The sequence below is a fragment of the Lemur catta genome, chromosome Y (genome assembly GCF_020740605.2).
Source record: "Lemur catta isolate mLemCat1 chromosome Y, mLemCat1.pri, whole genome shotgun sequence".
NCBI lineage: Eukaryota > Metazoa > Chordata > Mammalia > Primates > Lemuridae > Lemur > Lemur catta.
Window position 1 is genome coordinate 1,010,647 of NC_059156.1, and position 72,089 is coordinate 1,082,735.

The following is a 72,089-nucleotide window of genomic DNA, read 5'->3' on the forward strand; positions in this document are numbered from 1 at the left end:
ATGGTGCTCAAAAAACTGGATAACCACATGCAGAAGATGGAAACTGGATCCCCACCTCTCACCTCTGACAAAAATTATCTCATGATGGATAACAGATCTAAACCTAAGGTGTGAAACCTTAAGAATTCTAGAAGAAAATGTTGAGAAAACTCTTATAGACATTGGCCTAGGCAAAGAATTTATGAAGAAGACCCCAAAGCAATCACAGCAGCAGCAAAAATAAATAAATGGGGCCTGATCAAATTAAAAAGTTTCTACGCAGCCAAGGGAACTATCATTAGAGTGAATAGACAACCTCCAGGATGGGAAAAAATATTTGTTTTCTACACATCTGAAAAAGGGCTCATAACAAGAATCTATATACAACTTAAGAAAATAAGCAAGAAAAAAAATCACACATCTCCATCAAAAAGTGGATAAAGGGCATGAACCGAAAAGATGAGGAAGATAGAATAATGGCCAGCAAACATATAAAAAGTGCTCAACCTGTCTAATCATCAGGGAAATGCAAATCAAAACCACAATGAGATATCACCTAACTTCAGTGTGAATGACTTCTCAAAAAGTTTCAAAACAACAAATGCTGGTGTGGATGTGAACAGGTAGGAACACTCTTACATTGCCTGCTTGCGGGACTTCAGATTAGTACAACCCCTGTGGAAAGTAACTTGGAGATATCTCAAAGAGCTAAAAGTAGAACTACCAATTGATCCAGCAATCCCACTACTAGGCATCTACCCAAAGGAAAAAAAGACATTCTATAATAAAGACATCTGGACTTGAATGTTTATGGCAGCACAATTCACAATTGCAAAGATGTGGAAACAACCCAAGTGTCCATCAATACATGAGTGGATTAATAAAATGTCGTATATGTGTACTATGGAGTACTACTCAGCCACAAGAAACAATGGTGATCTAGCACCTCTTGTATTATCCTGGATAGAGCTGGAGCCCATCCTTTGAAGTGAAGTATCACAAGAATGGAAGAACAAGCACCACATGTGCTGGCCATGAAATTGGTACTAACTGATCAACACTAAGGTGCTCACATGTAAGTAATATTCACTGGGTGCTGGTCAGGTGGTGGTGGGGTTTTGGGGGTATGTAAACTCACAACTAATGGGTGCTTAGTGCACTATATGGGGGAAGGGCATGCTTGTGTGAGGCAAACGTAATATATGTAACCAAAATGTTTGTACCCCAATATTCTGAAATTTAAAAAGTAAAAAGAGGCCAGGCGCGGTGGCTCACGCCTATAATCCTAGCACTCTGGGAGGCCAAGGTGGGCGGATTGTTTGAACTCAGAAGTTTGAGACCAGCCTGAGCAAGAGCGAGACCCCGTCTCTACTAAAAATAGAAAGAAATTATACGGACAGCTAAAAATATATAGAGAAAAAATTAGCCGGGCATGGTGGCGCATGCCCGTAGTCCTAGCTACTCAGGAGGCTGAGGCAAGAGGATTGCTTGAGCCCAAAAGTTGGAGGTTACTGTGAGCGAGGCTGATGCCACGGCACTCTAGCCCAGGCAACAGAGTGAGACTCTGTCTCAAAAAAAAAAAAAGGTAAAAAGAAAATTAAATATTAAAAAGTTGTGAATTGCTCTTTTACTTCTCTTGGAATCGCTGATCAGCTTGTGGTAGAAGAGTGTGAAGGTGCTTGGTGACCACTCTGTATGTGCAGCTTCCAGCTGAGCTGAAAGTCCCTGGCAGACATCCTTGTAGGGAGGCCCTGAGACTGCTACACATCCGTGAGAAATGTCCCAGCATCTCAGTAAGATCTCTAGTTCCCCACCACATATACGTGGGTCACAGGGAGCAGTTGCTGCTTCTTTTGGGGGTTAGAGGATTAATCCACATGCATTTTTTGGTTTGAATGTAATAAGAATTGGCAACAAATTTTTTAAAAAAGGTCTGAATTATAAATGGTAGAGAGCAGCTGCAATTTTAAAAGGATGTTATATGATTTTATGCCAAAATAAACTGGAACTGCCAGTACTATTAATAGATTGTCAGTACTATTAACCAGACCTTCCTTTCTGAGGAAGAGGCAGGGAAGGAAGGTTTTTTAAAATCTTGAAAGCTGCATATCCTTTCTGTAGTCAGAGACAGAAGTCTCTGCTCTAGAAAGGGAGTCCTGAAAGAAAGAGAGCTTACGTAAGCTCTAGACCTCCTGAAAGAGTAACCGAATTCAAGAGGACTCATGCCTTATATGCAAGAATGTATTTGGAGCCAGAGGAACTCGGGCTTCTGGCTGGCCAGGTACTGAGTCCGGGAGGAGTATTTGATGTTTGCAGGAAAGGAGGTCACTCAGCATCTTGGTTAGAGCCCCAGAAATGTCAACGTAAAGAAAGAAGCTTGAGAAAGAAAGTCTAAATAATTTACTTGAGTGAAGGTGAGGACAGCTCCCTGGAAGACTCGGACTCATGTAACCTTGGATATGACCTTTGTTATGAGAACCCACAACAAGTGACTTAGGCAAAGATCTCAATCAGTTGAGGTTTATTACACCAAAGTTTGAGATGTTCCTGGGAAAAGCACAAACCACAGAAGCATCTGTGGTCTGTTTCACATTAAGGTGATGTGGAAACTCGGTATTTAACAGAAGTGGGCACACAGAAATAAAAAGCAGGGGGGAAGTGAGGTAAGTGGTTACATTCTTGTTAGACTTTTCTCAGTGCCCAGGAAATCTCCATTTTACATAAGGTAAGGTGAATTTTTGAAGAAAAAAAGAGAGTAAAGGAAGAACCAATTATGTAGATGTCCCTGGGTAGTTGGAAGAATGCTTGATCTTGTCCTCTGTCCCCTGTACCTGGGAAGAGAAGCCTGTAATCAACATTTCTGTGGAATCAGACAGACTTCAGATTGAGGAGTAGACTTAGCCTGCAAACCTAAAGTTACAATTTGTATGTCTTTGTTTATGGGAGGCCAGCTAAGAATTTCTTCGTGAATGATCTGTGGGGTCAGTCCTTGTAGATACCTGGATACCTGAGCCCTTTTACTTCTCACGGGGATCTGGCTGATGCATAACGTTAGTAAGAGCTGTTCATTTGGAAGCAGATGTTGCATGACTCGGCCTCCAGACTTCAGCTTCCCTTTTACATAAGCGGCGGGAGGGGGTTCTGAGATTTTTATTTTCTTTACAGGAGAAATTTATATGTAGTGTAATTATTCCTTACATATGTGTTGGTCTGTAAACTGGTTTGTAGAGTTATGTATGCTTGTCTTTTAAACTGTAGACTAAGAATATCCATAGAAGCTCTCATAATAAATAATACTGCTATTTCCATAAAAGTAGGAATACATTATTTAGTAGCTTAGTAGGCTTATTGTGGGATTAGTGTACTGTTATCTGGGAGGTTTCATGAGTATTCTGAAATAGCTGCAGAATTCATCAGACAAAGGAAAGTGATTATCATGAAACCAGTCTTCTCATATTTTCCTGCAGTTGCTGGGATAGCATGACATCTGCATTTATATTATTTAGACTAACGAGGGAAATTCTTTTTAAAATGTAAACCAGACCATGCATTTTTAAGAATTAGTAGAGCTTGAAAAGATCTTGTGAAAATTAAGTAAAATTGGGTTTGAAAAAACTGGATAAGATATGTCTACAGATTTGGTGCTCAAAAAAGCCACAGTGTGGAGAATACCAGTTTCTGTTACAAACAACGATTCCTGTATTTCTTTTCCTGCAAGTCATAAAGGCAAGTTTTGTGTGTGTGTGTGTGTGTGTGTGTGTGTGTGTGTGTGTGTGTTTTTACTTCTTCACACTTCCCAGTTCACAGAAGGGGCAAGATTTTTAACAAAAGACTATATGCTACTAACAAAGTACCTTGTGTTTAAAATAATAAAAAGGCATAAAAAAACCCAAAAAAACAAAAGACTGTATGCATTGGGGCAGGTTGTGTTAAAAGTGATGAGGTACTACATGCATTGGAGCAGGTTAGTGAGGGATGGTGAGTCTTGGCATCAGGATTCCTGAGCAAGGGCCTTCAATTCCTTTGTCTCTCAGAAATTCTGCCAGTTCTGGGAAAAAACTCAAAAAAGTCAAATAGTTAGTTGAAAGTTAGAGGGTTCTGGTAATGAAGCCCTACTGGCCTGAGAATGTAAAACATCAGAGGGAGAGGATTATAAAACATATATAGATCGCTGAACTTTGTTCATAGGTCCAGGCACAATGGTACAGAGACGTTTATTTTTGAGATCATCTACTTTGTCAGACTTTTTCAATGATACTTTTTATATTTTATATTCAGTTTAAGAAGGACTTTTATTCCCCATACAAATGAACATGATTTCCCTTATTGTAAGGTAATAATCCTAAGTGCAGCTTTTTTTTTTTTTTTGCCATATTCTCTTCAGTCATCTGAAAGATTTGAGGCAATAATCTCACTTTTCTGATGTGATATGCAAGTCTCTGGACGCTATGTAATAATCTAACTTTCCTCATACATTTCAAACGCATCTTTTATTAGACCACTCCCATTTATTTTAAGTTTATTTCTCATACATCCTCTGGATGGATGGATAATATATAAACAGATCATATAGACAGGTATAGATAAAAATGCATATTTGTTTAGAAAATGCTATTTTCACAATAGTGAATAATGTTTAGATTTTTTATGTCTTAAATCAACTCCACATAACATATTTTTCATCTTTATGTTTGTATTTCAATAACACATACATATACAATGTATTAATTTTTAGTGAAATTCTGGGTTGAATGTAATCTTATTTTTTAGGACTTCAGTACCTAATTTGACAGTTGCAATTAACTTCAAGTTGTCTTTGCTGACTTTATTCACTTTTTACTTCAGGTAATACTACATTGTAAAAGCATATTGGAAGCTTCCTGTATTTATATGTTTAGCATCAGTTTCTAAAACCTGGAAATTATGTCATTTTGAATGTCTGGTACAGATAGAACATGTATACCTCAGTAAACATTCCCTATTAGTGTACTGGACTTTAAAGTCAACTAGAGTTTCCTCTGTGTGGTCATATTGATATGATATATAGTTATTTTCATTTACTGAACTTTCAGTGAACGTGTGTCTTCCTGTGTGCATCAAAACAACTGTCCTACTGCAGTTGTTGCTAATTTTATTCACTTGGTTAACGTTCTGTCTGACAGATTTTTCCACCGTAGAGTTAATTACCTCGTGAAGATTTACCAACTGATGTGTGTAAACTGTCACGTTTAATTTGGAAGCTCCTTTTTCTTTTTAGATTCTCTTTGCATATAGCTTACTTTGGAAAATGAAGGCTCTCATCTTCATTTTCTGGTCAGATAAACTGGGATTTGCCACTTACTGGGTGTTTGAAAGGCATTCCTCATGGACCAGGAGCTTTGACATCACTTGTGAGATTGTTAGAAATTCAGGCTTCACCCCAGATCTCCTGAATGAAAATCTGCATTTGAATAAGATCTCCAGTTCATTGTTTCACTCATTAAAGTTTGAGAGGTACCTTTTAACTCAGCGTTACTTTGTATCTGGAATATATATATTATATAGCTAATCCTGTATGATGTAAATGCAGCACTCAAAAATGTACATGGTTGCTGGTGCTTTGAATTTTACAACTGTATCATCTAGAAAACTATAGTATCTACACTGGTTTTGTGGATCTTATGTCATCCTCCTTCCTCAGATTTAGAGAATATTTCTATGTTAAAAATTGTCCTTTTAAACAATAGCAGTCACTCATTTGAGTGAGAACCAGTCCTCTCCCTCTCTCACTTCACCTGGAGTCACGTTAAGAACTCTTCCCACAGCCACATTGTAAATATGTGTTTTTCTTTCAGGAACTGTTGACATTCGGGGATGTGTCCATAAATTTCTCCTTGGAGGAGTGGGAGTGCCTGGACCCTGCCCAGCGGAATTTGTATAGGGATGTGATGTTAGAGAACTACAGAAACCTGTTCTCCCTGGGTGAGGATCAATTCAATACACAATTTCTATTCCACACTAAGGATTTCATAACCCTCCCTTGTGGAATGTTTTCTGGGAGTTTCTGCTTTATATGAATGAGTTTCAGATTATTCTTTCTAAGGAAAACTGGGGGATTTGTTGGTATAGAAAAAAAAATCTTCAACATTCTTTATCTGGACATTAATCTTACTCTTTTTTGAGCTGATCTGTATCTTTCACTCTAGATTAGTGGTAATCCCAGAAATTTAGTGGTATAAAATATTGTTGTCCACACCCTTAAATCCCATTTCCACCATCCGTTTTTAATTCACTAGGACTGGGTAATAGATGTAAGGACCCACAACTTTTAACAGTTCTTAAATATTGTCAAGATTCTATCAGAAAATGATACTTTTTGATTAATTTTCTAAAATCTTCCATAACATTTTCTCTTCTCTACTGAGCAGAGTACTCGGTTGGTAACTGGAGAATACCAGCAAGAGTGATATAAATTTTTCTAATAAAACAGGTCTTGCAGCCTCTAAGCCAGACCTGATCACCTGTCTGGAGCAAAGGAAAGAGCCCTGGAAGGTGAAGAGACATGAGACAGTAGCAGAACACCCAGGTAGGTGGAAGTGAGTGAAGCAGATGACACAGGTGAGAGGTCCACAGGTTAAGGAGGAAGCCAGACCTTAAAGTGTGGTTTGGAAAACTCTGCTCCAATGGAAATGGTTTCTGAACAGCCTGGGCTTCTTTCTCTTGTTCTCACATTTGGGCATCTCTGTCCCTTGTTCTTAAGCTATCGAAGGACTTGACCTTCCCTTCAGTGATCTTCCTTTGAGGTTACAGTGAAAAGCCAAGTCTTGTTGATGGCTTATAAGAGACTGCAGGATCTCACTGCTCTTGCATTGTTTTTCAGGACATGGGAATATCTATGTATGTTTTGAGAAACTCTGTTAAACCAGTTTTTAATTTTCCTTTTTTCATCATATGTGAAATGTGTGAGTGTAGTGGTGATATTGGTATTTGGTTTAGAAATTCCAGAACACTGGCCAGGCGCGGTGGCTCACGCCTATGATCCTAGCAGTCTGGGAGGCCGAGGTGGGTGAATCGCTCCAGCTCAGGAGTTTGAGACCGGCCTGAGCAAGAGCTAGACCCTGTCTCTACTAAAAATAGAAAGAAATTAGCTGGACAACTAAAATATATATATATATATATATGTTAAAATAGAAGCATTAAGAATGGGCATAATACAACTTGCATTGGTGTCTGTGCATTGAAGGAACTAACACCTTTTCCAGCTTATGAGCCAGTTCCAGCAGGTAGAGATGTTCCCTCTTGGTACCCTTCCCTTCTTGGCTGATGGGATCTCCTTTGGGTTTACAGATAAGATGGGTTATAGCTGGGTGTCAGTTCTGCTGCCAGGTATGCAGTGAGGTCTGTCTTTAATGTGGGCTTCTTAGCAGGGGCTTGTGTAGCTGTAAATCCTGTCTTCATGAGCCTTCAGGACACTGATCTGTGGGGGAGGCACGTGCAGTTGGTTCTGCCTGGGGCAGGCCTGGTATCAGGTGTACGGATGAGCGTTGCTCCCGCTGAGGACGTCAGAGGGTTGCCCCAGCTCACTGCCTGGGTACCGTGGTGGGCAGGACTGGCCTAGGACTGTGGCTAAGAGGGATGGAACTGAGTCACAGAGCTGCTTCAGAGGCCACAGTGAGAACTAAGGTCTGTAGGACTGTCTCCATGACCACAAACGGTCATCGCTTCTCAGGTCTCTGGATAGGCAGCACCACTCCCAGACCATGACTGGGAGAAGCTGGAGGTGCCTACGTAGTCACTGCATAACTCTCAGCGGGACCAAGTTGAGTGGGCCATTTCCTGTTCTGTAGCTAAGACGAGGGTTTCCCAAGTTTGCCACATGAATGAGGGCCTGCCTTCTTAAAATAACCCTCCTTGGTATAGGGCTTTATCAGGGTTTTACGCCCTTCTCTCTGGATCCTGAAGCTCTCATAAAAGCACGGTTTTAAGAGTGATCTGACTATATCACCCAGGCTCATCTCCAACTGCTGGACTGAAGTGATCCTCTCACCTCAGCCTCCTAGTAGCCGAGATTACAGGTGTGAGCCACTGTGTTGGGCTGTCATAGAGGCACTTTTGTCATAGGTGGCTGCCAAATGTTCGTTGTTATGGGGAGATAAACAAGCGGGGGGCTTTTTATTCCATCATCTTCCTGATTTCACACTCTGTGTATTTTCACTTTCCATTTTATTCTATATTAAATTTTCTACAATTTTAGTTTCAAAAATTCAGAATAATATGCTAGAATTTCACATTATGCAAGAAATAAATTAGATAATCCATAGGTATCCCATAATAATTAAAAGGTTCACTTGAACGTTTGAGTTTACTGCAGGCAAAAACGAATCATTAGAATTGTCATCTACGGCCATAACACCCCCAATGTGCCTGATCTCGGAAGCTAAGCAGGGTCGGGCCTGGTTAGTACTTGGATGGGAGAATTGTCATCCTCTTTTCTCAACCGATATCTAAATTATAATATAATTTTTGCCAAATGTTTATTTTACATGGCAGTGACTCCCATCATATTTTTCAAAATTTATTTTTACTTTATGCTCAAATATAAGCTTTTCTTTGCTGCCAAGGATGAATTACAGCATTTTCAGTTTTTGTAAGAATAGCATGAATACTGTAATAACATAATAAAAGTTATCTTTAATGTTTTTAAATGCTTAGATATTCTGATTAGATCCTTTTGTTAATGATTGTAATACTTTTTTTTTTTTTTTTTTTTTTTTTTTTTGACAGAGTCTCACTTTGTTGCCCTGGCTAGAGTGAGTGCTGTGGCGTCAGCCTAGCTCACAGCAACCTCAAACTCCTGGGCTCAAGCGATCCTCCTGCCTCAGCCTCCCGAGTAGCTGGGACTACAGGCATGCGCCACCATGCCCGGCTAATTTTTTCTATATAGATTTTTAGTTGGCCAGATAATTTATTTCTATTTTTTTTTTTTTTAGTAGAGACAGGGTCTTGCTCAGGCTGGTCTCGAACTCCTGACCTCGAGCAATCCACCTGCCTCGGCCTCCCAGAGGGCTAGGATTACAGGCGTGAGCCACCGTGCCCGGCCTTTAATACATTTTTTGTGAAATTTTATTGCTGTATAGCATAGCAATGATTTAAAAAACCTGCTGTACATGGGTTTACAGTCATAGTTGAACATTGTAGTTATCCAGAAAAAAATTTTTTTAATGGTAAAGCAATATTTCACACAGGATTTTATGTCTAAACATTTCTTTTATTCTCGTTTTGCGATTCCATATTACTGTGTTTCTTTTTTACACGTCAGTTTTTTTGTGTGTTTGCTTTCCCTGTTGTATTAAAATTTTGGATGAAATCACAACACTTCTAAGGCAATGTGTGTTTAAAATATGAATGTGCCGTGTATATTAAAAATAACGTATGTGAGTTTGTCTCTACAAATATTACCCCAAGTTTGGCTATGACTATTCTGTGTATTTCTTTTTCTGGCTGGTTTTCCATGGTGGTTTCGTCCTGTCTGGGTGAGCAGTCACGGAGCTAGTCTTAAACGCGCCGTGCACTTCGTGAGGAATGCGTGTCGGCTTGGTAGGAGGGAGACGCTCCTGCGCTTCAGTGCGTTTCGGAGGCAACTGTTGCGTCGCATTCCAGACGGGTGGCGCCCGGCGGGGGCGGGTGCGGGTGCGGGTGTGGTGCGGGTGGCGCCTGGCGGGTGCGGGTGTGGGTGTGGGTGCGGTGCGGGTGCGGGTGTGGGTGCGGTGCGGTGCGGGTGCGGGTGTGGGTGCGGTGCGGGTGGCGCCTGGCGGGTGTGGGTGCGGTGCGGGTGGCGCCTGGCGGGTGTGGGTGTGGGTGCGGTGCGGGTGCGGGTGTGGGTGCGGTGCGGTGCGGGTGTGGGTGCGGTGCGGGTGGCGCCCGGCGGGTGCGGGTGCGGGAGTGGGTGCGGTGCGGGTGGCGCCTGGCGGGTGCGGGTGTGGCTGTGGGTGCGGAGCCGAGGCGGGCTGCCAGGCGGGCAGGTGGGCAAGGGCCTCGTGTGTGTGTCCCGCGTGAGCGCGGCACTGCCCTTCCCCGCGCCCGCGTGGGCTGCGAGCTCGCCGGGCCCTCCGCGGGCCGGGGCCTGGTCGCTCGCGTGCAGACACGCGTGGAAAACCGCAGTTGGACGGGCCCCACGGCTGCGGGACCTGGATCGCACGGCCCACGGGGAGCGCGCAGCCGGCGGCAGTGCGGGCCGAGGGTCGCTCCGCGGCGGCTGCAGACCCCGCAGTTGGGGCTTGCACCTTTTTGCCCACATCCTTAATGGCGCATTTTATGTTGTTCATTGTTAAACTCAATAAATATACCTCTTGTTGTTTAAAAAAAAAAAAAGGTCATTTTAAAAAATGCATAGCTACTTTAGCTATCTTTTTGAATTATTTAAAAATAAGAACATTTACCACCTTAAATGTTTTTAAGTGTACATTTGATTAATAGTAGGTGTATTTTTATTGTTATGCACAAGACCTCTGGACTTTTACGTCTTGCAAAGCTAAAACTAAACACCTATTAAGTAACAACTGCCCATTTTACCCTCTCTCCAGCCCTTGGCAAAACTCATTCTATTTTCAGTTTCTGAATTTGACTGCTTAAAATACATCATATTAAGTGCAATCCGAAACTCTCTGTCACCTTGTTACTGGCTAATTTCAGTTAGCCGGATAATGTCATGGTTTGTCTTTATAGAATTTGGCAATATTTTCTTTCTTTTTCTTTTCTTCTTTTTTTTGAGACAGGAGGCAGGGTCTCAGTCTGTAGCCTGTGGTATAGTGCATTTAAGTGGTCCTCTTGCCTCAGCCTCCAGAGTAGCTGGGACTGCAAGCACACACCACCATGCCCAGCTGATTTTTCTGTTTTTTGACAAGACAACAGTTTCAATATTTTGCTCAGGGTGACCTTAAACTATTGGCCTCAAGCAATCCTCCTGCCTTGGCCTCCCAAGGTGCTAAGATTATAGGCATGAGTCACCACACCTGGCCTAAGATTTTTATTTTTAAGGCTTAATAATATTCCATTGTCTTTATCTGTTCATCATGTGAGTGACATCTGTTATCCATGCCTCTGGCGTGTGTGGGGTGATGCTACAGTGAACGTGGGTGTGCACACATCTCTAGCTTCTGCACTGCATACTTGGGATGGAGACCCAGACTTGGGATTTCTGGATCATATGTTACTTTTCATTTTTAATTTTTTTAGTATTCTTCATATATTTTTCATCATGTCTGCATCATTTATTCCCACCAGTATTTCAAAAAACATTCCTGTATATCTTTGACAAACTTTTTTTTATATTGCCCGTTCTGAGTGTGAGGTGATATTTCACTGACTTTGCATTGCATTTCTCTAAAATTTAGTAATATTGCGTATCCTTTCAAATGCTTGCTGCACGCTTGTGTATCTTTGGGAAAATGTCAGTTCAATTCTTTGTTCATTTTTTAATTGAGTTATTCAGTTTTTGTTTTATTTTAGTTTATGTATTCTGAGTATTAACTCCTATCATATATGTGACTTACAGATATTTTGACCCATTTCTTAGGTGGCATGTTCATTCAACTGAATGTTTTCTTTTATGTACATAAATTCTGAAATATCGTTTAGTCCCACTGTTCTGTTCTGTTCCTTTGCTTATGCATTTGATGTCATATCCAAAAGAACAACGCTAAGACTAATGTCATGATCTTTTTCCTATATATTCTAAGAGTTTTATTAGTTATATTTTTTATGTTTTAAGTATTTAACCCATTTAAAAATATTTTTGTACGTGGTGCAAGGGATTAGTCCAACTTCAGTTTTTTTTTATATAGGTATCCAGTTGTCAACAGCATTTGTTGAAGAGACTCTCTTTTTCCATTGGGTGGTCATGGGCACCCCTGTGAAAACCAGTTTTTTGGGCTCTCTATTCTGTTTTGTGATCTATTTGTCTTTATGCCAGTATCACATTGTTTTTATTTTTGTAGCTTTGTGATACATTTTGAAATCAGGAAGTGTATTGTCTCTTGGTTCTTCTTTTTAAAGGGTATTTGGCTAATCCTAGTTTCTAAATAAATTTTAGAATTTTTAAAATACTTTTGTAAAAAAAGGTGCCAGTGGGATTGTGAGAGAGAGGTTACATTGAATTTATCACTGTGGGTATTACTGACATGTTAATAATATCAAGTAGTCCAATTCTTGAGCAAGAATATGTTTAAGAGTATGGTTAATATCCACATCTTTTTGGATTTGCCAGTTTTTCTTCTGCTTTTCATTTCTGGTTTCATTTCATTTTGGTCAGCATGCACTGTATGATTTCAGTCATCTTAAATTTGATCAGACTTGATGTGTTCTAATATAAGATACCATGTGTAATTGAAAACATTGTATATTTTGCTGCTTTTGACTTGAGAGTTCTGTACATGTCTGTTAGGTTTAATTGGTGTATAATGCTGTTTGAGTTTTCTATTTTATTATTGAGCTCATATCTGATTTTTCTATTCATTTTTGAAAGTGGGGTCTTAGTCACCGTGTTACAGTGTATTTCTTGCTTCACTTCTGCCAATATTTGTTTCATATATTTGAAATATGTAATGTCATATATACATGTGATGTAATATTATACAACACATTATATAATATATGTAACCTATACATGTGCTTTTAGATACACTTACATACATATATATTTTACTGTTATAGATTCCTGTAAATGGACTCATTTTATCATTTTGTAATATCAGTCTTTGTTTCTCATGACCGTTTTGACCAAAAGTGTATTTTTTTTTTTTTCCTTTGGAGATAGTCTTGCTCTGTCACCTTGGCTAGATTACAGTGACATCATCATAGCTCACTGCAGCCTCAAACTCCACAGCTCAAGTGATCCTCCTGCCTCAGCTTCCCAAGTACCTGAGGCTACAGACATATGTCACCATGCCCTCCTAATTTTTCTGTTTAGTAGAGATAGGGTCTCACTCTTGCTCAGGCTGGTCCTCAAACTCCGGAGCTCAAACGATCCTCCTGCCTCAGCCTCCCAGAGTGCTAGGATTGCAGGCATGAGCCACCATACCTAGACATAAAGTATATTTTGTCTAATATAATTATGCCCCCTACGCCCACTTGTAGTTACTATTTTCATGGAATATATTTTTTTTATTTTTTTATTTTCAGCCTATTTGACACCTTAGAGCTAAAATGAGTCTCTTGTAGACAGAATATTGTAGAAACTCATTTATTCTTCTTTTTTTCTTTCATTTTTTAAAGTATATTTAAATCTTTTTACTTTTTTTTTAAAGACTAGTCAAGTGCAGTAGTGAGAAGGGAGAAAGTAGTAGAACAGGAGTTTAATCTGTAACTGACTGTGAACAATCAAGTGAGATAACTCACTACCTTCGGACCAGCCAAAACTCATGTATTCTTAATCCATTCACTCATACTATCTTTTTTATATTAAAGAGTTTAGTCCATTTATATTTAAAGTAATTATTGAAAGAAGTGAAATTACTCTTCAGTTCTTGTGTCGTTACCCTCATTTCTTCTCTTAATGCCTTCATTTTATTGCTTTTGTATTACCTTCTTTGATTGTTTTTGTTTTCTTTTGCATAACATATATAGATATATAGGTAGTTTCTTTTTGAACACCTGGACAAATGGAGAGTACAGAAACATTAGCAACTTAACTTCATTTGAAATAAAAAAACCACAGCTGTTTACACCCCCACTTTGTTATTAACGTGAAAAATTATATTATTTTATATTGTGCATGTATTACTAGAGAACTTTCAGATTTCTGAAATAGTGTGCTGAAATTTATGTTTTATAAAATCTGAATTAGATAATTAGCATGCACCTCACATTTATTAAAATGACTGGTTCGTATCTTTCAATTTGTTGCCTGCAAATATTAGCATTTTCATCCAATGTTACCAACCTTTATCTGAATGATAACATAATTTATTCCTAATTGTGCATCTTATATATGAGTTTCACACCATATTTTACAACATCCATATTTTACCTGTATTAAGAAATTTAACACTTTTGTTTTGCTTCTGAAACCTGGAGTCAGCCTTTCTCTTTTGTGTAAGAGCAGCAATATATTAATAACATAAGACAGCAGTTGCTCTAGTGTCATTTGAATGCCTAATCTTTAAAATTTTTTTATCAAAGCTTTTTTATGAAAGATTATAATATGTTTTTGTGAAGTAATACTGCCCTAACCTTATGGTAATGATTTAAAATCTGTGCTCTTCATGGATGCCCAGTCATTCTTGAAAATTATAGTTATCTAGAATTCTTCAGTAATACACTACGCTTATTCAGAATTTCATGGGTTAAAATTTTTTTAAATTTTGTTTTGTAGTTTTATAGTTCTGTTTCATTTTTAAAGTAGGTTACCTCACATCAGTTAGTTATGTTTTTAGTTTTTACCTGTACACTTTAAGACATTGTGTAGCAAAAGTCAAGTATAAATCAGTCATGTTTGCCAATGTGATTTTCTTTGTGTTTGTTTGCCTGTATAAATATTACTCCTAATTTATTTATGAATAGTATTTTTTTCTTGGTTGGTGGTCAGTGGTTATTTTATCCTGTGTCTAGGTGAATAGCCATGAAAATTTTATTAATTTCAACAGGTATTTATTGGTGAATATATATTATCCTTGTGTGAAACATTTGAAGATAATTTTTGAAAAGCTTGAAAACACTGTTTTTGGTATTATTGTTTATTTTTCATTGTAAAAAAACACATGAAATTTACAGTGTTAAATATTTTGATTATATGCTTTAGTCATGTAAAGTATGTTGACATTGTTATGCAACATAAGTCTCTAGAACATTTTTGTCTTGTAAAACTGAAACTCAACATACATGAACCAACTACCTATTTTCCCCACTGTCCTTTACAAACACTATTCTATTTTTTTGTCTCTAAAAATGTAACTACTTTATATTTTTTATATAAGTAGATTTGTGAAGTATCTGTTTTTTAGGGGAGACTGGCTTATTTCACTTAACAATGTCAAGACTTTTCTTTATCATAGATGTTAGAAAATTTCCTGCTTTTTAAAAGCAGAGTAGTATTCCATTATTTTTATATGCCAAATTATATTTATCTATTCGTTTTGTGAGGCAACTTTGGTTTGTTTTCACATACTGGCTTTTATGAATAATGTTACAAGGAATATGTGTGTCCAAATAACTCTTCATATGACCGTTTATGTGATAGTTTTATATCTGCCCTGTTTTTTTTCCTTGGTCTCGTTGTCTGCCGTTACGCTAGTAGCGCACTGCTTTGATTACTGTGCCTTTGTAACATGTCTTGAAGTCAGAAGGTGTGGTGCGTCCAACATTGTTTCTTTTTTTGGAGATTGTTGGGCTCTTCATGTACTTTGGCATTCCACATGATTTTTGAACTGCTTTTTCTTTTTCTGCAAAGTATGACATTGAAAATGTTAAAGAGATTGCATGGAATTTGTAGATCATTTTGGGCAGTATGGACATATTTACGATAGTGAGTCCTCCAACCCTTGAGCAAGAGCATTCTCAAGAATGTGTGATTTAGTTTCCATTTATTTGTGGATTTTCTGGCTTGCCTTCTGTTATTGATTTCTACTTTCATTCCATTTTGGTTGGTCACAAACAATAATCTGCAAGGTTTTAATTTGTAAAAGTTTATAAAGAATTGTTTAGTGTCCTAACAGATGTTCAGTCCAAAAGAGTGTCTTATGAACTATTGAAAAGATTGTGTATTGTGCTGTTGTGTGGAGTGTTCTTTAAATACGTATTAGATATACTTGTTTTATAGTGCTTTCAAGTTTTCTGTTCCCTGATTAATATTGTGTCTTGCATTATTATTATTATTATTATTATTATTATTTTTTTTTTTTGAGACACAGTCACATTTTGTTGCCCGGGCTAGAGTGAGTGCCGTGGCATCAGCCTAGCTCTCAGCAACCTCAAACTCCTGGGCTTAAGTGATCCTCTTGCCTCAGCCTCCCGAGTAGCTGAGACTACAGGAATGCACCACCATGCCCGACTAATTTTTTTCTATATATATTTTTAGTTGGCCAGATAATTTCTTTCTATTTTTTTAGTAGAGACGGGGTCTCACTCTTGCTCAGGCTGGTCTCGAACTCTTGACCTCGAGTGATCCACCCGCCTCGGCCTCCCAGAGTGCCAGGATTACAGGCGTGAGCCACTGCACCCGGCCACATTATTATTCATTACCAAAAGTAGGGTATGGAAATATCCTAACATTATTATATTGCTATGTATTTCTTGATTCAGTTTTGTGAATGTTTGCTTTACATGTTTGGCAACCCTGATTTTATACAGATAGATATATAACATTATATATATAAATATATAAAAATAAATGATAGGTTCCCAGTGAATGAATACTTTTTTGTTATTTAATATCTTTCTTTGTCTTTTATAACAGTTTTTACTTGAAGTATATTTTATGAAATAGGAGAATTTTTGCCTCAAAATATACTGTATATGCCTAATTGTGACCTCCCCTACTGTCATTGGACTAAAATTTGCTTGGAATGTCTTTTTCTGTCCTCCCAATTTTAGTCTATTTTGTTCATTTGATTGATGATGAGTCTCTTGCACACAATACAGAGTTGCTTTTTTTGATTTTCTTAAATTCCTGTCTTTATTCAATTGTCTTTTGATTGTGAATTTCAGCCCCTGAATATTTATATAAATTTCTGAAAGAGAAGGACTTACTATTGCCATCTTATTATTATGATTATTTTGATTCTTGTAGCTATTTTGCCCCATTTTTCTATCTTTGTGTCTCATTGTGTTTTGTAGTCACATGCTTTGACTCAATTCTTATTATTTTAGTGTGTCGTTATAGATATTGTGGTTAGTGATTATACAATGCTTCTTATAGTTACAAGAATCTATTTAAACTGGTAACACCTTAACTTTAGTTGTATATAAAAATTCTTCGTCATTACTTCTGCCCTCGACTTTTGTTATTGATATCACCAATTATATCTTTTTACATTGTACACCCATTAATGGAGGTTTAGTGGTATTTTTTTGTTTTTGTTTGCAAGTATTAGAGCATGACTAAAAGTGTTTTCTGTACTTTCATTATAATACTACAGAATTTTACTTAAGTGTACTTATGTATTTTTCCAGGAAAGCTATCTATTTTCATGTGAGTTTGTGTTGTTTTCTAGCATCTTTTTATTTTCAATGCAAGGGGCTCTCTTCGGCATTTTTTTGTGGGGCATGTCTAGTGGTGATAAACCTTTTCAGAATCTAATTATCTTGATCAGTCTTTATTTTTCTTTATTTAAATGGGCAGTTTTGCTTAATATGTTGTTTCTGCTTTGAAGTTTTTATTCTTTTTGCAATTGACACATCATTTTTGCTCCGCTGCTTTCAAGATTCTCTTGTTGTGTGTGATTTCCAAAACTTTGCTTATTATCTGCCTTGTTAGGTGTCCCTTGGTGTCTCTCCTAGCTGAAGTATGTTGAGCTTCTTGATTTTTTATGTCTTTATTCTTACATTAGAAAATTTCTCAGTCATTTATTATCATATGCTTCAGCTAAACAATTTAATTTCTTTTTATGATTTTATTTTTCATTGATATTCTCATTTTCCTGATTTCATTTCGTAGTCAGTATTCTCATTTCACTCATTAAGCATCATTCACATGGTTATTTTATTTTATTTTATTTTATTTTTTATTTTTCTTTAATTTTAGAGACAGAGTCTTGCTCTGTTACCCTGAGTAACAGTTACCCCTTGAGTGCCAGGGGAATCATCATAGGTCACAGCAACCTCAAATTCCTGGGCTCAAGCAATTCTCCTGCCTTATCATCTCCAGTAGCTTAAACTACCAGTTTGCACCAACACACTAGCTAATTTTTCTATTCCTGGTAGAGACAGGGTCTCACTCTTGTTCAGGCTAATCTCAAACTCCCAACCTCAAGTCATCTTCCCACCTTAGCCTCGCAGAATGCTAGGATTGGAGGAGTGAGCCACTGGGCCCAGCCCAGATGTTTATTTTTAATTTTTTTTTCAGTTACTTTATACATTTCCATTCCTTGGTGGTTTATTTCTGATTATGTTGTTTGTTTGATTGGGCTATGGTACCCTGATATTTTATGTGTGTTGTAATCTTTGGTAGAGATTTGAGGATTAAAAAAAGCCACTTTTCAGAAACTTTATCAAAGTGACTTTCTCTTGGGAAACTCTGGAAACAATGGACTGTACTAGAGATAGAAGAAGCCCCAAATCTGCTCTGAAGATGTTTCTTCTGTGGAATTTTGTGTTTATTTTCCAGTTAAAACAATTTTCTCACATTTCTTCGGAAGAGCCTGTCATCATTTGCTACACCTGTTCCCTGTCTGTGGTATTAAAGTCCCTCTGCTGCTGTAACAATCTTTTACCTTTGGTTTCAGAACACCGAGTCTGCCCTTCAAATCATAGCACTGTTCTTTGAAGCACCCTGTCTTATGGTAGATAGAAACCAGTCTTTGTAAGTGCCCCAAAAAGCCAGAAGGATGGTCACGGCTGTCACTATTTTCTTTCTCTGTTAAGGGAGAAACTGGGGTTTGGGAATTTACTTTTGTATGCACTGTGTTATATTAAGGAGGAAAGGCCATGATGGGTAAATATAACAGACTCTTCTTTCTCTTCTGTGTGGCTCTTGGCATTGTGCTCACCTGGTGTGCTGCAAACTCTGACCTAGCAATTAGAATTCCCACAAAGGCAATTTTGTCAGTATAATTTTGTTCTATTTATTTATTTAAAAGAGAATTAGGGTCTGTATATTGTATTATGCCATCTTGCTAATGTGCTTGGTATAATTTTACATGTTGAATTTGTAATGTATATTAATCTGATTCAGAAAAAAAGACACAAGTGGAATAATTTGTTATTTTTTAAATTTCTTTCAGCTATGTCTTCTCATTTCACCCAACACCGTTTGCCAGAACAGAGCATAAATATTTCATTTCAAAAAGTGATACCGAGAAGATACGGAAGCTGTGGCCTTGAGAATTTAAACTTAATGAGAGATTGTGAAAGTGTGGGTCAGTGTAAGGAACAGATACAGTGTTATAATGGACTTAACCGATGTTCACCGACTACCCACACCAAAATCTTCCAGTGTAATGAACGTTTGAATGTCTTCAAAAAATTCTCAAATATACATAGATACAAGATGCGACATCCTGTAGCGAAACCTCTTAAAAGTAAACAATGTGGGGAGGGCTTTAACCAATGCTCACATATTACTGAACGTGAGAAAATTAATGATGGTGAGAAACCTTACAAATGTACACAATGTGGCAAAGTCTTTAAATCTTGCTCAAGTCTTTCTAATCATAACACAATTCATACTGGAGAGGCAGCCCACAAATGTGAAGAATGCGGCAAAGCCTTTAATCAGTTGGCACATCTTACTAGGCATAAGAGAATTCATACCGGAGAGAAACCCTACACATGTGAAGAGTGTGGAAAAGCGTTTAAGGAGTTCTCCTATCTTACTACGCATAAGAGAATTCATACTGGAGACAAACCCTACAAATGTGAACAATGTGGCAAAGCCTTTAACCAGTTGTCATATCTTACTATGCATAAGAGAATTCATACTGGAGAGAAACCCTACACATGTGAAGAGTGTGGAAAAGCATTTAACTGGTGCTCATACCTTTCTGCACACAAGAGAATTCATACTGGAGAGAAACCCTACAAATGTGAAGAATGTGGCAAAGCCTTTAATCAATTGTCACATGTTACTATTCATAAGAGAATTCATACTGGAGAGAAACCCTACAAATGTCAAGAGTGTGGCAAAGCATTTAACTGGTTTTCATACCTTACTGCGCACAAGAGAATTCATACTGGAGAGAGACCCTACAAATGTGAACAATGTGGCAAAGCCTTTAACCACTTCTCGTATCTTAGTACACATAAGGCAGTCCATACTGGAGAGAAACCCTACAAATGTGTAGAGTGTGGCAAAGCCTTTAACCAGTTGTCATATCTTACTATGCATAAGAGAATTCATACTGGAGAGAAACCCTATAAATGTGAAGAATGTGGCAAAGCCTTTACCAAGTTGTCAAATCTTATTATGCATAAGAGAATTCATACTGTAGAGAAACCCTACAAATGTGAAGAGTGTGGCAAAGCATTTAACTTGTTTTCATACCTTACTGCGCACAAGAGAATTCATACTGGAGAGAAACCCTACAAATGTGAACAATGTGGCAAAGCCTTTACCCAGTTGTCATATCTTACTATGCATAAGAGAATTCATACTGGAGAGAAACCCTACAAATGTGAAGAATGTGGCAAAGCCTTTACCCACTGCTCATATCTTACTATTCATAAGAGAATTCATACTGGACAGAAACCTTACAAATGTGAAGAGTGTGGCAAAGCATTTAACTGGTGTTCATACCTTATTGCACACAAGAGAATTCATACTGGAGAGAAACCCTACAAATGTGAACAATGTGGCAAAGCCTTTACCCACTGCTCATATCTTACTATGCATAAGAGAATTCATAATGGACAGAAATCCTACAAATGTCAAGAATGTGGCAAAGCCTTTAACCAGTTTTCATATCTTACTAAGCATCAGAAAATTCATAATGGAGAGAAACCCTACAAATGTGGAGAATGTGGCAAAGCCTTTATCTACTGCTCATATCTTACTGTTCATAAAAAAATACATACTGGAGAGAAACCCTACAAATGTATAGAATGTGGCAAAAACTTTAAGCAGTTCTCATACCTTACTAAACATGAGAGAATTCATACTAAAGAGAAACCCTACAAATGTGAAGAATGTGGCAAAGCCTTTTTCTACTGCTCATATCTTACTATGCATAAACAAATTCATACTGTAGAGAAACCCTACAAATGTCAAGAATGTGGCAAGGCCTTTAAGCGGTTCTCGTATCTTACTGTGCATAAAAGAATTCATACTGGAGAGAAACCCTACAAATGTGAACAGTGTGGCAAAGCCTTTACCCAGTCCTCATATCTTACTATGCATAAGAAAATTCATACTGGAGAGAAACCTTACAAATGTGAAGAGTGTGGCAAAGCATTTTATTGGTATTCATACCTTACTGCACACAAGAGAATTCATACTGGAGAGAAACCCTACAAATGTAAAGAATGTGGCAAGGATTTTAGCCATACCTCTCAGCTAAAGGTACATAAGGTAGTTCATACCGGAGAGAAGCCCTACAAATGTGAAGAATGTGGCAAAGCCTTTAGCCAGCGCGCATCTCGTACTGTACATAAGAGAATTCATAGACAAGAAACTCTACAAATGTGAAGAATGCAGGAAAGTCTTTAAATATTGCTTAAGGTTTTCTAGTGATGCGATAATTCATACAAGAGAGAAACCCTACAAATATAAAGAATGTTTCAAAGCCTTTACCTGGTGCTCTTATCTTCCTGTACATCAAAAAATTCATACATGGGCAGAATCCTAGAATTGTAAACAAAGTGTGAGAGTCTTTAATAACGTTAACTGGTTACATATTTCTCAACATCAGACGGTCATGCTGGGTAACAATGATATAAATGTACAACTTTCAAAGTGTCTTTTAGAAGGTAGAAGTTTTAGAGTGTCATGAGAATATACTGGGAAGAGTAGTACAACTTTAAAGAGTAGTGGAAGACTTTTACTTGTATCACAGATCTTATTGTGCATAGGATAATCTATACCAGAATAAATCATTAATTGCTCAAATTTTATTTAAGTTGAGACAATTTGGAGTGGAGAGGAACTCTACAAATGTAATAAATGCAGAACATCTGTTCAAAAAACACATCTTAGAAAACACCAGAGTTGATACTAAAAGATATTTTACAGATGCCACAATGTGAAAAGGTATTTAATCAAAAATCCAGTCTAGGTAAACATTAGAGGATTCCTGGTAGAAAGACTTAAGGCACCAGTATACTCAGAAATTACTCTACAGCAGAGTGTTGGCTATAGAGAATGATTCAAAGTTAAAATAGTTAGAAAATTTATGTGTATGTAGGTTTAAAAGGAAGAGATTGATTTATGGTGAGTTACGACTATCCTGAAAATATCCTGTTTTGCATTAAAAAGTTTAGATATTTGAAAACTAAATATTGATGCAAATTACTTGATGCTATGGCTTAGAGTTTTTGTAAAATGAAAGGTTTTTATATTAGGTGAGAATTATTAGCTTACTTTTCTAAGGAATATTAAGGACAGTGAAAGGTAAGATGCGTAGAGAGTCTAACTGTAGAGTCTCTGTGTGATTGACTTGTTAAGAGCCTTGTAAGTGATGTCAGAAGTAGGTGTGATGAGTAATATTCTTCTACATTATAATTACAAACCATTTGAATTTCAGAAGTAAATTGTTTTGCAAATTGTATTAGGGTAATTCAGGTAATAAAACATAGTAGATCTTGCAATGCCTTTTTAGAAGAGTATTGTGAACTTAATTTGTTGTAATAGAACAAAATTTTGTTTAATTTGTCATCTGTTGTGCAAAAATAAAGTATTATCATGCCACCAACATTAACGTATCCCATCTTATTCAAGGTTGTAGGTGCCAGATGGTAGCAATATACTCCTGGGGAACATAGTAGAATAACATCTGTAGTGATTTTATTCCAGTAGGCTTTAAAGTGCAAATAATTTTAAGAATATTATTTCTATAGGTTATATTTTTATTCTTTATATAGCTTAAGGGTCATTATAATGCTTATGATGAAGTGTTATGGGAGTATAATTAAAATCCACACATTTCAGAATCCTGAATGACTATTTGCAAAATGTCATGCTATGTTTCTCTTTGAACATGTGGCCACTCTGGCCTACAAAACACATACATACTTTTATTTTTTACTTACATGCAATGAAAAAGATTATTATCTCATGCTAAAGGAAAACTTTAGTTGTAAGAGTATTATGGAGAAAGTAGTTATTTTTGTGTGCATATTACTTTTGAGAAAAAAACACTTTAGAGTGAAATAGGTAATTTCAAACGATTTATTAGGAAAGTAGAAACCTCAAAGATTCTGTAAGTATATATATATACATATACACACACATATATATACATATATATATGTGTGTGTGTGGTTTTTTTTTTTTTTTTTTTTTTTTTTTTTTTTTGAGACAGTCTTGCTCTGTTTCCCGGGCTAGAGTGCCGTGGCGTCAGCCTAGCTCACAGCAACCTCAGACTCTTCGGCTCAAGCAATCCTACTGCCTCAGCCTCTTGAGTAGCTGGGACTACAGGCATGGACCAACATGTCCGGCTCATTTTTTCTATATATATGTTTAGTTGTCCAGTTAATTTATTTCTATATTTTTAGTAGAGACGGGGTCTCGCTCTTGCTCAGTCTGGTCTCGAAATCCTGACCTCAAGCAATCCTCCCACCTTGGCCTCCCAGATTGCTGGGATTACAGGCGTGAGCCACTGTGCCCAGCCTATATTTTGTTTTACACTGAATTCATTTCTCTAAAATGTTATGGCTCCTGTTTCAAAATTTCAGCGTGAATATTCTTTGGTTTTAATATTCTTTGGTTTTAATTCTCTCTTACTCATGCTACAATTAATACATGATTTTTTTCTAAGCTTAATGAAGTATTTTTGTTTGGCCTGTTCTGACATTATAAGAATTATTTTTATTAAATTGAATGTATTGACAGTACAATTTTGTATACCAAATATTTGTATACAAATAGTCCCAGATACAAAGTCATCATTTTCACCTTTGTGATTTTGAAATTTCTGTAACGTTCAGCATTAGACGGTTATTTAAAATATTCATCTCTGGTTCTTTGTCAGAGATGCTTTCATGTATTCACCTGTTTACATTTAGAAATATGTAAAATGCTACTGAGAAGATATGGAAGTGATGGCCTAGAAAATTTAAACTTAATGAAAGACTGTGAAAGTGTCAGTGAGTGTAAGCAGCAGAACGGATGTTATAATGGACTTAACTAATGTTCACCAACTACCCACACCAAAATATTCTAATGTAATAAATGTTTGAAAGTCTTGGAAAAATTGTCAAATCTACATAGACATAAATTGAGGTATACTGTAGAGAAATTTTGTAGAGAAAGTGGGGAAGCCTTTAAACAATGTTCACGTATTACTGAATTTAAGAAAATTCATACTGGAGAGAAACCTCACAAGTGTGAAGAATGTGGTCAAGCTTTTAAGTGGTGGTCACGCCTTACTACACATCAGACAATTCATAATGCGGAGAAACCCTATAAATGTGAAGAATGTGGCAAAGCTTTTAACTGTGGTTTGTGCCTTACCAAACATAAGAGAATTCATAAAGGAGGGAAACCCTACAAATGTGAGGTATGTGGCAAAGCTTTTTACTATTGTTCATACCTTAGTAAACATAAGAGAATTCATATAGGAGAGAAACCCTAGAAATGTGAGGAATGTGGCAAAGCCTTTAACCAATGCACATACCTTTGTATACATAAAAGAATTCATACTGGAGAGAAACCCTACAAATGTGAAGCATGTGGCCAAGGTTTTAACTCTTGTTCATACTTTGCTAAACATAAGAGAATTCTTACAGAAAAGAAACCCTACAAATATGAAGAGTGTGGCAAAGCCTTTAAGTGGTGCTCAGTCCTTACTTCACTTAAGAGAATTCATACTGGAGAGAAACCCCACAAATAGGAAGCATGTGGGAAAGATTTTATCTCATGGTCAGACCTTACTAAACATAAGAGAATTAATACTGGAGAGAAATCCTATGAATATGAACAATGTGGCAGAGTCTTTAACCAGTACTCAAACCTCTATAAACATAAGAGAATTCATATAAGAGAAATCTTACAAATGTGAAGAATTTGGGAAAACCTCTACCTAATGCCCTTACCTCACTACATATGAGAGAATTCATACCTAAGCAAAATTATGCAATCATAAAGGTTGTGGGAAAGCCTTTAGTAACTTGTCACATATTACTCTACATCGGAGAGTCATACTGGGTAACACTGATATAAATATACCAACTATATAACACCTTTCAGAAAACAAAAGTCTCAGAGTTCACCAGAGTATTTATTCTGAGAAAAAAAATTGCAACTGTAAAGAGTGGTGCAATACCGTTACTTCTATCACAGAGCTTACTGTGCCCAAGAGAATTTATAGCGGAATAAAACCTTTCATCACTTGCTCAAACTTAATTTAGAGAACTTGGGTTGGAGAGAATTCCACGAGTCTAATAAATGCAGAAAAACATTTGTTCAAAAACACACATTAGAAACAGCAGAATTTATACTAAAAGATAGTTTAGTGATGCCACGATTAAAAAATATTTAGTCAAAAATCAAATCTAGATACACAGCAGAGGAATAACAATAGAAAGCACTTAAGGCACTAATACTTTCAGATGTTACTCTAAAGTAGAATGTGATTATAGAGGACAACCCAAAATTAAAATAGTTAATTTATGTATATTTATGTCTAAAAGGAGCAGGGGATTAACTTTATAGTGAATTATAATTACATTCAAAGTACACTTTTTGCATTAAGATTTTAGATTATTTAGGAGACTGAATGCTGTAATTCAATTCAAATGACTTGATGCTGTACCTTCATTCTGAGTGTTTCTGAGAAAGTGTGGTGAATTGTGGCTGAAATAAAACTATGGAAGGTCCTTCTAAATTAGGGGGCATCATTCATATATTCGGGAGTATGAAGGACACTGAAATGCAAGATGCCTGAAGAAAATCTAACTGGAGAGATTTTTTTTGTTACTGACTTATAGGAGTGTTGTAAGTAATGTCAGATAGGTGTTCTGGGTAATATTCCTGTGTTATAGTTAGGAACAATTTGAATTTTAGAAGTGAAATGTTTTTCCAATTGAATATTAAGGTAGTAAATGTAGACTTTGAAATGCTTTTTTAAAGAGTATGTGTGAACTGAATTGATTTTAATAAAACAAAATCATGTTTGTGTTTTGGGTTGTGCATATAAGGAATCGTCATCCTGCCCCTAATCTTAACCTATCCCACCCTATTCAGAGTTGTATGTGATAGATGGTTAACGATTCCTATAGGCTAACATAATGAAACATCTTTAGTGAATTATTCCAATAGGGAGTTATTCCAATAGGCTTTAAACTTAAAAGAATTTGAAGAATATTATTTCCATATATTATGTTTTTATTCTTTATGTAGATAAAGTGTCATGATGGTGGTTGTAATGAAGATTATGTAGGACTGTATTCAAAATCCATACATTTTTGAATGAATGACTATATGATTTTATCCTACATTTTTATTTGAACATGTGACCCTTCTGGCCTGCAGAATGAATACATATTTTATTTGTATTCACGTGGAATCAAATATAAAAGTATATGACTATAAAGATAAACTTTAGTTGTAAAAGGATTATGGAGAAAGTAGTTGTGTTTATGTGAGTGTGTACCTGTTTTGAGAAGAGAAGAAATACATTGGAACAAAACAGGTAATTTGAAAATTATTGATAATTTATTGCCAAAGCAGAAATCCCAAAGATTCTGTCAGTAATTATATTCTCTATTCTTTGTGTTGAATTCATTTCTCTAAAATCATGGCTCCTGGTTCAAAACATCCTCCTGAAAATCCTGTGTTTTTAATTGTCGCTTACTTATGCTGGACCTAATATGTAATTTTCACGTTCCAAAGTTCATAAAGTATTCTTTATTTGACCTGCTCAGAGATTAGAAGAATTATTTTTATGAAATTTAATAGTGCTTACAAAATAGTTTGAAGATATAAGTAATTCCACAGTGAGTGTATTAAATTAAGTTGTATTCATTTGTACACTCCATTTTTTCTTCTTAATTAGAGAATCTTATTTGAGCTCATTTTTCTTTAGTTGTTATTTCTTTCACTTTTTAAAATTCACGTAACTACGTTGGTTGACTTTATTGGGCCAATTTGTTTGGGTAAAACTGGGGAGGTTATTTTGACATTTATAGTAAGTAGAGAAACACAAGATAGCACTAGGTGTTCAATAGATGTTCCATAAATAGCAGTAAGTGTTCTTGGTGGAGTGAGTTTGTGGTTCCATGTAAGAGATAGACAATATCCACATGTAGAAATTTCACTGAATCTTCATGGGCAATGAAGACATCTCTTCCCAGGCTACACAGTTGATTCTATCTGAATTTAGAAATAGGAATTCTGCTTCTTTCATTCCTAATTATTTCCAGTTTTTTGGTGTCTATTTATGTTCATCTCCAGCTACCCATGCACCTCAACCCTTCCGTTCTTCTCCTCTGTTATGGCTAACAGATTTCTTACAGTTCTCCCCCACCCCATGTCATTTCCCACAGTACATTTTAGATTTTGGTGAGAATTTTGGATTATTTTTAATGTGAGAAATTGCTTTCTTTCTGGAGAGTTTGAAATAATTTATAAGGTATAAATGAAACATTATGATTACCTCATTGAGATAGGAAGGATGCAGTGTCCATGGACCAGACAGAAAGTTAAATCAGGCAGTTAGCATTATTTGTCATTGTTTCTTAAAGGAAAATATTATTTGACCCCAATCCAAAGTGTGGTAAGTATTAAGTTAGTTGGAATAGTTACAGCTTCAATATCAGTAGATTATAACATGTTGTAAATGGTATGTGCAGAAACACATCAGAACTTGGAAATTTCCTAAGATTAAACATCTTGGAAATCTTCAGACAATTAATGGTAAGTGATAAATTTTAAATTTAGTTTTTTTTAATGAAATACGTATTGTACAACTTATGGTTCTATGCAAAATCTTCTATTTTTGGGTGTGTATACTTAGAATGGTATCTCTGGATTTAAAAATTTGGTATGATTTTTCTTTTACCGATTGATACTGCAATCTTGGGGAATTTCTCATTTTTTCTTTCTTTATTTTAATTTGAGCAGTTCACAGTCCACTGTTTTCATTCTTAGTCACCTAACTATAGATAAGTCCTTGTTCATTCTCTCTAGAAAAATCTGAAAGGTATTAGCAGGTCTGGGTTTGAAACATTCCTTCAGTGATTTTGGATGCAGTCTTGTTTTTTATATTCACAGACTGGCCAGAGATGGAACTGTTAGCACCACCTGCCACTTTTGTGTTTTCCATACCATCACCATTAGGAAATTCAGGTGACTCACAGTTAAAGTAAAAGTCATAACGTACATTGGCGCCTTCCATGTTGTGTGTAGGGTCCTATACATGCTGGTAAATATCAGAGTTCCTATACTTGTAACTAAAAAGTACAATGACGAAAATATCACAAAATCTACATATTTTTGATGCAGATTAGCTATGCTTATGATAGTCACAGATACAGTATTTGGAATACTGCTGTCCTACCATGATATTTTTAAAATTAATTCATTTCAAATTGACAAATGAAATTGTATTTATCACATAAAACATTATTAAGAATATGTACATTGTCAAATACTTAATGCTAGCTAAATAGTAAATACATTAACTCATAGTTATTTGTGGTGAGAACAATTAACATCAATTGTCTTAGCATTTTTCAAAGATGATATGTCATTAACTTTAGTCACCAGGCTGTACAATAGATCTCATGAACTTATTTGTCTTATCTAACTGTATATTGTATCCTTTGACAGACATCTCCCCAAATGCCCCTCCCTCCTGAGAACCTCAGCCTCTAGTGATATCATTCTACTTTCTAATTCAATGAGATAAGCTGATGTAGATTCCACAGTAGAGTGAGATCATCAGGTGTTTATATTTCTGTATGTGGCTCTTTTCAGTTAATATGATGTCCTGCAGTTTCATCCATGTGATAGAAAATGACAGAATTTTTATTTTTATGGCTAAACAGTATTCAATTCTGTTTATAGACCATATTTCCTTTATCCATTAATTTAATGATGGACACTAGGGTTGATTCCATATCTTGGTTATTGTGAATAGGGCTACAATAAACATGGGAGTGCAGATGTCTCTTCAATATGCTGGTTTCATTTGTCGGACTAATAATAGTGTGACTACTGCATTATATGACAGTTTTAATTTTTTGAATAATCTCCATACCATTTTACATAATGCCTTTACTGCTTTACAGTCACGTCAACAGCATGCAAGTGTTCCCTTTTCTGTCCATCTTTTCCAACACTTACTGTCTTCTGTATTACTAATACTAGTCATTCTAACAGGAGTGAGTTGATAGTGTGCTTTAGATTTGTCTTTCTCTGATGATCATTGATGTGGGGCAATTTTTAAAAATATTTTTTGGCCATTTGTATATCTCCTGTCATTTAAGAAATGTCTATTTAGATCTTTTGCACATTTTCTTAGATAGTTACTGTAGTTTTATTTTATAGTTGTGTTTCTCATATTTTGGATATTAATCCCTTATTAGGTGTATAATTTACAAATATTTTCTCCTGTGTATATGTTGTCTTATCATTCTGTTGATTTCATCTCACGTGGTGTAGAAATGTTTTAGTTTGAAGTAATCTAATTTGTCTATATTTACTTTTGTTGCCTGGGATTTTGAGATTAAATGCAAAAAATTTTTGTCCAGACCAATGTTATGAACTTATCGTCTTATGTTTTCTTACAGCAGTTTCAGAGTTTCAGGTCTGACATTTAAGTTTTTTTATTTTTTATTATTATTATTATTTTTTCAGACAAAATCTTGCTTTGTTGCCTGGGCTAGGGTGAGTGCCGTGGCGTCAGCCTAGCTCACAGCAACCTCAAACTCCTGGGCTTAAGCGATCCCACTGCCTCAGCCTCCCGGGTAGCTGGGACTACAGGCATGTGCCACCATGCCTGGCTAATTTTTTCTATATATATTTTTTAGTTGGCCAGATCATTTCTTTCTATTTTTAGTAGAGATGGGGTCTCTACCTTGCTCAGGCTGGTCTTGAACTCCTGACCTTTAGTGATCCACCCGCCTCGGCCTCCCAGAGTGCTAGGATTACAGGTGTGAGCCACCGCGCCTGGCCTAAGTTTTTAATGCATTTTGAGCTACTTTTTATATATGCTGTGAGATAGGGGTCTTGTGTCATTGTTCTGCATGTGGATATCCAGTTTTTCTGATATCATTTTCAAGAAACTATTCATTCCCCATTGTGTTTTCTTGTCACCTTCGTCTAAAATCCGCTAGTGTTAAATGCTCAGATTTATTTCTGGACTCCCTATTCTCCATTGGCCTATGTGTTTGGTTTTGTTGTTGTTTTGCCAATTCCATACTGCCTGGGTTACTATAGCTTTATAGCATATTTCAAAGTGAAGTAGTGTGATGACTTAAGCTTTGTTGTTTTTGCTATATTTCTTATACTATTCCGATTCTTTTGTAGTAATATATAAATTTTAAAATTTTTTTGTGTTTTCTGGCCGGGCACGGTGGCTCACGCCTGTAATCCTAGCACTCTGGGAGGCCAAGGCAGGAGGATCGCTCTAGGTCAGTAGTTCGAGACCAGTCTGAGCAAGAACCCATCTCTACTAAAAATAGAAAGAAATGATCTGGACCGCTAAAAAATATATATATACAAAATTAGCCGGGCATGGTGGCACATGCCTGTAGTCCCAGCTACTCTGGAGGCTGAGGCAGTAGGATTGCTTGAGCCCAGGAGTTTGAGGTTGCTGTGAGCTAGGCTGACACCACGGCACTTTAGTCCAGGCAACAGAGCAAGACTCTGTCTCAAAAAAAAAAAAAAATTGGGGGGGGGTTTCAGTGAAGAATATCGCTTCATATTTGATGGAGATTGCATTGAATCTTTAGATTAGTTTGTGTAGTATAGACATTTTAACAATGTTCTGCCAATTGATGATGAAGGGATATCTTTTCACTTATTATTGTTTCTTCAATTTCTTTTTCTTTTTCTTTTCTTTTTTTTTTTTTTTTTTGAGACAGAGTGTCGCTTTGTTGCCCTGGATAGAGTGAGTGCGGTGGCGTCAGCCTAGCTCACAGCAACCTCAAACTCCTGGGCTTAAGCGATCCTAGTGCCTCAGCCTCCCGAGTAGCTGGGACTACAGGCATGCACCACCATGCCCAGCTAATTTTTTTTCTATATATATTTTAGTTGGCCAGGTAATTTCTTTCTATTTTTAGTAGAGACGGGGTCTTGCTGTTGCTCAGGCTGGTCTCGAACTCCTGACCTTGAGCAATCCACCCGCCTCGGCCTCCCAGAGTGCTAGGATTACAGGTGTGAGCCACCGTGCCCGGCCTTGTTTCTTCAATTTCTTATCTCAATGTTCTTTAGTTTTGAGCATGCGGATGGATGTTTCACTTTTTTGGTTAAAATTATTTCTAAGTTTTTTTTTTAGCTATTGTGATGGGCTTTTTTTCTTGATTTCTTTTTCAGATAATTCATTTTTAGCATATAATAATTGTAGTCCCTTTTGCATGTTGATTTTGTCCTCTGCAAATTTACTGAATTTGCTCATTAGTTTAAAAGTGTTTATGTAGAGTTTTTTTTAAAGTTTTCTATACACAGATATAGAGTCTGAAAACAGACAGTGTAACTTGTTTGTTTTCATTATGGATGCTTTTTTATTTCCTTTTGTAATTGCTCTGGGTTGGACACCTGGTACTATGTTGAGTAGAAGTAGCAAGAGTAGTTGTCCTTGGCTTGTTCCAGGTCTCAGTGGAAAAGCTGACAATGATTTCCCATTTACTGTGTTGTTAGCTGTGGGTTTGTCATACATGGTGTTTGTTGAATTGAGGTGCATTTATTCTATGTCATTTTTGATGAGAGTTTTTGTCATGGGGGGGATGTTCAATTTTGTCCAGTCGTTTTTCGGCATGTATGAAATGTTCTTGATGGTCCTGGGTTGTGTCACTCTCGTAAAGATTTGTGTGGGTGCACCCACACCTAGAGGAGACCCTGAGGAAATCACAGCCCACCTTCTGTGGACATGACCTTATGATGTCTACAGTGAGCATCTAACTCCCCAAATATAATTGAGGCCCAGGGATTTTTGTCTTTTGTTTATTAAATTATTCCAAAGATTTACACAAGTGACTACGCAAATTAGGTGCTTAATATATGTGTGTTAAACGAACGGACCCCAACCAGAACCTTCCCAGATATGTACATGGGCCTGGGTCCTCTCTTCCAGCAGCCGGGGACCCCCATTCTGTCTGTGTCAAGTACAAACACCAGCTATAAGGAATCTGAAATGTACTTTACAAAAGCAAAAGTAGGTTTGCTTACTTAAGTGTTTTTTCCAAACATAGAGGGACATGGACCACTGAAGCATGAAGCAGTTTTTTCAGCTAAGGGAGAGAGAAAAATAATACAAGTGAACAATGAGAGCAGGCTCAGCAGCCTTTCTGTAGGAACCCATTTGCCATGTCTCATACCATTTAGTCCCTACAAGACTGCTTTGAGGTTTATCTTCTGACCACCCCATTTTTGGAGGAGCAAACTAAGGTTCAGAGGGTTGCAGTGACAACCCCAAGACACATATAGCATGTGGCAAATTCACCACTGTACTTTGGAGGGGACAGGTGTTTACCTGATGAACAGCTGCTCCAGGGTACGCTAGACAAAGAAAACTGGACTGTTTGCTTCAGGGCTGTGTGCTGAGGACACCACCCCCCCCCCACACACACACTGCCCCTGCATGACTACCCAGCCTGTTTTGCTTACCACGGCGGCTGTGCTTTCTTTCCTGGAAATCCACCCCAGCAGCAGAAACAAATGGGGCAATCAGGTGGCAGATAGGCAGGGCCTGGTGCCCTTAAAAATCGGGTGGCCACAGTGCCATATCAGATTGGACAAGGACTGTTTCAAATTCAGATGTGGTGAACTGTGCAGGCAGGGGCTAGGTACCTGTGTAGGTAAGCACTTACTAACATAGGCAGAGTATTTGGTATCTTTTTCATTTCTTCCTTCCCAGTGTCTGGTCTGTAATCTGATATTTGGCCTTACGTAATAATTTCTTTCTTTCTTTTTTCAGTCTTTTCTTTGTAGAGACAAGGTCTCACTCTGTCATCCAGGCTGGTGTTCAATGGTGAGATCATAGTTCACTGCAGCCTTGAACTCCTGGGCTAAAGCAATCCTCCTGCCTTGCTTTCCCCTTGCTGACTTTTTCCTAGATTCACTGGGTTCCTTGCTGTTTCTCAACACATAGACAGGCCCTTGCTAGTCTGTTTGCCTGGAACACTTAGACACCCACAGGACTTGGTCCCTTGCTTCCTTCAAAGTCTTTGCTCAAATATGTCCCTCATGAGGCCTTCCCTGACCCCATGCCCTGCTTTTTTCTCCTCTATGACACTCACTCATCATTGAATATGTTACATCATTTAGTTATTTCAAAAGTTGCATTACAATATCAGCTGCATAAAGAAGTGATTTGTGTTTATGTGCTCATTGATGTATTCCCAACTATTCTAGGCCTCAGGTGTAGTGGGTGCTTTATAAATATTTGTTGAATAAGTGAATTAATGCAATTCTTCATACACAAATTCCCTTATTTAGATGGAAAGGTCTTACTTTCTGAGAAGAAAGGATAAATCCTTGGTGGCTTAAAAAAGTTCCCTTTGTTTCCCCCTGACCCATCCAGGTTTATTAAGGTATAATTGACAAATAAAACATTGTATGCATTTATGGTGTACAGTGTGATGGTTTGATACATGTATACAGGTGAAATGATTACCACAATTAAGCTAATTAACATTTCCATCACCACATGTACTTGTTTTTTTCTTGGTGCAAACACTTATGATCTACTCTATTAGCAATTGTTAAGTATGTGATACATTATTGTTAACTATGTAATCACTAAGCTGTCTGATAGATCTCTAGAATGTATTCTTCCTGCCTAACTGAAACTTTGTACCCTGGAAACTTTGTATGCAGTGGTGTTGTTTTTGAAGTTCCCTCCTATGGTAAGGTAAAGCTTTTCTGTATGTTAAATATGTGTGGCATAAGTACTGTCCCTCTTTCTCCCCCTTATGTGCACCTCCATCCTTTTAGACATTAAATACACCCCTTGCCACACAGAAGGAATTCAACTGATACAGCCTGAAGTGAGCCAAATCAAGCTGATAGGCTTCATGTCCTTCCCCAGAACAGAGCAAAGTCACTCATTTTAGTGGGTTGCCCTTGTGTCCTTTCTTGCCTGGCAGTCTTTCCTTGCATTTTATTTTATTTTGTTTTATTTCATTTTATTTTTATCTAAAGACTATGGTTATAGGGATAAAAGGAAATGAAAATTGACATTTTTATTTAATAAAATCCTTCCTGCTGTTCATATTCGTCTTCTGGGTTACTTTCAGATTGAATAATTTGAAGGTGCTTCCCTGGAACATGCAGCAGGAATTTGCTCTGCACTCTCAAGTCCCAAAGGGCAGAGTTTCAAAATTTACAGAAACTAGAGCTCAGTAGCAACCAGCCTTTCTCTATATTCCTAGAGAGAAATAGCCCAGAAGAATGTTATTACCAGTGGTTCCCAGATCCGGTTTCCTGAGGGGCTTAGGCGGTACAGAAGTCTGGGGTTCAGTCTAGGTCTCGCGTGGCCACGTAGGTGCTGCAATCCGAGGGGCCCTTGCTGCAGAGACCTCCCCTGGGCTTTCCTGGCCTCCCGGAGGGACCAGTGATGGGCAACCCCGAGTGTCTCTCTTCACCCTCTGTGCCCACCGAGCCCAAGAGAGCAGCAGCGAGGGCACCGCCCAAGGGCTGTGAGTGCCAAAGAAGGGACGGGGCATTTTCCCGCCTGGTGAGCACTGTGGGGGAATGATGGCAGTACCCTTCAGATTGCATTAAGCAAAGACCGTGCACAGGGCTCTTAGACGGCCATGACTCTATAAAATATATGAGTGTGTGTGTGTGTGTGTGTGTGTGTGTGTGTGTGTGTGTGTGTATACATACACATCTTTTTTTGAGACAAGGTCTCCCTCTGTCACCCAGGCTACAGCACAGTGGTGTCATCATAGCTCACTGCAATCACAAACTCCTGGGATCAAGCGATCCTCCTGCCTCAGCCTCCCCAGTAGCTGGTGTGCACACACCCTATGCCTGGCTAATTTTTCTATTTTGTATAGGAATGGGAGTCTTAATCTTGCTCAGGCTGGTCTTGAACTCCTGGCCTCAAGTGATCCTCCTACCTTGGCCTCCCAAAGTGCTAAGATTACAAGTGTGAGCCACTGTGCCCAGCCTATAAAATATTTTTAATGCAACTTACAATTTTCATATTTTGCCTGATCAAAAAGACATCTAAATTAAAGAAATTTTAGAAAAAAACGCTTTTTAAACATAAAGTAGTTGATCATTTAATAAGTCCTTAAGTTAACAATGGGACTCAGTGTTTATGGGATTAACTTTATGAACAGATAAAAATTATTTCAAATTAGCAGGCACATGTATAAAATGATGTTTCAATAGGGCATGATAGATAATCTACTTCTTAGGTACCTAAAACATTCCCTCTACAAGTCTTTTAATATCTTAATAAAAAATAACTAAGAGGACAAATTTCACCTCAGCCTTTTTAAAACTTCCAAATTACTGTGGGTTCTCTTTCTCTTTTTCTCCTTGCTTCTTAGCTTTTATTATTTATGTACACTTATATTTTTATCCCTTCTCCTATTATTAATACATGCTGCAAGACTTTGGAGCCTGTTTCCTATGTCTCTCCCTATTGGTCAGTGCTTACTCCTCTGTGCTGTATACCTCATACTGAATTAGTGAGCAAGGGTGCAACAGTGTAATTTTATCCTGTGACTGGTACTAAAGGCTTTAAAAAAAAAAACTTGTTATCCTTAAAATAGCTTCTTTGTTCTGTTGTCTTATGTAGGGCTGACGTTTGATGGACAGGCTACATACAGAGTGTGGTAAAACCTCTGGTTCTGGGGATTGAGTCCGATTCTGTCACTAGCTGGGTAAACAGGGGAAACTCAATCCCTTTAAGCAGCCACCTTCCAATCCATAAAACTGGGGAAATAATGGCACATGTTTAGATTTTGTGTGGATTAAATATGACAATGCATGTAAAATGCTTAGGACATCATGAGCTTAATAGGTGGGGCTATAATTTTTTGAAGATTTATGAACTCTCAGAAGATGAGGAGGAAGGGGATCTTTTTGGACCTGGAGGTTGCAGCGAACAATCTTCTCAACTGTGTCAGAGCAAGGTTGTTTGTGTTCCCAGTTGAGAGTCTGTTCTTAGGCATCTTCTGACTTTCATTGCACATCCCCTTGCCTTCACCATATGCTGTGTTGCATTACAGTTAGTTTATAGCTATCTTTTCTCTTACTAGGACTATAAACTCCTTGATGCTCTAAGCACATCCGTGCTGATCACTATTGCTCACACATAGTCATACTAAACTCATGAGTTGGATGAATCCATCCAATAATGTGGCCAAGGACTATACCCCTGATCCTCTTAAAATCAAATTCCTTTCATGATTTCAATGTGGAGAAGCAGTATTTACTTTCTAATACATTTGTTTCTGGGATGCATATGACAGAAAAAAAAACAGGCCTTCTGGTGCAGTAGATCCTCATTTCTTCTCTATGACTGACTTAGGCAGATTTGGATTTCTACACATTCATACTGACTCTTACACTGTTATTGCAAATCCAGTGATGAATTTTGAGAACTACGGGAATAGATGAAAACACCACCTTCTGCCCAGTGTAGGACTGTGGAAGCATTCACATGCTCAGCTGGGAAGAGCTAGAGCAGAGAAAGGGCTGTGGTTTCTGGAGGGAAAGAAATGCTGGCCAGAGTGATTAGCTGTTGGGAAATGATTACATGGCTAGTTCTTATCTTCAGGGTGGCTGAAAAATTAGGGGAGGTAACAATTTGGCAATAGCTAAGAGGGGTTTCTAAAGAGTTCTTACCATCTGTGAGAACTTGGGCAGCTGGAAATTTTGGCCTGAGGAGTTTCTGTGATGTGTTTGGGGAGGGAAGTTGGAAGAGGATGAGTTGCTGGGAAGGCCTGCGAGGGAGACTCTTCCACGGGAAGGGTTAGCCAGCTGGGAGGGAATGCCGCAGCTCGACGGGTTAGCCTTCCATCAAGGGGAATGGCAGGGCTGCAGCAGCTGGGAATGCCCAGACCAGGCGATTTTAAAGAGGAACAGAAGCCAAGACTGAGGAGGGAAAGGTGGCACCAGCGTTGCTCAGCCTGCCTTGTGCAGCATCTTTTTTCCACATTGGCAATGAGTCCAGCCTTTCCTCTTTAGGCAAATCTACCTGCCATCCCTCCAAGGGCTCTCCCCGATGTGCTCATTTTTCTCCTGGATCTTCTACATGGAAATTGCCATTTATCTCTTTTGTAATAATTCTGCAGAAGCAGTTGAATTAGTTAAAAATATTAAAATACTTATACATTAGCCTTTGTAGAAGGTGATACCCATATTTAACATAAATATTAGAGATGTAAATAATGTACAGCAATACTTTGTGATAGTGTTCCTGGAAAAGCTTTGTATAAATAGAGTTTTGGTCACTTGAATCACATTTAAATTTTACGATAAGAGTGTTATTTAGTTTTAAAAGTGTACAATATGTGATTAGCACTGTGCTAGGCTAAAGCAAATAGTTCTTTGGAATGCAATGACCATGAGTGCTATTTAGTATGATTTATAGGTTTGAATATTTTTAGCCATTATAATTTTGAAGTATAATGCAATTCATAAAAGTGAATAAAACAAATGTATGGTATAATTAATTACTATAAAGTGAACACCTATGAAATCATCACTCAGATCAAGAAAAGAACACTGGCTGGTCAAAGTTTCTCACTCTTGTAATCTCAGAGCTTTGGGAGGCCAAGACAGGAGGATCGCTTAAGGCCAAGAGTTTGAGACCAGCCTGGGCAGCATAATGAGACCCTGTCTCTACAAAAAATTTTTTTTAAAAATAGCCAGAGTGGTAGCACATAGCCTATAGTCCTAGCTACTTGGGAGGCTGAGGCAAGAGGATCACCTGGTCCTAGGAGTTTCAGGTTACAAGCTATGACCATGACATTGTACACCAGCCTGAGCCACAGAGCAAGATCCTGTCTCAAAAAATAAAATAAATACAATGCAATACAATAAAACACAATAAAAGAAATAGAACATCACCTGAACATCAGAAGCTCCCCATGGCCCCTTTCCTTGCAGAATGCAACAATTATTCTCCCTCTGCCATTTAACACTGCTTAATTTTTTCTATTTCTAAACTTTGTTTTTTCCATTTCTAAGCTATCAACGTAGACAGTTTATATTCTGTGTGTGCCTTCTTTCACTCCTCATTTAGTTGGGAGATTCACTCTTGTTGCTCATTTTCTTCATTGAATAATATATATTCCCAAACTAACTAATCCATTTTGCTGTTGTAGACATTTAGATGGTTTTCAGTTTTGGGTTCCTGTAAAATTGCTGTTGCACATGTCTGTACACACACAGAAATGCATGTATTCACTGACAGAAATGCATGGATACACACATAGAGACGCATGTGTTCATGTATAGAAATGTACAGGTGCACACGGAGAAATGCGTGTGTACACCATATGTCCCAGGTGGCACAGTTACAAGATGCAAACAGATGGGATCCTTGAGTCACCACTTGGAAGGGAGCTGCCTTAGAAAGCCACTTGATCTGCTGTGGATTTGCATGACCAACCAATCGGCTCTTATGTTTTAGACATGGAGATTTTATTCATTACTGCAGCACAGCGTAACCTAATCTGACTAGTAAAAGCAATAGAAACATTTCATTTTCAGAAAATTTTTTTACAATCAAAGTTAGTGATTAATTTTCACATCTTAAAATTTCATGATGCCAATGGAAGCTCTTAATGTATTCATCCTAGTTACCAACAAGGTGATGGCAAGTGACAAAGGGACATCTGGAGGCAGGGAAACCAATATGAGCACATCAAACAATGTGCCCTGGGCCCTTACCATGACACTAGCTGATGTTTGTGATTACTGCCAAGGACCCACTGGTAGCCCAGCTGGTGGTTTGGTGACATGATTTTCCCATCTTCTCTAGTGAAAAATGTCAGCTATTTTCCTTGTCTTTTTTCCCCCTAGGATCACACCCTCAGGGGAAAAAAAGGATCAGTTAGGGCTCAGTCAGGAAATCAGAGCAACTCCCAGGCACAGGGATAAGGAAGGAGAGTTTCCATGAGTTCAGGAGTCGCTGGGGAAAGTTCAGAGGGAAGTTCAGAGGGAATCCGTGCCTAATCCCATCCAACTGAAGCCCTTGTGCAGGGTACCAGCTGGAGCTTGGAGAAAAGCCAGTAAGTGACATAGGTGTGGCTGCCAGCCATCCGCCAAAGGGGAGCTTGAGGCACAGGGCGTGGGAGCTGCAGCTTCAGTGGGCCCAGTGACCGAACAAGGGCTGGGGGCTGCTCTGAGCCAGCAGAGCCCGCAGGCAGATGCGGGAGGCAGGTGAGGACATGCTGGCACCTCTGCAGTGTCCATTATAGTGTTTGACAACAGGACCCTCCACTACTTCCCATCTCGTTGGACAACTTTAGCCCAGAACCACACAGAGAAGGGAATTTGCAGAGTAGTGAGGCCATGTTGGCAATGGACACTCCACCTTAGAATCTGCAGTTTAAGAAAAATAATTTTCTAACTGATGACCTCTTATAGGATATTAGAAAACTGGAGCACCGCTGAAGTAAAGAAACAAGAGTAATGTGTCCAAGACAGAGGGTTATAGCTTAAAGAATGAACACACATGGGTATATGAAAGATCCAGAAACCATGCTCTTCTGATTTGATTCTCTGCTGTTACTCAGTTATGGAAGATGGATAAATAGTAAAAAGTTATAAATAGTAGGAAAAACAGCTTTATATTGAATTTGGTGATGGAAATGACACCCTGGTGAGGAATATATCAAGCAATTAATCATGTATTTTAACACATTTCTTAAATATGTCAAAAGATACAAAAGTGGCCAGGTGTGGTGGCTCAAGCCTATAATCCTAGCATTCTGGGAGGCCGAGGTGGGAGGACAGCTTAAGGTCAGGAGTTTGAGACCAGACTGAGCAAGAGTGAGACCTGGTCTCTACTAAAAATAGAAATTAGCTGGACAACTAAAAATATACAGAAAAAATTAGCGGGACATGGTGGTGCATGCCTGCAGGCCCACCTGCTTGGGAGGCTAAGGCTGAAGGATTCCTTGAGCCCAGGAGTGAGCCCAGGAGCCCAGGTTACTGTGAGCTGGGTTAATGCCACGGCACTGTAGCCTGGGCAACAGAGCAAGACTCTGTCTCAAAAAAAAAAAAAAATTAGGTGCAAAAATAAATATTTATTTCAGTGAGAAATGCATCACAAGTTATAAATTTTAAAATTAGGCTAATGACATAAACTTCAACAAAATCCATAAGAAAAATGTTTTAATGAACTGTTTGAAACACCTCTGTAATACTATTTTTGCCTCCATTTTTCTGTTGTATACCCTTTTATCACTTCTTCAGTTTTATAACATATTTTCTGTAGGAAGAGTAGAAAGATATTTCGTACACAGGTGAACTTTCTCTTTGTGGTGCTATGACAGGTTTATGTCCTTACAAACAGGAAGAATTCAGATCAATTCTATTTCATGTGAGCCCCTCCAAAAATGTATGGTGCATTTATAATTGCATCTGCTGCACTTAGAGTACAGGCATATTCCTTGCAGGAGAGAATTTCCCTTTTAAACAGATTTAGTTGAGAAAGCCAAGCCTTCTCTAACAATGCTATGTGTTTTATGATGAAAAGAATTGTCACAGACTAGCTTCCGGCTCTGTTCCTCTAAAACTCTGCTAGTCCTTTGCTATTGGAACCGTCCCATGGCTGGGGAGGGTAGGGCAGTTCAGGTAGACGCCAGTGCGGCTCTCAGAGAGGGCAGCAGGTGTGTCACTGGGAGCCATTCCTGTATCTGGATGGCTAGCAATGACACAGCTGCACAGAACTGTAAACCACATAGACGGAGCCCAGCAAGGCCAGGGAGAGGGCGAGGCGAGCCAGGCACCTGCAGCTCAAAACTTAAGGGAGCTCAGATTCACGCAGTGCAACATTCATCCTGAGAGCAAGAGTGCCCTGAAAATTTGCACCCTGGACACTTCCCTTACCTCACCCTCATCCTGGCTCTATATCGTATTAACCCAAACAAAATGTCTCCCCAAATTCATTTTCCTTGGCTTCATCCCCGAAATGGATGTGTTTACTCGAAAGCTCCTCCATGTGAGGGTAGAGTTACCCTCTAAAAAGGCACTGTGCACTTAACTTGTGGTGCTTAAAATATATCTGTTTGCAAAATTTACAGAAATATATTACCATGTACTCACATTGCTGGGTCTCCCAGGGCATTGGAAGATGCTTTCTGTAAGTCAGGGGCCCTGGATTCAAGCTTCTAGCTTCTTGATAAATCCATCTCTGCATTCCAGCTACAGAAGTACTTCCAAGTCTGACTTTACCACAACGGCTTATTTTTGCCTTCAAGATCTTGGTTAGAAGCTCAGGCTGTGGAGCTAGACTCCTTGGGTTTAGATCCTGGCACTCCCACTTACTAGCTTATGGAATCCGAATACATTACTTCATATCTCAGTGCCTCAGGTGTTCTCATCTGTAAAATGGGTATAAGGAATGCTATGATTAAAGGAATTAGTTCATGCAGAGGGCTTACAGCAGTGTCTGGCACATTATAAAAGCTCAATATTTATTACCTATTGTTATTTTTACTGCTACTAGTAATAGTATTGCATCCGTATTAATAGTATGTGGCTTTCCTCACACCACAGTGTAAATCCCCAGCAGTCTTTGTATTCTGTCTAGGCCTAGAAAAGACATCTCATTTTTTGAATGGACTGTTGGCTACCTGTAGGAGGAAGGCAGAGAGAGAAAGGAGTCAAAGATAAACGGAATATTTTTTTCAGGTAATATTAATGTCTCCATATTACATTTAAGTAAATGAAGGAATGGGGGCCATAAGGAAATCTGCTGGGCCATCCACACATAGAGGTGTATGGTATCCCAAAAGGAAAAGTCCAATGAGCATTAACAATGGGGCTGGCACGCTTTTGCTTTAATATGAAAAAAAAAAAAAAATCACACGACCAGCAGTAGACTTAAAAAAAAAAAAAAGTTGTTAATTCAGTCTCATTTACAGGACGTGCCGCCAGGACACTTCACTGTCCCCCTTGGGTGGAGCGCCGTGGCGGGCGGGCGGCCGCACCGAGGGGAAAGGAAGCAGCTCGGGTTTCCCGGCTCCATGGGCGCCAGAGAGCGCAACCGCGCGGCCAGTCGAGCTGTGGTCGCCGTCTCCGGAGCTGGGGAGGAAGCCGGCCAGAACGTGCGTTCCAGGTCCCCTGGAGCCCTTGTCCGCAGCCCCGCCTGCCCGGCCGCGCCGCCTCGGGAGCGGGTGCAAGGCCGAGGCGCGCTCACCGGTGGCGCTTGGCCTCGCTGCGGGCCGATCCGCCCGGCCGGACCCGCCTCTTTCCCCTCCCCGCCCGCCCGCCCCCCCACACGTTGTGTCGCTGGGAAGCCGGGCGGAGACAGAGCGCTCGCGCCGCGGTCCTCCCGTCGCGCGGGGCAGAGCCGGCTGGCGCCGCTGCAACGCGGAGGCGCGACCCTCCCCGGCCACCTTTGTCTGCAAGGCGTGCGGCCTGGAACGGCGGCCTACGGGGGCGGGGGACGCGCCCGCGGCGATCGGTGACAGCTCCTCCCCCCCGCAGCCCTCGGTGGCGGAGGGGCGGTCGGGCAGGGCCCCGCTCACTCGCTCCTGCACGTGGGCGCGCGCGGACCGATGCCCCCGCAGCAGGGGAACCCCGCGTTCCCAGGCCGCTGCGAGGCGCCTCCCGTGCCGCCGCGCCAGGAGCGCGGGGGACGCGGGGGGGGGGGCGGGACCGGGGACCCGGGGGGCAGGGGGCGCGCGGGCGGCGCCGAGGGGCGCGGCGTCAAGTGTGTGCTGGTCGGCGACGGCGCTGTGGGCAAGACGAGCCTGGTGGTGAGCTACACCACCAACGGCTACCCCACCGAATACATCCCCACGGCCTTCGACAACTTCTCGGGTGAGCGGGGCTCGCGCGCCGGGGGCAGGGCTGGGGGCGCGTGGCTGCTGCCCGCCGGGGGCTCCTAAGGCCCAGCTCCAGCCGGAACCGGGCCAGCGCGGACTGCAGGACGTTTTCTGGCCTCAGGGACGGCGCAGGCACCGAGCCACTGGAAGAGACTGAGGCGGAACGTAGTGACAGACTAGCGGGAGTCAAGCGCGTGGAATTCAAGCCACCCGGTCACTTGGCTGCATGGAGAAGTTTCACCAGGGCGACGTTGCTGGCGCCACTGCCGAGTTTCAATCGGAAGGCGATGCGCAGGTGCTTTCACCTGTGGCCTTGAGTGTCGATCCCTCTCTTTCAGGCGACTGAGCTCGCAAGGGGCGTCTCCACTTTAAAGAGCCGCAGAGACACCGGGAAATACTTGCTTTAGTGAAACAGCCTGAGCGGCCCTGGTGAAGCCACAGGTCTGCATGAAACCTGGAGAGAAAACAGCATTTCTTTCCCTTCTGCGTCCTACCCCGCCCCTGTTCCCACTCGCCCGCCTTGGCTCTGTCTCTGACTGCCGCTGTCTTTTCAGTATCTCTTTAAGCTGCTTAAAGCTCTCCTGTGTGGGGTGCTATTTTATTTGGTTTGGTGGATACAAAGACAGAGGAGGCCTTTATCTTGATTTTTCAGATCTTTTTGAAATTTAAGAAAAAGTAAAAATTCCAGACGCTAGTGTGAGGCATTTACTGTGTTGCTCAAAAAAAAAAAAAAATGCTTCTCTGATCTTTCTTTCAACTCAAAGTTGCCCTACATAAAAAAGTGCTATTCTAGTGGGTTCCCACCACAGGATATTGTTTCTTTTCTTCCCCCCACTCCCAGCTGATTAGTATAAACATTTATAAACAATCAGAAAGTTGTGTAGAAAGAGATGAAACTGAGTGCTTAGTTAAAATAGACACTTCTCGTGACTCACTGTGCTGCAGACCTCTCCCCCTCCCCAAGGACTCAAATCCTAGAGGAAGGTGGCCAAGCTTTCTTTCCTTTTTTTTTTTTTCTTTAGACAGAGTCTCAGTGTGTTGCCCAGACTAGAGTGCCATGGCATCAGCCTAGCTCACGGCAACCTCAAACTTTTGGGCTCGAGAAATCCTTCTGCCTCAGCCTCCTGAGTACCTGGGACTACAGGCATGCACCACCATGCCCGGCTAATTTTTTTCTGCATGTATGTTTTAGTTGGCCAGATAATTTCTTTCTATTTTTTATTTAGTAGAGATCGGGTCTTGCTCTTGTTGAGGCTTAACTTCGAACTCCTGACCTCGAGCAATTCACCCGCCTCGGCCTCCCACAGTGCTAGGATTACAGCCATGAGCCACCTCACCCGGCCCTGATTGGGGGATTTTAACTTTTTGAATTTGTCATTGTAGAAATCAAAGATGACTTCCTAACTTCTTTTTCTATGAAGCTGTTCCATGGAGGCCCAATCTGTCCTTCCATAGGATGGGCCTCAACGACTCTCAAAGGCCAGTGGGGAAGGGGAATGAATCCTAGACATTTTCCCCTTTGAGGCGAGGAAGGCCAGCGTCTGGGTGTTTCAATACACACACCACTCACTCATGTCAGATGGAAAACATGAAAACGTGAAAATCAAAAAATAAAGCATGGAGCCGGCCCGCCCGCCAGCACGCACGCTGGCAGGCAGGCACACCAGATCGTCTGTGAAAAGTGCTGAATGACTTTTTCAGTTGTTCCGGTTGTACAATTTTAGCATGCATTATTTATACACAAACTGACGTGCACACGTATAGGTCTGTCCCTGGTAAAGAAGCCAAACTCAGTAAGATGGATGTCCCTGACGGTGGCCCGGAGAGCCACGCCGAGAAGCAAGGAGTGAGTGCTATTGCCGTGGTCCGGTTACAGTTTGGTTTTCTACATTCCAGGGACATGGGAATTCTGTGTGAAGTCATGGATCGATACGGGGACACGGTGTACGCTGGTTTGCCCCCCACCCCCACCCCAAACGCGAGCCATCTCGAAGCGGGGGATGACGGGGTTTACACTGATACTTGGATGGGTAATGGGTTAAAAAAGATGCAGCTTTGTCTAAACGCTTGCGATCTTTTAAGCTAAGGAAGTCCGTTCATCCGAGCCACTCACTCACGGGACGCTGTTAAGTCAAGGGATGACCCGCAGCTGTGATGGAAGCTCTGTCTCGCAGACAGATAGCCTCAGGCCGGCTGACGAGTTAGCGAAGGATAGCTCTGAGAAGGGAGGGGGCGTGACCGGGTATGTCTGACCTGCCTTCTCAGGGCCAAGCAGTCATCTTCTTAGGGTCTTCCTGGGGTTCCCTTGGCCACGAGTGGGGGGATCGATCCATCCATTCAGCCTGCTGGGGAGAGGGAGGGGTGAAGATTTTAACGCATTTCCCAACCTGTGTAGGCAGCGGCAGGAGCGGGACAGGAGCAGTTGTCATGGTCGTCCTCATCGCCACCGCCTCCGTAAAAACACCGAACGACGTTTCTCTATGCACGAAAGGTGTCGGTTTGCCTGCAGATGATAAGGGAGCCTTTCTGGGCTGGGCGATAGAATTTTCAAAGTCTGCCCTTGACCCTGGTGACGCCACACCCACCACCTCTGTAGCCACCCGTGGGACCGGCCCACCAAGCCTGACCTAATGCACTTTTGCAGCTATCTGTCGCCCCACTCCCCCAAGGCTAAAGCCCTCAGGGCGTCCCTTCCCTCACGTTCGTCCCTGCTCCCAACTTTGGACCGACTGGAGGGGTGTGGAGAGCCACGGATGCACCCCACGGCCCCTCACGTGGGACGCCCTTCTTGGAGCCGGCCGGTATTCAGCTTCCTCAAGCGTGCCAACCGCCTCCCGTCAGGGCCTGCCTTTCCCCTCTCTCCCCCGCAGGGCTTTCCCACTCCTTTGCCTGCCTTAGACTCTCTGCCAAAGGCAAAGAAAGCGCTGCTGGCGGTGATGGCCGCGGCAGTGGTGACACTGACTCTCTTGAGAATGAATGAATGTCTAATGTCTGTCTATTTATTCACACACAGGTGCGCACACACACGGCATATATACCACTTATTCTCATTTGGGTGATCTGTCTTCATTGCTCTCCACAGAGTCGAGTAGCCTACAAGGCAAATAAAGTACTCAGAATCACACCCCATGTACTCATGGTAATATTCCCCCTCCCCATCCCCATATGGACATAGATATTGTTTTCCTCTCTCTCCCTGCCTTCTTCCTGCTTTTTATGGTAAGTCCCTTTTTCTTACCGTTTAATTATTGTGGGTACCGAATAGTTGTATATTTTTGGAATGATCTGTCTCTTTCTCTTGCCCAGGGTAGAGTGCATCCTTGGTCACCGCAACCTCAAACGCCTGGGCTCGATTCATCCTCCTGCATCAGCCTTCCCAGTAGCTCGGACTACAGGCCTGTGCCACCATACTCGCCTAATGCATGTTTCTTCCTTCTTTCTCCGTCCTCTTTCTTTCTTTCTTTCTTTCTTTCTTTCTTTCTTTCTTTCTTTCTTTCTTTCTTTCTTTCTTTCTTTCTTTCTTTCCTTCCTTCCTTCCTTCCTTCCTTCCTTCCTTCCTTCCTTCCTTCCTTCCTTTCTTTCTATCTTTCTTTCTTTCTTTCTTTGTTTCTTTCTTGGTTTCTCTCTTTCTTTCTTTCTTTCTTTCTTTCTTTCTTTCTTTCTTTCTTTCTTTCTTTCTTTCTTTCCTTCCTTTCTTTCTCTTTATTCTCTTTGCTTCTCTCTTTCCTGCCTTCCTTCCTTCATTCCTTTCTTCCTTTCTCTCTTTCCTTCTTACTTTCTGTCTCTCTTTTCTTTCTCTCCCGCTCCTTCCTTCCTTCGTTTCTCTTTTTTCCCACTGTTTCTCTCTTTCCTTCCTTCCTTCTTTCTTTCTGTCTCTCTTTTCTTACTCTCCCTTTCCCCCCTTCCTTTCTTCCATACCAAGTACATTTTCTCAACACAGTGATCTAAAAGTAGAAAGCAACATCAGTGTGAGGCCCCTCTGACATTTCACAGATGCATGAAAATTGAGTTTCATTGAATTTCAGCACATTAAAAACATCATTCACCATGGTCAAGTAGCATTTCTCCCAGAGGTAGAAGAAAGGTTCAACTCACGGAAACCAAAGAATATGATGCATATCTGTAGCAGAATAGGGGCAAAATCTATATGGTCATTTCAATAGATGAAGAAAGACCATTTAACGAAATTCAACATCTCTTCAAGGTAAAATCTGTCAACAAACTATATACAAAATAACGTACCTGAAAACTATAAAAGTCACTTGTGACAACCCTAGGAAAACATCAATGTGAATGGAGAAAAGTTGGAACATTTTGTCTAATATCTGGAAAAAGACAAGAATGGACACAAGTCCCTACTTCCGTTCAATGAAACCCTGCAATTTCTAGCCAAAGGTATAAGACAGGAGGAAAACCAAACAAAACCAAAACAAACAAAACAAAATGGAAGGAAACATAATCAAAAGGAAAAAGGTAAATATTCCTTGTTTCCCTACAATGTGCTATTTATATATAGAAAAAACTAAAACCAGTAAAAATGAAGAAATTCTGTGATGTTGTAAAATTCAAAATAAGCTTGTAAAATCAGTAGAGTTTGTATACATAAACAGTAATCTGTCTGAAAAATAAGGCAGCAAAATAATTTCAGAAATCAATCCTTACGAATAACTCTAACCACAGAAGTGAGAAGTGTTGTCTTCATGAAAAACAACAAGAAATTCCCAGGGTGGAGACCCAGTAAACCCCATGGTGTCCTGCCAGTCCAGGTACCAGTGCTAATAACACAGGCGAGCTCAGGCTGCAACTTCCAGCCAGGTCCCAGACGGAGGTGCGTGGGGATCGCTGCCACCACCCCCCACAGTGGCATTTGGGCTAGTGAATGAGCTGAGGACCAGGGTCAGAGGGAGACGAAGGGACAGAACTGGAATAGAAAGACAGAGAGAAGGGAGAGGAACGTGACTGAGGGAAAGAGTGGACACAGGTGGAAAGGACACAGAATGAGGCTGCAGCACTGGCTCTGTGAGCGGCTGGATCGGACCCTTCTTGAAGCTTGCTTTCAAAATGACGGCACGAAGGCAAGGAGGATGGGTGCCATCCACACTGTAGTCTTCCCAGCTGCCCACGCGACGAAGCTAAGCTCAAGGGTCTTCTTTATGCCGAGAACACCACAGGTCATTTATGTGGGTCCTTCCACATTCCTTCCTGCAAACACCTGTGTCCTGCTCTGTCGCTAACCTGTCAGGCTTTCAGCACAGGGCTTTGTCCAGCCATATCAGAAATTATTCTCACCCACAATATCTTCAGAGGAAGTTCAAGGAGGAAGAAAAAAAACTGAGATGTGCTAACAGGTAAGTATGTAGGTTATGATAATGCAGTCACCATATCATAACCTCAATAAAATTTGTCGTATCTCCCTCCTGGTTCCAGTGTGCAGCTCGGTCCTGGGAAGAGAGAGCTGCCAGATGCAGGTGGCTGTCTACTAATTGATAGGAATGTGGTTGGTGGGACTTGGCATGACTCTCCACGTGGGCTGGCCTTGTGGAAGTCCAGGGCCTTGTGAGTGTCACAGAAACATAACACAGCTGCTGCCAGCTGTGCCCTGTAGCAAATATCCTCAGGACACTCTCTGCAGTCATTGACCCTGGACCAGGTCAATAGGGAGCTTGATGATTCCCAGGGTGGAGACCCAGTAAACCCCATGGTGTCCTGCCAGTCCAGGAACCAGTGCTAATAACAAAGGGGAGCTCAGGCTGCAACTTTCAGCCAGGTCCCAGATGGAGGTGCGTCGGGATCATGTCCAGCACCCCCTGTAATGGCACTTGGCCTAGTGAATGAGCTGAGGGCCAGGGTCAGAGTCAGAGCAAGGGACAGAATTGGAATAGAAAGACAGAGATAAGGGAGAGCAAGGAGATTGAGGGAAAGAATGGACACAGATGGAAAGGACACAAAATGAGGCAGTGGCACTGGCTCTGTGAGCGGCTGGATCAGACCCTTCCTGAAGGTTGCTTTCAAAACAACCACAGCAATGCAAGGAGGAAGCGTGGCGTCCACACTGCAGCCTTCCCAGCTGCCCACCAGACTCAGCTCAGCTGAAAGGACTTCTTTATGCCCAGAACACCACAGGTAATTTAAGGGGATCCTTCCACCTTCCTTCCTGCAAACACCTGGATCCCGCTCTGCCGCCAACCTGTCAGGTTTTCGGCACAGGCTTTGCCCAGACATATCAGAAATCATTCTCACCCACAATATTTTCAGATGCAGTTCAAGGGAGGAAGAAAAAACTGAGACGTGCTAAGAGGTAAGTATGTACGATATGATAATGCAGTCACCGTATCATAACCTCATGAAAATATCTCCTATCTTTACTCTTTGGGAGAAGGTCTGATCTCCCATGGGGAATGTGCCTGCCACGTGCACATGAGTGGAAGGACATTTCTGTGAGGGATGTTCCCTTTTTGCATTGGTGTGTTTTGCAGGTCCATGCAGGAAGCCTATCTTGCACGTCTCCTCCTCCTCCTCCTTACCCCAGTATTGAGGCCTGTTACCTCAGAGAGGGAAAGAGTCTACCAAGGACAGTTGTACTCATGACATCTTTGGTGACTGAGGTTCCTGGCTTGGCATCTCCCGACCTGGTGGTAGAGCGCATGTGCAGCCCTGTGTTTGCTGGCTCCCTCGTGTTCGACAGCAGCCCATGGCTGTCCTCAGTGGCAAACCTGAGCTTCCACGTGCCAGGGTGGTGATGTGGAAGGTACCCTGCCAGCAAGGATAGATGCTCAAAGACAACCTCTATGCCCCTGCTTGTGTAATGTCCCCACCCCTCTGCTCTGTCCACTTTTCCCTCATATGTGAACACCTACAGATTAGGCACTCATCACACCTTCCTTTCCTTACACATCCATCTGCTCCCAGGACACCTCACTGGCCGCAGCACTGTTTCCTGGCCTGTGAACATGTGATGATGCTCTGTCTTTGTGAAGCCATTCACAGGCGTTCAACCCCACGTGACCATCCCCTGGACATGTCCTGCTGTGGTGCTGTGATGGTGTAGCCCATATCCTAAACATGAGCCTTTCTCTACCTAGCAAGCTAGAGAGGGCCTAAAGGACCAGCTCTCTGTCTATTGGGCACGTTTGGTTCACGGAAAACACAAGAATACCTTGTCTGGGTAAATATCTCTTGGGGTTCCTGAGGCTAGGGTGGCACTGCAGCCAGTGGAAACCAGAGGTTATATAAAATTTGGGTACATATCTGGTGAATCTCCTCCTGTCTACTTTAGAATTCACAGAGGAATACCGCAGACGATATGAACTTGGCTTTTCTATTTACTACTCTCCTCCATTCTCCTGGAAACACAGACTTTTCACATTGTTCCCAGAACAAACATGTTATTCCATCCAGAGAGGATCGCTGAATGACTGCTGCCTCTGGTATTCCTGGCAGAGACGTGCTCTATTTCAGTCTTCAAAGGGTGTCTTGGTGTGCCATGCAGCAAAGCAAATTGTCCCTACTGCTTACCCAGCCAGAAACTACAAACACCAACAAAGAGATGGCTTAGTTGACATGAAAGGGTTTCACTCCGTGGTAATGGCGGGATGACACAAGAAGCCAAGGTGAATAGTCAGACTGAAAAATGCAATTGCAGCCCATGTAGCATGAGAGCACTGAGTGGGATATGGACAGAAAGGGCAGAAATATTACACATGCAGGGCATGGAAGACTTCAGACAGATGGGCTTCCCGAGTTGGTCATAGAAAGAGGTACAGAGTTGAAGGGGCAGACTTGTGAGAGTGGAGGCTGAGGGAAGCGACGTACACACCCACCCACACACACACACACACACACACACACAAACACACACACAGAGAGAGGGAGAGGCCAATACAAATTCACAGTGTGCATTCATAAGGAGACTTGCACTTGGGCCCTGACTAACTCTCAGCCTGAAGATACTTCCATTCAAGCAAACTGAGCACAAAGTGTCATGATACCATGCGCACCTTATTGGTGTGGAATCAGGACCCAGAAACACTGCCATGGGGTCAGGACAGGGACACAGCTGGGCGACTACTTGTATTCAGAGCAAAACGAATGTTTTCACCTCTTAAAATAGCTGTGGAGACAGGACCACTCCTGCCTCTCAGCATGAGGCCCAGGAAGAACATGTGTGGGCCCCTTTCCCTGGGGTGATTCATAGGAGCAAGCTCTGGGACCGGAACCTTCAGAGAGCAGTTTCAGCTTTGCTGTGTGAGGTCTGCCCTCTCTTCACCACCTCCACCACCTGGCAGGCAGTGTGGAAGTCTATTTGTTGTGGGCCTGCACTGGCATTTGCTGGGCAGCTGAAGGCCCCTGCACAGGCTTTCCTGTGTTCTGTGGCACCTGGCTCAATCCTGCTGTGGAGCCCTGAGAGGAGCAGAAGGAAACCCACAGGAGCAGGGATGGGCCAGTCTCTGTTGCTCTGGGGCCAAACCAAATCGCAGTCCCACTCACTGCACACTCCTCAGAACACAGTTCCCTTTCCCCAAATGAACCCATCCTAGACACCGACAGGCATGAGAAGCCAGGGTCCTTCAAGGGTAACTCCACAGAGCACAGAAGATCTGTGCCGATGCCTACCGTGTCTGCAAGGGTGTAGATGTGCACGGTGCAGAGGTCAGAGCTGGTCTGGGCTCCCTCTCTAGAGCCTCAGCCACCTGCCCTGCGTGGCTGGCACAAATCCAGCAGTCAGATCTGAGGCCAAAAGCCCCCCAAAATGCAGGAAGTTTCTGGACTTCTTTGCAGGAGAGTAGAAGTAATGGCACATGTGGCTGTCAATCTCTTACTGTGAAAATACCTGCTGGGCCCCCAAATAGAGCATAAGAAGCAAGAAAGTGTGGTGAGAAGGGGGCAGGCAGGTCTACACGGGAGAAGTTCAGCCTGCTGCCTGGCCAGGGAGATGCCTGTCTTACACGAGGGCCACAGACACACCTGGGCCACCCCTTGGGATCACCCCTAGCCAGCTGTGGCACGGTTACACCGTCACGTTGTCGCCAGGCTCCAGGACTTTTCTGGAAGTGGCTCCCTGTACGGATGAGCCCCGGGGGAGCTGGCCATGGCCAGGGTGAGGCTTGAAGACTCGGTCCCTGTACCTTGTGTGCAATAGCAGGAACTTCCAGGATGGCATCCTCTGCGCAAGACAATCCCGGGGGGCACACAGCTTGCTCATGCCTCACGCCCCTGTTTGCTCAGTCCCTACTTCCTCCTGTCTCTATGTGGGTGTGAGGGTACAACTCCAGAAATAAAAAGGATGCTCAGGGGCCTGTGGAATTGCCAGGGCATGTGCCTCTTCCTCGTTATGGCCCTGGGCCCTACAGGAAGCGGGAGAGGGCCAGTGATCCTTGGGACCCCACAGCGCGGCCACATGCCCCGTCACTCTCCAGCCCCGCATCCACGCACCTCCCACTGGCGCGTTCAGCACCTTTGCTGGGAATGCTCCTCCCGGGGGCTTGGACTGGGCACCCTGAGGGCAGTGTGCATGCATGTTCCTGCGAGGACAAGTGGGTCACAATAAGTCCTCAGGTGAGTGTTGCCCTGTTTTCTTCCCCTCAGCCCCTGTGACCATTTCAGGGAGGGTCCTGGGGGAATCACCCACATGCTAATGGAACACTAGAAAGGAGGTGTTGCCAGCCACACACACACCTGTCACCAGGCCTAGACTGCCACATGCCCGCGTGTTACATCTCCCAACTGACCAGTGCTTTCCCCTGCCCACGCCACAGTACGGAGAAGGCCAGCCTCCCTGCCAAGTCTGTGCCTGTCGTGTCCAGGGCTTCCTCCTCTTTCAGGGGCAGCCCACTCGCACACACAGGGACTCACATGGATTCAAGGGCACCCCTCCCAGGTCCCATTTACTCACAGCCTCCTCCCAGTTTCCCAGGGAAGCACTCAGGGACACAACGGAAATTGACAAGAGTTTATTGCCATGTAAGGGCCACTGCAGATGTAGGGCATCTCTGTATCCTACAGCAGCCGTCCGTTCTTGTGGAGTCTTCCTCCTGTGAGAACCAGGTATACTATTAAACTCTCTGAGTAGCAGAAGCTCCCCAGGTTTCCATCGCTAACATCTAAAAAGCTGTGTGTAAAGCATAGGGATCACATACAGACACACACAAATACACAGACAAACACGTACACCCATTCATGTAAACACATTCTCAAATATTTGAACACACACATAATATACACATACACACTGGCACAGGTTCAAAGGAGAGTATGTGTCTCTGAAGACAAGGGGAGCCCATAGCTGTTGGTTCCCATATTCGTTCCCCAGGACTTACTATGCCTTGCCATTCTGTGATCGCTTCAAGTCTGCATCCCATGGGCCCCCAGTGTGTTTCCCAATTTCCCAGACAATGGCCTGTGCTGTCTGCCCGGGCTGCAGTGCAGGTGTGGGCATCGAGGAGAAAATCGAGATGAGGCTTGGATTTTCAACTCAGACAGTGACAGAGGGGCATCACCATGGGCAGCAACATGCAGACATCTGCCTGCTGGATTACAGGGACCGGGGCCCCACTGTGTGGTTGCTACCAGGCCTCAGGGTGGGGTGGATGCCATCGCATGACAGTTCAGGGAAACACAGTTTCCAGTTATGCCCGGCTTCCTCTGGGGTTCTTGCAGCTTGAGGTACCCCAATCTTGACCTGTTGTCTTCTCAGTTCCCCACTGCCAGCTTCTATCCCACCTCCCTGTGACTTGGGTTTGCTCACTGCGGTCACTCTGACTCTCAGGATTTCTACAACTTCCCAGGTAACCGAGAAGCAAGGGTTTTGGCCCATACTTTGGTCTACTCACCTGGTGCCCTCTGTGTTTCTTCACACCAGGTCTTCATCCCTGGGGTAGTAGTGCAAGGGAGTGAGCCACAGGTCCTCGCTGATGATGTGGCAGGGCAACAGGGACAGGTCCACCCAAGGATCAAACCCACATCACCAGAACCCGAGAAACCCACGGAGGTGACCTCTGAAGACATCCACAGGAGGCCCACCTCAGCAATCCAGTTAGAGCCCGGGCAGTTGTGTTCACACAACCAGCCGAAGAAGGTTACTTCGGTGGAGTCCTGCTCCCTGAATGGGGCTTCACCCTCATAATCCCAGAACCACTCAATGGCAGAAGAACGAGATGCCCGGTAACCTAAAGAAACAAACAAAGAAACAAAAAAACCCCAAAACTTAGGGAAGTAGTCTTGCACAGCCTAGGCAACCTCCGTGCCCCCCCCCACCACGACCCGGCGGGCATGTCCCACCAGTGATATCAAGGTGATACTGCTTGACGATCACTTGATTCCGGAAGTAGGCGCTGGGAAGGAAGAAAAACTTCATCCTACAGAGGTAATTCTCCAGGCTTACTTCCTCCACCTGCCAGGGAAAAATAGGGTAGGGGAGGAGGAGTCTGTGCTCAGGTGGTCTTCTTGATGTTTGTATGAGTCCTTTACCATTGCCAGCTCTGCCACTCAAGCTTTCCCCATCCTGTCCCACTGACCCTCCCCAGCCAGACTCGGTCCCCCAGGCCTGACCTCCAGATTGATCATGTAGCGGAGCACGTCTTTGTCTTTCTCCGTGATCACAGCTGACAGCTGGGGATGGTACACAATCTGCCTGAGGTCAAGGAGCCTTTCCACACTAAGAAAAGAGGCCAGGAGCCATGCAGCATGTCTGGAGAGCATGGAGAACGAGGGAGGGTGGGGGCAGGGGAGCCCCCAGAGCCCCACACTTCCAGCTCTCCCGTGGCCTTCCTCAGCCCCTGCCTGGCCCCAGACATGCTCAGGACTAGGGTTTTCTTGGGCGTGGGTAAGTCTGAGAATCCTGCACTGAGTCAGGGAGGGCTGTTTCCTGAGGCCCCCTGAGCCCCAGGTGGCCCTCGTGTGCTGGCTGCAGGACACACACTGCTGACATCTGCATGGGCTCTGTCCTCTCCTCACGCCCTCTGTCACCTTGGGCTCCTCCCTAGGCGTGGGCCTGTCCCTTGAAGGTACCACTGTGAGCATGAGGGGCAGCTGCCTGTGTTGGTGCCCAGGAGGGCACGTGTGCCCTATGCCCCAGACATATGCCACGGAGAAATGCACAAGAGAAACCAAAAGCATTCTTTGCGCCTCGTGCTTTACAGAGTAGAGTAGGTTTCTTAAGGTGAGCCCCAGAGTTTCACCACATCCTGTGGAGGCTGATTGCTAGGTGCAGTGAGTCACAGTGGATCTCCATGGCTGCAAAAGCTATGGGGACTCCCAGCTCTCTGGGGTGTTCCTCAGTTACCTGTCCTTCAAAGTTCTGCTCTGTGGCAAAGGCTTCTTTTGACATTTTCCCCCATTTTGGGGAATCCTGTTTTGCTCCTCGTCCCGACCATGTGTTCCCACACTTTCTACAGGCTCACAGGATCCCCCCACAGCGGGTGCTGACATTGGCATGAGGGAGGCCTGGGGGTCCGGCCCCACTGCCGCTCTCCCTCTTCTGCCTTTTGCAGACCCCTTGCCCTCCTGCGTGGCTCCCTGCATGCTCTTTACCCATCCCCCTAGGTGGCCACCTGCTGATTCCGAAGCCGTAAAGATGCAGCTCTGGCCCAGAAGCCAGGGATGGCGTGGATGATGGCCCTCCTGCGCTCAAGGTAAGCCTTCTGCCGCTGCCGGAGCTTGCGCTTCAGCCGAGCGAAGACCCTGCTGTCTGCAGCATTCGCGGTGCTCAGCTCCAACTCCAGCAACTCCAGCGCCTCCAGCGGGGAACTTGAAGCCGAGACGCAGCGCCCGGCCTGCGCCTGACTACTGTCCTCATCTTCATTATCCTCCTTGTCATCGTCATTGTCGTCTTCTTCCTCTTCTGCCACCACCTCCACGGCCTCCAATATGTCCTCCACCACCAGAACCTCCTCCTCCCCTGTGGGCTCCGCCAGGGTCACACATTCCGGCAGACCCCCCACGCTGAGCACAACGCCCCCCTCGGTCGTCCCACAGACCGACAGCTGCACCGCCCAGCCCACCGCACGGGCCCCACAGGCCCCCGGGGCCGGCTCCCCGGGAGGGCCCTGGGCCTCAGCCTCCTGAAGGGCCCTGCCCAGACCTGGGCCGTGCCAGGCTTCCCGGGGAGGCTCGCTGGCCCCGGGCCCCGTCTCACCCGCCATGTGGCCCTGGTGCTGATTAGCGTCAGCTGCGACGGAAGGGCAGGCAGGCAGGTCCCAGAGCGGACTGGCAGAACCCAGCGGCTGCAGGCCCACGCTAGGCCTGAGAGACGCCTGGAGCGCACACGGCCCGGCCCTGGCTGGAGCCCCCTCGCGGGCCTATAGTCAGCACGCACGCGCACGCCGGCCTTGGTGCCGTCAGGCTGCCGGATTGGTCGGAAGCTCCCGGATCCACCCGCGGCTTGCCTGTCTCTCACTGCCGCCAATCGGTGGGAGGATGGAGGCCTTCAAGCTGGCTGGTCCCGCCCCTCCACCCGCCTGTGAGCTATCCCGCAGGGCACGCCTCGCTTTGGGGCCGAAGCTGTGGCCTTGGGGCTGCCGACTCAGCATGCGCCCTGGGCCTCTGAGTCCCAACATACCCGAGCACCTTGCGGCCGGCATGGGGCGTTGTCAGCTGCAGTGCAGGCCTCTGCTGTCTGCTTTTCGGGAGAGTGGAAAGTGCACGTCTGCTCCCTTTCCACCTGGTCGCATCCCTGGGAATGCTAAGCAACTCACTGGGGGGGTTGGGAGCTGCCCTCCGCACAGAAAGTCAATCACTGAGACACTGAGGAATCTTAAGGAGGATTACATTTATTTCCGTGGGTGCGTTAATGCAGAGGGGAGGTAGGGACTGTCCCAAATGCGCCTCCCTGCCCAACAGGGAGCGAACTCAAGAATGCGTTAGGGGTGTGAGCACCGTTGCGTGGTACAGGTGTAGCGCCGGGCAGGCAAGTGCACTGAGAAATTATGCTCGTACATATGTCCCATGGTGAAAACAGGAGGGCGAAGGCCCTCCTAGGCAGACGATTTAAGTGAACTGCGGGGAATATTCGCTGTTGTTTCAGCCTCGTGCACATGCTCAGTGCGTTTTTAGGTACAGCTATTGGGTGGAATATCGCTTACACTGACAGTTCCCGCCAAGCAGGTGGTGGGAGAAGGTGCAAATTTTCCTGCCAAAGAAACGCAAAAGACAATGCATTAGTACACCACAAAGTTATAATGTTCTGGTATTTCAGTTTGGCCATACAATTGTCTATTTTCAGCCTCATGTAGAGTGTAGCTGCTAAATCACCGTGGCTGAGATAGATCTTTCTGGCACGGCCATTTAGAGGGGCCAGCCCCGGCCATAATGTGAGCACTGAAAAGTTACTTGACATTTCAGTGAACTAAAAACATTCTCGGGCAAAACTTTTTAGGTTTATAAAAGTTGTTACATGTATCTTGTGATGTTGGCCTAGAGGGAACCCAGCAAGCATTTATTGGCAGAAAGCATGCACACCACATGGCATTGGAGAGGCCACAGCAGGAGAACAGAAAGGAGGCCATCGCTGCTGTGGGGCTCATAGAGGAGAGCCATCTTGTGCCTGGCGAGAGTGGGATAGCTTGGCTCCAGAGGCCATCACTGTCTCAGGACTGGACGAGGTCCCAAAACATGAAGCACAAATGGTATATCCACAACCCTGCCACATGACACCAGCTTGCTTCCCAGGACAACACAATGGCCCCTGTTCCTGTGATGGTGGCTGACCAGAGGTGACCCAGCGGTATCCCCGATTTCTGGGGTGCAGACATTTATGCACCTCAGTCCATGCAAATATCAGCGTGACAGGGGCAAGTGGGTATCACTTAGCTACGTGGGAATCTGGATACTGGGATATGGTGTCACTACCCACATGGACTGGCTTCTACATGCCCAGTTTTTGTCAGACCAAGAGGGACATGCTACAGCTGCTGCTGGGGCTTTCCTGTGGCAAATATACTTGAGCCTGTGTCTACAATTGTAGACAATGGGCCAGATTGGAAGGGAGCCAGATGATTCCCTGAGTGGAGACCCAGTAGATCCCATGGTGTCCTGCCTGTCCAGGTGCCAATGGCTATGACACAAGAGAGCTCAGGGTGCAACTTCCAGTCAGGGCCCAGATGGAAGTGGGTGTGGATGGCTCCCAACTCCACCCACAGGACAGTTCAGTGATAGAATGAGGTTAGGGACAGGGACAGAGGCTGAGGAAGGGACAGAAGTTGAATACAAGGAGAGACAGAATGGAGACAGAGGAAGATGGGGGGAAAGAGTGGGAACAGTAGAAAGGACACAGAATGAGACAGTGAGATGGCTCTGAGGGGGCTAGATAGCCCAATTCCTAAAGCTTGCTTTGAAAACGGGGGCAGAGGGGCATGGAAGAAGTGTGGCCTCCAGACTATAGTGTTCACAGGTGCCCACCCTATGCAGCGCAGTTGAAGGGACTTTTTTATGCCCAGAACACCGCAGGTAATTTAATTGGGTCCTTCCGCATTCCTTCTGGAGACACCTGTGTCTTGCTATTCCGCCAACCTGTCAGGCCTTCAGCAGAGGGCCCTGTGCAGCCATATCCAGAATCATCCTGACACCTGACATTTTCCGATGAAGTTCAAGGGAAGAAAAACAATATAGTGTGTTCTAAGAGGTAAGTATGTGTGGGATATGATAATACAGTCACCATAACATAATCTCAATAAAACTTCTCCTATGTCTACTCTTCAGACGATGGTCCCATCTCCCATGAGGTAAGGGCCTGCCATGTGTGCCTGAGGGGAGGACATTTCTGTGCAGGATATTCCCTTTGTGTCTTGGTTTGTTTAGTGGGTCCATGCAGGAAGGCTGTACTGCAGGTCTCCTCCTCCTCCTTACCACTGTAAGGAGGCCTCTTGCCTCAGAAATGGAAATAGGCTATTGAGCATAGTTGTACTCATGAGATGTTTAGTGACTGAGGTTCTCGGCTTGGCATCTTCTGACCTGATGGTTTAGCATTTTTGCACCCCTGTGTCAGGGGGTTTCTCCCCCGGGCCAAGCTCATTTTGGAGAATGTTTGGCAGCATTTCCTGGCCCATGTAGGAAGCATAATCTTCCACATATCAGGCTTTCATGGTGAAAGGGACTCTGGCAACAAGGCCGGATGCTCAAAGAAAAGCTCTATGCCCCTACTTCTGTAATGCCGCCCCCCCCCGCCCTGTGACTTGGTACCTGTTGCCGTGGACAGGTTAACATGGCAAAGTAGACAATCATCACACAATTTTTTCCATGCAGGTCCCTCTACTCCTAGCATACCACACTGGGATCACCACTCTTTTGTCGGCTGTGAGCCTGGGATCCTGCTCTGTCTTTGTGAAGCCCTTGACAGGCATTCATCCCCACCAGACCATGCTCTGGAGAGGTGCTGTTGTCCTGCTTGGCCAGTGTAGCCTTTGTTCTATACGTAGGACTTCTCCTAGCTAGTAAACTGGAGGCAATCACAGGAAACCAGTTGTCTCTAAATAATGCACTCCTTGATGCACAAAACCCAAGAATAAATTTTCTGAGTAAATATTCTTGAGGGTTCTTGATGCTAGGGTGGCACTGAGGTGTGTATTAAGTAGAAGTTATTTAAAATTCAGACACATTTCCAGTGAATTTTTCTATGTCATTAGAATTCAAAGAGGATTCCAAGAGACAACATGAAATTGGCTTTTCTATTGAATTACCTTCCTTCCTGCTCCTGAAAACAAATAATTCAAACATTCCAAAAACTGGTTTCCCTGATCATCACCTAAATGCACATCGGGGAAGGATACCAACTGGATATCAGACTGAGATGGGGGGTGGGGGGAGGGGATGGGTGTATGCCTACATGACGAGTGCGTTGCGCACCCTCTGGGGAATGGTCATGCTTGAAGGTGCTGACTCGGGGAGGTGGGGGGGAGGGGATGGAGGTATGACTACATGGTGAGTGCCAGGCGCACTGTCTGGAGAATGCACACACTTGAGGCTCTGACTCAGGGGGATGGGCGAGACATGGACAATGTATATAACCTGAACTTATGTACCCCCATGGTGAGCTGAAATAGAAAAAATAAAACATTCTCACAGAACAAACAGGTCTTTCCATCCAGAAAGGATGTCTGAATGACGGCTTCCTCTGGGATACTTGCCAGAGACGTGCCATGTTTTAGTGTCCCGGTGGGCCATTCCCCAAAGCAAAGTATCCCTACCGCTTATCCAGGCAGAAACTCTAAAGTACAGCAAACAGGTGACTTAGTTGACATGAAAAGATTTCACTCTGTGGCATTGGTGATATGCCAGATGCAAGCTGAGAGGAACAGTGGAAGTGACAAAAGTGATAGCAAGCCAGGTAGGATAAGTCCACTGACTGGGATATGGACATAAAAGCAGAAATGTTAGACATGCAGGGCATGGAAGAATTCAGATAGATGGACTTCCAGAGTTGGTGAGAGAAAGAGACACAGAGTTCAGTTGAGTGACATGTGAGAGTGGAGGGTGAGAGAAAGGGGGAAGGCAGAGAGAGGGAGAGACAGAGCGACAGGCCAATGGGGAGAAAGAGAGAGAGAGAGAGAGAGAGAGAGAGAGAGAGAGAGAGAGAGGGAGAGAGAGACGGACACAGACAGATAGAGAGAGACAGGCCAATACACCAACAGAATCTACATTCATTAGGAGAGTTACACTGAAACCCTCACTGATCTTCACACTAAAAATTCTTCCATTCCAGGAGACTGAGCAAAAACTGTCAGCATTTCTCATGGACCTTATTGATGAGGAGTGAGGACCCAGAGACACTGCCATGGGGTTAGGACAGGGGAACAGGTGGTTGACTACTTCCACTGACACTGAAACTTTGAGACCCCTTAAAGTGGCTCTGGAGATAGGATTCCTCCTCACTCACAGCCTGTGGCCCTGGAAGATCATCCGTGAGCCCCTTTCCCTGGGGTGATTCACAGGACCAAGCAGTGGGACTGGCACCCTCAGGGGACAGCTTCAGCTTTGCTGTCTAAGGACTGGCCTCCCTTCCCCAGCTCATAGTATGTTTTTAAGTTGTTACACTCCAGGCAGCCAGACCAAGAGTACTTACCTTCCATAGGAACTGTAGTCCTCAAGGCTATAGTTACAAGTCAGTGGCAGCAAAGCCTGAATGCCTGGCCTTTGGGCACCAGGGGGAATGATAGGATCCATATAATGTACTTGTTGCCCCCCCCCCACCCCAATTATCTCCAGAGTTAGCTCCCAGATTGTTCAGGTGTAGGCCAACATTGAAAGAAAAGTTAACACCTTGCTGTATGTAGCATACGCTTTCCTGATCCATTAGAGAGTTGAAAGCCAACACAGGGATGAGTCATTTTATTCAACTCCTAATACGTTTCGGTTGTAATAAAATACACACGATATATAATTTATTATCTTACCATTTTAAAGAAAAGAGTTCAGTGGCATTACACACAGTCACAATGCTGTGCAGCCGTCACAACTATCTAGTTCTTTCACTGCACTTTTTTTTTTTTACCACCGACTGGAAAATGGCAATTGAGTTTGTAAAACATACTTTGGGATGATAGCATGCGGTTGAAAAACACTTGTTTTACATCAACACGTAGTAAAGCAAATACTTCTAAGAGTAACATCCAAACATTAACAGAGAAGTTACTCATTCTTGGTCGAAATTGATCTAAATCCATTCCACTACATATGAACTGAGATTTCAATATGTATTATTTTCTTATTACCAGAGATCATGTATAGCATACCTACATTTTTGCTCTTAGGATAGCTGAGAAGAAGCATTTATAACCTTGATATACAAAATAGGGGCATTCTTAAATGAATTTTTGATGAAGTGAAATGTGATAAATAGAATCTGATTTTCAGCTTATCTTCACTACACTATTAAACTGAGAAATATCCTTCTTTTGGTGCCAGTGTGTCTTTGTGTTTGTTGCGTGGTCTATAAGTTGAACTGGTGTCTGTGTGAAAGAGTGTGCTACTTCCTGGAACCCCTCTTTTGCTCATGTTAGCTGTCTAGCCCCAGAGTTGGGGCTTATCAAATTCACCCTCTTATCTTGGCCTGGTCCAAAATCAGCTCTCAGGTGACCACGAAGAGTACCCAACCTAAGATTCTTCTTGCTCTCCGGAAAATTAAGAGACAGATCCAGGCATCCTGGCTAACCTGCTTGAGGCACGGGATGCTCATCCCTGAGCCAGGTCTGGAGTGGTCTGCAAAGGCATTTTCCTGAATGGCTTCCCACTATGGAATGGATTTGTGGTATGTGATGCTCCTCCTGTGATAGCTAGACCTCCTAAAGCTCCCTAACCTACCCTCTTGAGCCCCCTTGCTCAAAGAGCCAACACTCTCTTTTAACAATAACTTTGGACCCCTGCAAAACCTAAGATTAGCTGAGAGTGAAAGTCAAGGAAGAGAAAAGGGCAAAGAGGGAGAATGACTGTCAACAGATGATTGTTGGGTGTCTGACTCACATATTTTTCTCTTATACTGTATTAGAAAATATCCTTAATATGTTGCTTTTTCAGTGAATTTCATCATACGTACTTTTTCTTGACAGTAGTTTTGATGGCTGCTTTGTTGTCTGAGAAGTCAAGAGAGGTTGATTTTATAACTTAGGGCTAATAATTTATGGAATGTTCCCTCAAATTCTGATAATACATTCTTGATCCACCTTAGTTATGTTGAGTTTGTAGTGAGCTGAGGAGAACACGGGATTGGAGGGAGAGAAGATGGGTGAGTCCCTTCTACCTGCTCTGCTTGATCAGAGCTGTCTCATAATTCACTTTCTACCCACCTCCTCAAAACTCCTAGTCTCCTCCTCCTGCTCCATAGTAGGAAAACATCTACAGATCGTTATTTGATAAGGATGGATGAAAATTATAGTTTTCTGATCATATTCAATACCAAATTAGATGTAGCCCTTTTCTAGGTATCACAATATTCTATTCTATGTTCTGGTCGTAATTAATTACATACTTACTTTTTTGGTGAATCATGAGGAGCGATGATTGTCTGAGCTGCAAGCCAATTTTCAGACAGAAAAACAAAATTATTATTTGTTGGTATCTTTTACAAGCTACTTGTAAAATGGTAATTAACCTACCTTACTAGGTCTTTACTCGCTGTTGTTTCCCTCTGTTTTGACTCTCCAAGGACTTCCGGAGAGGTACGAAATATACCTTAAAACCAGGGGCCATTGCCAACCTTGCCATTCTAATCTCTGGCCATGTATTCTGTAGTCCAGAGGTACTGAACAACACTCAGTTCCCTAAACGTGTCATGTTTTTCACACCTGAGGGCCTTTGCCATTACTAATTTCATTTGTCTGCAAGTCTAGTGTCCCTCTTTTAAATTTACCATCCTTTAGGGTTAGTTCAGCTTGTGTCACCTCCTCCAGAGAGTCTTCCTGGCAATCCGCCTAGGCATCCTCTGTCAGTGCCCCCAAAGCACCCTTTTGTTATATAGAATTTCCTATGCTGTTTTATTTTTTATTTTTTTGAGACAGAGTCTTGTTCTGTTGGCCAGGCTAAAGTCCCATGGCCTAAGCCTAGCTCACAGCAACCTCAGACTCCTAGGCTCAAGCAATCCTTCTGCGTCAGCCTCCCGAGTAGCTGGGACCACAGGCAATCACCACTATGCCCGGATAGCTTTTTTTCTCCATATATTTTTACCTGTCCAGATCATTTCTTTCTTTCTTTCTTTTTTTTTTTTTTTATTAGAGACGGGGTCTCACTCTTGCTCAGGCCGGTCTCTAACTCCTGACTTCGAGCAATCCTCCTGCCTTGGCCTTCAGAATTGCTAGGATTACAGGAGTGAGCTACCACACCTTGTTTTAGAATGACTGGCTTTTGGTTCGTAGCACAGAGAAAGCACTCAATACCATTTATCTGTTGAATAAATTGTTTGATATATGTATTTGCTCAAAGTTTTTTCATTAGTCTTCATGTCATTAATCTCTTCCCACTCAAACACTGTCTAACATGTTTGTGTAACATCTAGTTCCATAAGTGGATTTTGGTGAATATATCTGGATAAGGATATTAGAGCAAACCTTCATATAGAACATATCCATAGGAATCCTGGAATGGTATATAACAGTTATGCAAAAATATGACTACATGAAAGTCTTAGACAAACAGAATGGTCTGAATAGAAAGTAGTATTACCAATTAGAGCTGATTCAAAGTCAAGGTAATTTGGTATTTACTTTTTCACAATAAATGTAAAGTGTATTGTGAGTAACCAATAAATTCCAATGATCTGTTTTAAAAGCTTTACTTAAATTTGATATAACTTCTTGAGTTTCTTTGTGGGTGAGTATGTTTTTACATGTGTTTCATTTTGGAAAGGTAGGAGCTGGAATTAATAGTGTGCAAGCCTGATAAATTAAGTGTGAAGATAATACTATTGTAGTGGTTTTAGAATATGTCCACAAATTCTTTGAAACTCCTCCCTCCAAAGGGTGAAGGTTAATTCTCTTCCCCTTGAGCATGGACTGGACTTAGTGACTTGCTTGTAATGAATAGCATATGATGGAAGTGATGATGTGTAACTTCTGAGACAAGGTCATAAGATACATTGTAACTTCAGCCCCTCTCTCTTGGATCACTTGCTCTGGGGGAAGCCATCTGCCATATCATGATGATACTCAGAAAGTCCAATGGAGAGGACCACATGGTGAGGAACTGAGGCCTCTTGCCAACAGCCTGTTGAGTGTGCCACCTTGGCAGTGAATCCTCCAGTCCCAGTCAAGCTTTCAGATGACCGCACCACCCCTGGATTATATCTTGACTATAACCTCATGGGACACCCTGAGTCAGAATCACCTAACTAAGCTACCTGCATTCCTGACCATAGAAACTGGAAGATAATTTTTTTTAAGCTGCCAAGTTTTAGGGTAATTTGTTACTCAGGATTAGATAACTAATACAACTTCTTTTTTTTTTTGAGACGGAATCTCACACTGTTGCCCTGGTTAGAGTGTGGTGGCCTCATCATAGCTCACTACAACCTCAAATTCCTCAGCTGAAGTGATCCTCCTGCCTCAGCTTCCTGGGTAGCTGGGACTGCAAGCACAAACCACCACCCTTGGCTAATTTTTCTGTTTTTGTAGAGACAGGGTCTCACTCTTGCTCAGGCCGGTCTTGAACTGCTGACCTTCAGTGATCCTTCCACCTCAGCCTCCCACAGTGCTAGGATTACAGGCGTGAGCCACCGTGCCTGGCCTATAATGCAACATCTAAAAAAATATATAACTCCATGGTTTCCAGCAATACCGAGGATTAAACATCTTGAAGAGCCTAAATGCAAAAAACCTATTAGAAATGCAATGGGAATGTGATATAAACACATTTATGATGGAGAATTTCAATACACCTCTTCGAAGGCTGCACACATCTACTAGACAGTAAGAAAAGACATTCTAGATATTCATTTAGAGCCTCTTATATCATTCAAATAAAGAATATACATTTTTTGGTATGTCCAGGAAACACTTTCAAATATCAATCATAGATTTGGCCACAAAGACAACCTTAATGACTTTAATGCGGTAAAGATTTCCAGGCTAAATTCTCTGAACCTAATAGAAAATGTGACACAAAATGTTAATTTCTTGGCAATTAAGAAACATACTTATGGATAACTCTTAGATCAAAGAGGGAATTAAAAGGACACAGACTATTCTACTGTAAAGAGTACACCTTATATCAAAACTTACGGGAAATAAGAAAAGCTGGTCTCATAGGTTTTGACATAAAGTGTTTTTTTTTGCTTGCTTCTCCCATGAGTCGTAGACCAGTATTTCTAACTTCCTGCTTGACTGTTCTACTTACATGTACTATTTGGATGCCTGCAGGCATCTGAAACTCATAAAAGTATTCAAAGCTGAACTAATTCTTTTCTTCCAAACAGGTTTTTCCTTCTGTATTACCTATCTACTGAATAGCACCACTCATTACTATCCACTTAGTTGCCCAGTCAAGAAATCTGGGAGTTGTCTTCAACCCCTTCATCTCCTATCTCCCACATTCAATAGTAACCAAGTCTCGGCCACTATATTTCCTTAATTTAAGTAAAATCTAGGCCCAACCCTTTATCCTCACTGCCACTGCATTGTTCAGGACTCATTTCTCACCTTGACTATTATAATAACTTCTTTAATTGTAGGTAAGAGGCAGCATGGTGTTACGGTTAGGATTGATTAATACAGACATGGGTTCAGACTTTGGCTTTGCCACATACTGTGTGATCTTGGGTAAGATAATTTACCACTCTGAGACTTAGTTTACCTTTACGTAGAATGGTAGATATAAATAGTACTGACATCATTACTGAGATGGTTCAACGACGGGATATAAAGGGCTTAATGTAGTACCTGGCACGTAGTAAGTGTTTAATAAATGCTGTTATTATTTTCATTGTCTCTTTGCCTGCAGTCTCTTTACTTCTAATTCCATTTTCTCTCTTTTGAAAAGGCAAATTCTGATGGCAGAGTGGAGGTGACCTACTGGATTCATGCTCCCATAGAGGAAGGCATGGATCTCGACCTGCCACAAGGCTAGAGGATCGTTCCCCCACAAGAACAGTGGTGTGAACCCACAGAGAATCAACATGGGACACAGAGAACAAGAAAAAACAGAGGTGAATGCGAAATAGCACCGAGATAATTTGGAGAGTGTGGGATGGAAAATAGACAGCAGAAACACCAACCAGTGAGCTCCCACAGCAAAGCAGCTTGTTCTCCCCAGTGACCTCCACACCCACTCAATCAGGGATCTGACTGAAGTTGGTGCCGAATCACTGTGGGAGACGTGGAGCTCTGTGGACAGGTGACATCAGTAGGAAGGAGCTTAGACTCTGGGGGATTTCTGCAGCAACGCAACGTTTAAAGGGAAAAGTGTGGAACTGCGCTAAGGTGAGGGGCCGCGATCGCGGAATTATAGATTGTGTTTCTTTTTCTTTTTCTTCTTCAGTGGCCCTCTAGCTGGGGAGCTGCTGCGGGCTCTGGTGGTCACCAGGCCCCCGGCTCTGGCGCCTGCCGAGCTCTGGACATTCTCCCCCAGCACTGGCGATCGGTGGGTGCATGGTCGCCATCTTGGGGTCCACAGCCTAACCAGAAACCACCAGAAAGCCTAGCCAGAAACAAGAGGGAGAAACCACCCCTCTAGGGGAAGAACCAAAAGACAAGGAAAAAAAAAAAAGGGACAGAGAGAGAGAGAGAGAGAGAGAGAGAGAGAAAGACTTTCTGCTTGCAAATAGTGTGAATCCTGCCTGCTAACTGAAAGTCCACAACACAGTGACTTAACCTGCCAAGCCATTCTTAGGTCAAACCAATCCTCTGGGGCTGGACCCATAAGAAGCAGCTCCCCAACCAAGATAGAAAAAACTCTAAACACACAACAGTCTCCCCCTCCGGATAAAGGAAGCAACATACCTAGATTGTTTCACAGCCTAAGAACAGAGAACAAGACGTGCTGTTAGCCAGACTAAAGCTGTGAGAAAAGATCTAATGATAGATCCAGATGGGAAGGGCTCAGCGGAAAAATATGGGGAGCACAAGGAACCAAACGGAAACCTCACCCCCAAAGAGAAATACCAGCTCTCTACAAATTGACAGAAACCAGATTCAAAATACCAAATTGTTAAAGGAAGAATGTCAGTTATGGATTATAAATAAGCTGCATAATACACAAGAAAAAAGGATAACCAACACAAAGAAACCACACACACAAAAAAATCCAGGCTTTGGAAGAAAAATTCACTAAGAAAATTGAAATATTGAAGAAAAAGCAAACTGAACTCCTAGAAATGAAGAATTTATTCAGGGAGCTACAAAACACAGTGGAAAGTCTCAAAAGCAGGTTGGATCAAACAGAAGCAAGAATATCAGAGATTGAAGATAACTTGTTAAGATTAAATAAGTCAGTCACAGAGATAGAGCAAAGAAATAAGAAAAAAGATCAGAGTCTATAAGAAATGTGGAATTATGTGAAAAAGCGTAATGTGAGAGTTATCGGCATCCCTGAGGGTGAATAAGGTAATAAGCAAGGGCTGGGTAAGCTATTTGAAGACATAATAGAGGAAAATTTCACAGGCCTTGCTAAAATTCTAGATATAGAGGTTCAAGAAGCTCAAAGAACCCCTGGGAGATTCATAACAAATAGGAAAACACCACTGCCACGTAGTCATCAGACTAACCAAATTATCCACTAAAGAGACACTTCTTTGAGCTGTAAGGGGAAAGAAACAAGTAATATACAAAGGAAAGCCCATTAGAATTATGCCAGATTTCTCAACTGAAACTTTACAAGCAATAAGAAGGTGGAGCCCCATTCTCACTCTTCTGAAACAGAATAATGCCAAGCCTAGAATCTTGTACCCAGCTAAGTTTCTCCTTATAGAAAGGAGAAATTTAGACATTCTCAGATAAACAAGGACTGAGAGAATTCACCAAGAAAAGACCAGCCCTCCAAGAAGTACTCAAAAGAGAGTTACACACGGATCAGCACAAGAAAGACCCACGAATGTGAAACCACCCAAGAGCTAAAGAGCAAATTCCAGCCACCACAATGGCTCAAGAGAGAAACCATAGCAAGGAAGTTCTACCCAACAAGATGAACAGAAATCTGTCCCATTATCAATTCTCTCAATAAATGTCAATGGCCTGAATTCCCCACTCAAGAGACATAGACTGGCCCAATGGATAAAAAAAACACAAACCAAGTATGTGATGTCTTCAGGAAACACATCTAACCTGCAAAGATGCATTTAGAGTTAAAATAAATGGATGGAAATAGATATTTCAAGCAAACGGTAGCCAAAAGAAAGCTGGTGTGGCAGTTTTAATTTCCAATAACTTAGTCTTTAAACCAACAAAAGTAATAAAAGACAAAGACGGTTACTGTATACTGGAGAAAGGCACAATTCAACAAGAAGACATAACCATACTTAATATATATGCACCCAGCTTAGGTGCCCCCAGATTCACAAAGCAAACTCTACTTGATCTGAACCAAATGATAGACAATACTGTAATAGCTGGAAACTTTAACACCCCACAGACAGTACAGTACAGATCCTCCAAACAGAAAATACTCAAAGGAATAATGGACTTAAATATAATTCTAGAACAAATAGGCCTGACTGACATCTAGAGGACATTCTACCCAAAATCCAACGAATATAGATTCTTCTCATCAGCTCATGGGACATTCTCTAAGACTGACCATATCCTAGGACATAAACCATGTCTTAAAAAAATTTAAAATAATGGAAATTATACAATGCATCTTCTCAGATCACAGCGGAATAAAAGTAATAATGAACCCTAGCAGAAACTCTCATTCCTACTCAAAGTCATGGAAGCTAAACAAGCTTCTCCTGAACAATTATTTTATACAGGAATAAATCAAGTCAGAAATCAAAAGATTCTTTGAATTAAATGACAAAGGAGACACAACTTATCAAAATCTGTGGGACACAGCTAAAGCAGTCCTGAGAGGAAAATTCATTTATATACATGCCTATATCAAAAAGACAAAAAACTTACAAATAGAGAACCTAATGAATAGACTCAAAGAGCTGGAGAAAGAAGAACAGAAGGACCCCAAACCCAGCAGAAGGACAGAAATTATTATGATCAAATCAGAATTAAATGAAAAGGACAACAAAAAATACCATAAGGAAAATTAATAAAACAAAAAGTCAGTTCTTTGAAAAGATAAGCAAAATAGATACACCATTGGTTAGACTCACCAAGACCAGAAAAGAAAAATCTCTAATAACTTCCATCTGGAACATGAAAGGAGAAAGCACAACTGATGCCACAGAGATACATGATATCATCTATGAATTTTACAAAAATCTTTATGCACACAAATTGGAAAATTGGAGGAAATGGAAAATTTTTTAGAAACACATAGCCTTCCTAAGCTCAATCAGGAAGAAACAGAATTCCTGAATAGAAAAATATCAAGAACTGAAATAGAAACAGCAAAAAAAAATAAAAAATAAAAAACCTTCCCAAAAGAAAAGCCGTGGTCCAGATGGGTTCACACCAGAATTTTACCATACCTACAAAGAAGAACTGGTGTCCCTCCTACATATACTATTCTCCAATATCCAGAAGGATGGATTCTCCCCAACACATTTTACCAAGCCAACATAATTTTAATACCAAAGCCAAGAAAGGATGCAACAAAAAAAGAAAGCTACAGACCAATATCCCTTATGAATATAGATGGAAAAATTCTCAATAAAATCCTAGCAAATCGAATCCAAGTGCTTATCAAAAAAATAATCCATCACGACCAAGTAGGCTTCATCCCAGAGATGCAGGGGTAGTTCAACATACACAAATCTATAAATGTAATTCACTACATAAATAGAAGCAAAAATAAAGACCATATGATCCTCTCAATAGATGCAGAAAAAGCTTTTAACAAAATTCAACACCCTTTTATGATAAGAACGCTTAACAAAATAGCCATAAATGGGATCTACCTAAAAATGATACAAACCATTTATGACAAACCCACAGCCAACATCATACTGAATGGGGAAAATTTGAAAGCATTCCCACACAGAACTGGAACCAGACAAGGCCGCCCACTTTCCCCATTACTTTTCAACATAGCATTGGAAGTCCTTGCGAGAGCTATCAGGCAAGAGAGCAGAATCAAGGGAGTCCAAATAGGGACAGAAGAGATCAAACTCTCACTCTTCGCTGATGATATGATGTTATATCTGGAAAACCCCAAGGATTAAGCCAAGAGATTCCTAGAAATAATTAATGAATTCAGTGAAGTCTCTGGTTACAGAATCAATACACACAAATCAGAGACATTCATATATGCCAATAACATTCGATTGGAGAACCAAATTGAAGACTCAATACCCTTCAAAATATCAACAAAGAAAATAAAATATTTAGGAATATATTTAGCTAAAGAGGTAAAGGACCACAGGGAGAGAAAGATGACAGAGTGGTGGTGACCTCCTGGATTTGTTCTCCCAGAGAGGAAGACATGGATCTCAGTCTGCCACAATGCTAGAGGATCACTCCCCCACAAGAACAGTGGTGTGAATCCACAATCAGCATGCGACACAGAAAGCAAGAAAAGACTGAGGTGAACGGGAAATCAGACCGCAAAAATCTGGAGAGTGCAGGATGGATAATAGAGAGGGGAGCATGGGACAGCTGTACCCACCTCACCAGCGAGTGAGGGGGGTTCAGCCCCACAGGAAAGTGGCCTGTCTACCCACTGAGCTCCACACCCACTCAATTAGGGATCTGCCTCAAGCAGGTGCAGAATCACCGTGGGAGACACGGGGCTTTGTGGAGAGGAGACAATAGCAGGAGGCATTTTGAAACCTGGAGCCCTGTGGGCAGACTGCAACTGGTGGGAGAGGGTTTGCTCTAGGCTGTAGCAACAGACACCTGGGAGAGGCCAAACTGTCTTCTTTACACAGGTGGCTGGGCTCCTCAATCCTCAGCTCCTTCGGCCCCTGCTGGACCCTGAACATTCACCTCCAGCACCAGAGACCGGCAGGGGGTGCAGCCGCCCTTGTCGGGTTCCACAGCCTACCCACTGCGGACTGATTGGGAACCGAGTGGCTCCATCCCCTCGTCCATGGACCCCCACTAGGAGCTCCATCATTGCATGAACACTGAGTGCTTCCCCAGTACCAAGGGAGCAGAGCGTGGACCTTGCAGACATTGGGGTGGGATAGACCATCGCCCTCAGCAGCTGCAGCAGCTGGGGTGCTAGGTGAACAAGGGCACCCCCGCTACCCCTAGCCACTATATTTTGCACAAAGAGAGGCAGAAATCACCTCACGAGAGGAAGAGGCAAGGAAAAAGTAGCTTTCTGTCTGCAATTAGAACAGCCCAGAGACGGGACTCTCAAACCAGTTTCAGGTCAAATTAACTCTCTGGGGCTGGATACAACAGGAGCAGCCCCCCAGCTGAGGTAGCAAAAACCTGAACAACACGTAAAGGGCTCCCCCTAGTGACAAAGGAGGCAGCTTAACTGGCTGCTGCGCAGCCCAAGGTCAAGCATGCACATTGTGCCTATAATTCAGCCTAAAGCGGAAAGAAGGGACCTAAGGATTGATCCAGATGGGAAGGACTCAGCAAAAGATCTGTGGGAGTATAAAG

General features: G+C 42.4%; 1 pseudogene; it reads left to right on the forward strand.

Annotated features, from left to right (window-relative positions):
- The first annotated feature begins 2,218 nt into the window (after positions 1-2,218).
- Positions 2,219-42,591, forward strand: LOC123629032 (annotated as a pseudogene).
- Positions 42,592-72,089: the final 29,498 nt, after the last annotated feature.